Source organism: Dipodomys spectabilis, unplaced genomic scaffold, assembly GCF_019054845.1.
Source record: "Dipodomys spectabilis isolate Male_0828 unplaced genomic scaffold, ASM1905484v1 ptg000155l, whole genome shotgun sequence".
Taxonomy (NCBI): domain Eukaryota; kingdom Metazoa; phylum Chordata; class Mammalia; order Rodentia; family Heteromyidae; genus Dipodomys; species Dipodomys spectabilis.
This window is the reverse complement of record NW_024870832.1, coordinates 1,738,030-1,810,118: the sequence shown is the minus strand read 5'-3', so window position 1 is coordinate 1,810,118 and position 72,089 is coordinate 1,738,030. Positions and strand designations below refer to the sequence as shown.

Genomic DNA, 72,089 nt, shown 5'->3' with positions numbered 1-72,089 from the left:
GTTGCTTTAATTGAAAATAATAAAGGGCTTCAGTGGCAAAGATTGCAGTTCAAAGCCATCCCAGGCTGAAAAATCCCTAACACTCCATCTCCCAAGTAACTTGCATAGAGCCAGTCTAGAAACAAGGATCAAGACGCTTATTTCTAACAAACCAAACACTGGAAGTGGTACTGTAACTCAATGTGGTAAAGCAATAGCCTTGAGCAGAAGTGCTCAGGGACAGTGTCCAGGCCTTGAGTTCAAACCTCCTTGAATACCACCTGGGACAAACCATCATAGCAACAAGCACCTAGACTCAGCCAGTCTGGGGAACAAGGGACCACAGAAAAGAGTAAGAGGAAATGATGTCACATCAGCCACTTTGTACCTGCCCTTTAACCAGAGCCAGGAGGTCAATAGAAGTAAGAAGCCTGCCTGTCTAATGTCTGTACCTATCTACCTTTCAGCTGGATAGAAATTTATATTCTTGCCTGTGTTACCTGACTTCTCCTCTACCTAGTCGCCAGATGTCAGAAGTAGCTAGGGACATTTCTACCAACGTTTTCAGCCCCAAGCCCTTCCACTTGCCATTTATTTGCTCTTTAGTATTTTTTTAGCCCATCAATGCATGAGACTTCTCCATACTTCACCTACGAACTCATGCCACCAAGTGACAGCTGTTACCTGCTGTCTTCTCTCAGAGGAACACCTTTCAGCCTTTTACTCCTACTGTCAACGTCCCTTGCAAGCAGGAAATAGCCAGAGAGAATTTTTACCCATTTTCATAATTATCAAAATGCTGGCATGTAAGGTCTGAACAGGGACACCTCCCTTCCTCTTGGCTAAGTTTCCACCCAGTATCTGTTACCTATGTAACTGGCAGACCTGGAAGCTGTCACCTTCCCCTCCTGCTAGCTTATATCCTAGGCCACCTCTCGTCACATGCCTCCTATCAGACCTTAGGTGGGTCCCAGTCCCGGAGGTCACACTCAGATCCAGTGTGGCTATACCTATTACTGTCCCTGACCTAGATAAGTTCTGGCCCAGGGGTGGGTCATAAACCATTTCCTTTGCAGCCTTGTTTTTCCAGGATGCATGGCGGGGGCAGCAGTTTCATAAATTTTTTTTCTTGCCTGAATAGCACGTGGGGTTCTATTCATCATCTACCTAATGAGACCTACCTATTGAATATAACTTACACAAAGAACTCTTTCTTGTAACTTTTAAAAAAATTTAAATTTTTTTCTATTAATCTTTTCTTTTTTCTCATAATTTTTATTTTAGGTGTATATGTAAGTGTGTGTACTTCTTTATTTAATTTTTTTAACCTTTTCGTCCTTAATTTTATTCTTTTCATTATTTTTTATCTCTTTCTTTCATTTTTGCGTTGCTTAATTGCTGTTCAGCTCATCCCCAGATGTATACCCCTTGTCGATTATTACACCTTATCTTCCATTCTGTACCTACTTAATCCAGAAATTTATTACTCAATTCACTGCATCTTAGGCTTAACTGCTTTAATATAGTATTATTTCTTTATAACCTATATAATTTTCAATTAACTACTTTTGTTTTTGTTTTTTTTTGGTCTGGTCGAGGGGCCTGAACTCTGGGCCTGGGCACTGTCCCTCAGCTCTTCAGCTCAAGGCTAGGGCTCTACAATTTGAGACACAGTACCACTTCCGGCTTTTTTCTCTTTGCTTATGTGGTGCTGAGGAATCAAACCCAGGGCCTCATGCATGCAAAGCATGCACTCTACCACTGAGCCACCTTCTCAGCCCTCAATTAACTACTTTTAAGGATTTTTAATTACTTTTTTAATTTTATTATTTGTTTTATTGTAAAAATACTGTATAGAGGGGTTAAAGTTATATGAGCAAGGTAATGAGTACATTTCTTATCAAGCATTATTATCTCCTTCTTTGTTTTCCCCCTACCATCCCTTCCCTCCCATCTCCACAACTACATGCCCCCCACTCCCCTTTGCCTAAATTGTAAAGTTTGTTTTTCTTTTTTTTCCTTTTTTATTTTATTTTTATTGTGAAAATACTGTACAGAGGGGTTACAATTACATAGGCAAAATAATGAGTATATTTCTTATCAAACATTGCAGCTTCCTCCTTTGTTTCCCCTTCCCATCCTTTTCCATCCTCCCCTCGACCCCCCATCCAATCCTCCCCCCCTCCACACCCCTCCACTCCCCCTCCAAACGAAAGATGTAAAGTTCATTTTTCGGCATAATGGCTTGTACATCTCATTGCTGCAATGGGTCTACCTGTATAGTATGGGGGTTCCTCAAAAGACTCCACATAGAGCTCCCCTATGACCCAGCAGTCCCACTTTTGGCCATTTACCCAAATGTTTACAAACAAGACCACACTAAAGCTCCCAACACGAACATGTTTATTGCAGCACTATTTACTATAGCTAAGATATGGAACCAACCCAAATGCCCCTCAGTAGATGAATGATTCAAGAAAATGTGGTATATATACACAATGGAATTCTTTGCCTCCATCAGAAAGAATGACATTGATCCATTTGTTAGGAAATGGAAAGGCTTGGAAAAAATTATATTAAGTGAAGTAAGCCAGGCCCAAAGAAACACAGGTCCCATGGTTTCCCTTATTTGAAATATCTAATATATGTCTGAGTCAAGCAAAAAATGTCAGATAAGGTGATGTTAGGGAAATGAACCCTAAGATATGTATTCAAATGTTTGTTTTTTCTTTCATGCGATTGTCTCTAATACATTTATAAAATTATTTCTTGGTTGCTTTGTATATCACTCCCACACAGTATAACCACTGCTTTCACTGTATTTGATGTAGGCATAATTTGTGGAGGGGAAGGGGAAAAACAAATAATTTTAAGGATTTTTATTTTTTGGTTTATCATGTTTCCTTTCTATCCCTCTCTTCTCCCATTCTATCCTTTTCTTCTCTAAATATCATTTCTTTATACTTACATAATTTTTAAGTGTTTAACTTTTTAAATTTAAATTATTGTGTTTACATTTTTTATTGTTTTTTTTCTTTTATCTCTCTCCTATCATCTGTCCAATCCATTTCCCTCTCTGAGATTATCCTTGGTTAAATTCACTCTCCTGTAAACTCTCTGGATCCCACTAATCCTATTTTCCCTACATTTATCCCTAAACATAATAATTTCTGGCTTGCCAAATCCTTCTTTGCTGTTTTTAGCCCATTAATCCATAGTTGTTGATGTTGAATAGATTGTATCTGTTCAACAAGATTGTACCTGCAGCCATTTTGACCGTGCGACTACAGGACTCCAGTTAATGCTTGCCTTAAAATAGTGTTCTAGCACAAAATTAGTGTTACTTTCATACCAAATTGGGAGAGCAAGCTGGAAAAACACAAGACAAATGGCAAGTCCGTGTATCTCAACTCCCACTCTTGATAATGTGACAGATCAGTTAATGAATAATCCAGAGGAGAGTTCCCAGAAAGCTGTACAAACACTTTTGGTAAACATGGTGAATGAAAAGATTGAAAACCTGCAAAGGACTCAGTGTGAATGTGATATGGAAGGAGAGGAGGCAAACCAAAGATTAATACAGGAGTCTGGTGATTGTGAGGAAGCTGCGCAAAGATTAATACACGAATTGGGTGAGCAAGTTGAGAAGAGTCAAAGAGAAATACAGGAATTGTTAAGCAGTCTGAAAATTAACAAAGAGAAAGAGAGGAATTGCATGAGCAGGGGGAGAATAGTCAAAGAGAATTACAGGAATTGACAGAACGATAGGGAACTAATCAAAGGGAAATACATGAATTGCGAGAGAGGGATGACAATAGAAAAAAATCAATAGAGAAATTTATAGTAACCATAAGGAGACAGCTGATAGAATTCAGGGAGACCACAACGGAATGCTGAATGGAGCCCAACAGAAGGAATGGGAGCGCAAAAAACCATAATCAATCAACTGAGTTATTTGAGAATAAACACTGAACATCAAATTAAGGAAGTAAAGAAGTTCATAAAAGATCTAAAACAAGGCTCCAAAAAGAATGTGAAGCCATCAAAGCTGACCAATTAGGAGGAAAAGAAATAAAAAAACAAAGTAGAAAGTCTCGACTGTAGGTTAGATCATGAAGGAAATCGAATCTCGGGGGTTGAAGACAGCCTAGATATTATGGAGAAAGAACACAATTACACAAGAAAAATCCAAGAAATATGATAGATCTATTAAATATTTGAAAGGCACCTTCAGAAGTCCTAATCTGAGAATTATGGGTGCAGAGGAGCACCTAGAAACAGAAGTTAATGGTCTAGGAAATTTGTTTAACAGGATCCTAGCAGAGAACTTCCCAAACATGGAAAAAGTTAGGCCTATTCATATACAAAAAGCTTTCAGTACTCCAAATAGACCAGATCATAATAGGACATCCCACCGTCACATTATAATCCACACGGGATCAACTCAGACCAAGGAAAAGATCCTTAAAGGTGTCAAGGAGAATAGATCAATCACCTATGAAGGGAAAACAATTAGAAAAACTTCAGATTTCTCAGCAGCGACAATTAAACCAAGAAGAGCCTGGAATGATGTATGCCATGCCCTAAAGAAAAACAACTATCAACCAAGAATACTGTACCCAGCTAAACTCTCCCAGAGAAACTATGGGAGACTGCTCTCCAATTAACTATCAAAAATAGCTGGTAGTGGAGGTGTGGCTTAATTGGTACAATATTAGCCCTTAGCAAAAGAAGCTCATGGTTAATGCCCAGGCCTTAAGTTTAAGAAGGAGGACTAGAGTTCCAGGAAGATGGCGGAGGAGAACCTGGAATCTGAACAAGCTCTTGCATAGAAATCAGTTTCAGAGTTCCAGTGAACAGTCCCAAGCCAGAGAATCACACCAAGTGTGCCATCACAGGACAGAGAGTTAGTCAAGAGAAGGGAAGCCAAGCAGACACATCTGAGCGCCTGCCAGCAGCTGCCGCTGTGGCGGCAGGGTCCCGGCGGCAACCACCGCCGCGGGGGCATACCTGAGACACAGTCCGGGATGCAGGAGCCAGAAGCAGCGGACGAGCGGATTCTACTCAACACCAGCAAGAACTGACAAGGAGCGGACAACTTCATCCTGCACTTTGCAGACCAGAGACGACCCAGGATCCAAGACTCGGCATGAGTAGAAGCCCAACTTCCTCACTCCTTCTCAGGGAGCAGAGGAGGGAAGGCCACCACTCCCCACCCCAGCACCGGTGATCTCCATCTTGGATACCGACAAAGCTTGGAGGAGCGGCTAGCACGAGCTCAGGCCTTGGAATAAAACGAGTCATTTAGCAGGTCCCAAGAAATTAATGGCGAAGTGACCTCACAGACTCAGTTCCATCCAGGGAAAAGTCACCCAGCACAGGCGCCAGCCATTGGAGTGGCTCTCCTCACTGGGTAACCAGAGCCAGAGGCTGCCCCTCCCTCTAGCAGCCACCACAATCAATTGAAAAACAGAAACCTTGAGAATGGCTCCAGGCCGGGTGCTGTGAGTTTTTTTCACAAAATAGCCCCAGGGAAAAGCTACTGTTTGTTGAAAGGCCTCAACTCTACCCAGAACCTAGCCTCATCACTGCATCCCCCTCTTTTGTGATTCTCAAGGCAGATCACCCTCCCAGTAAACTAACCTGGGAGGGGGAATCTCAAAATCTTGGGTAAAGCAGAGCATTTTTCTGACTGTTCCAACAAACTGACTTAAGAAACCAATCAAGCCAAAGGACCTCAAGCTGACCAGAGACTCCAACCAGACTCTGGTTACAGACAAAAGGGAGATACAGGACTCTTCCCACCCCTCCCCCCCCAAAAAAAAATCAAAGAACTTTTTTTTTTCTTCTTCTTCTTTTCATTTTTTCTTTTTTTTGGTTTTGTTTTTTTTTTCGTTTTTTGTTAACTTATATATATAAAAAAAATTTTTTCCTTTTCTAAAATTTTATTAATCTTTAATTTTTGCCTCTTCTGAAAAAATAATTGTTTTCCAGTAACTTTTTTTTTTCTCCTCTTATAATTTTTATTTTAGGAATACGTGAATGTGTGTTTTCCTTTCTTTTATTGACTTCTTTCTCTTTTTCTTTCATTCTTAATTATCTTTTTGTTTTTTGTCTAGCTCTACTGAACTTCTGATCTTTTCTTCTCACTTTCCTATCCTTTCCACATTTTCCTATTTTGTTCTTCTTTATGTGACTTAACTCTTGTCCTGCACATCCTCAGATAAACCCGTAGTTAATTAGTAGACCCTATCCCCCATTGTGTACACACTTAATCCACAAACTTACTACTCAATTCAAAACCTCTGAGACTTAAATTCATTAATAGCAGTACTATCTCTTTATGCCTATATAATATTTTAAGCATTTTTTAAAGTTTTTCACATCTCCTCTATGTCCCTCCCTTTCTCTCAACATATTCACATTCCTCTCTAAATAGATGGTCTTTTAATCTCTATAATAACATTAATTCTTACGTTTCTGTTTTTTTTCTGGTCTCTTTTCATTCCCCTTTCCCTTTCTTCTTTTTCTCTCTCTCTCTACTTGCATCCTACCCAACCTATTTCCTGCATTGTGATTAGGACATAGTTAACTCTCCCTGTGCCTCCCCACACCAATCTATTCCTATTTTTTACCCACATCTCTCCCTAACCCTAATAATTTCTAGTTTTCCAAATTCTTCTCTGCGGTTCGAAGTCCTTTATCATATAGTTGTTTGATGTCGAATAGATGTATCTGTTGAACTAGATTGTATCTGCAGACTATTGACTGTACAAATGCAAACTTTGGTTGATGGTTGCCTTAAGATAGTGTTCTAGCACAAAACTGGTGCTATCTTCATCTCAAATGGGCAGAGTAAGCCGGAAAAACACAAGAAAAATGGCAAATTAGGGTATCTCAATTCCCAATCTTGATAATCAGGGGTTAGAACAGATAATGAATAATCCAGAGAAGAGTTCCCAAACAGCTCTACAAACACTGCTGGCAAACATGATAAATGAGAAGTTGGACAATGTAAAAAGGACTCTGTATGAGCGTGATAGGGAGAGAGAGGAGGCATCCCAGAAGTTTATACAGGAATATCATAAGCGTGAGGAAGCTTCTCAAAAACTGATACAGGATTTGCGTGAACAATTTGAGAATACTCAAAGAGAAAGGGAGGAATGGCGTGAGCAGGCTGAGAACACTCAAAGAGAACTGCAGGAATCCCACGAATGGGAGGAAGCTAATCAAAGAGTAATACAGGAATTGAGAGACCAGTTATAGAACATACAAAGATCACTAAAGGCATTCATGGAATCCATTAACAAAGAGCTGAAGGAAATCAGGGAGACCACAAAGGGAATGCTGAATGGAACCCAACAGAAGGAATGGGAGCCCAAAGAAACCAAAGCCAATCAATTAAGTGATTTGAGGACAAACACTGAACACCAAAATAAGAAAGTAAAGAAATTCATACAAGACCTAAAACAGAGCTTCAACAAAGAACTTGAAGCCATCAAAACTGACCAACTAGAAGGAAAAGAGATAAAAAACAAAGTAGAGAGTCTTGACAGCAGGTTAGACCATGCAGAAGATCGAATCTCAGGGATTGAAGACAGCCTAGATATTATAGAGAAAGAACATACAACCATCCAAGACAAGTCCAAGAAATATGATAGATTTATCCAACACCTGGAAGACACCATCAGAAGGCCTAATCTAAGGATAATGGGTGTAGAGGAGCACCTAGAAACAGAAGTTAATGGTCTAGGAAATTTGTTTAACAGGATCCTAGCAGAGAACTTCCCAAACATGCAAAAAGATAGGCCTGTCCAGATACAAGAAGCCTTTAGAACCCCAAATAGACCAGATCAGAATAGGACATCCCACCGCCACATTATAATCCACACAGGATCAACTCAGAACAAGGAAAAGATCCTTAAAGCTGTCAAGGAGAAAAGGGTAATCACCTATAAAGGGAAACCAATTAGAATCACCTCAGATTTCTCAGCAGAGACAATCAAAGCAAGAAGAGCCTGGAATGATGTATGCCATGCCCTCAAAACAAACAACTATCAACCAAGAATACTGTACCCAGCTAAACTCTCCTTCAAAACTGAAGGCCAAATAAAAACCTTCCATAGCAAAGAAAAATTGAAACAATACATCTCCACCAAACCAGCCCTACAAAAGATTCTTAAAGATGTCCTACACATAGAAAACCAACAAGACCGCAATAAAGGCCAAGAAACTGCACCCAAACTGAGAATCAAAAACCATAGGAAGAACTCAGTTTTAGCAGTCCCGAAGAAGGTAGACAACATGGCAGGAACTCCCAAATACCTCTCAGTCCTATCTCTTAATGTTAACGGACTGAACTCTCCAATTAAGCGACATAGACTGTCTAGTTGGATTAAAAAACAAGACCCTTCTATCTGCTGCCTGCAGGAGTCACATCTTGCCCGTAAAAACAAACACATTTTCAATGTTAAAGGCTGGAACAAAATCTACCAAGCAAACGGACCCTATAAACAGGCAGGACATGCAATCCTAATATCAGATAAAATAGACTTCAAATTAAAATTCGTGAGAAGAGATAAAGAAGGTCGCTACAAACTAATTAAAGGATCTCTCCTTCAGGAGGATATTACAATTCTAAATATCTATTCGCCAAACAATGGAGCACCCAAATTTATCAAAGAAACACTACTTTCCCTCAAATCCCATATAGATCCAAAGACATTAATTGTTGGGGATTTTAACACACCACTCTCCTCACTAGATAGATCAACTCGGCAAAAAGTCAACAGAGAAACCGCAGATCTAAACAGCTGCATAGATCAACTAGACTTAACAGACATCTACCGAACATTTCACCCAGCAGCATCAGAATACACGTTTTTCTCAGCATACACCATGATCAAACAGGATTCATTTCAGGGCTGCAAAGCTGGTTCAATATACGCAAATCAATTAATATTATTCATCACATCAACAGGAGCAAGAATAAGAACCACATGGTTATCTCAATAGACGCAGAAAAAGTATTCGACAAGATCCATCACCCTTTTATGATGATGGTTTTATAAAAATTAGGAATCCATGGAACATTCCTCAATACAATAAAGGCTGTATATCACAAACTTACAGCCAGCATTATACTCAATGGTGAAAAACTAAAGCCATTTCCTCTTAACTCTGGAACAAGTAAAGGATGTCCACTCTCTCCACTTCTCTTCAATCTAGTATTAGAATGCCTAGCTACAGCAATAAGACAAGATGCAGACATAAAGGGGATCCAAATAGGGAAAGAAGAAATAAAACTCTCCCTCTTTTCAGATGACATGATCTTGTATTTAAAGAATCCCATAGACTCCACTCCCAAATTACTCAAGCTGATTCAAAGCTTTGGCAAAGTAGCAGGTTATAAAATTAACCCCCAAAAATCAATGGCTTTTCTGTATGCCAACAATGAGAAAAGTGTGGCTGAAATTAGGAAAGCAACTCCATTTGTAATAGCCCCACAAAAAATAAAATACCTAGGAATTAACTTAACTAAAGAAGTGAAGGACCTCTATGATGAAAACTTTAAAATCTTGAAAAAGGAAATCAACACAGAACTCAAAAAATGGCAAAACCTCCCATGCTCCTGGATTGGAAAGATTAACATCATGAAAATGGCAATACTTCCCAAGACTATCTACAAATTCAACGCAATACCTATCAAAATTCCACCCTCATTGTTCAAGGAAATAGAAGAGGCCATCCAAAAATTCATATGGAACAATAAAAGATCCCGAATAGCAAAAACGCTCCTCAACGGAAAGAACACTGCTGGAGGAATATCAATACCAAATTTCAAACTCTACTATAAAGCCATAGTAATCAAAACAGCTTGGTATTCTCATAAGAACAGACCTCAGGACCAATGGAATAGAATTGAAAACCCAGAAATGAACCTACTGACCTATAGCCATCTAATCTTCGATAAGGGAGCTAAAACAATAGAATGGAAGACATACAGCCTCTTCAGTAAATGGTGCTGGCAAAACTGGTTAACTACATGTAGAAAACTAAACCTAGATCCTTTTATATCACTCTGCACCAGAATCAACTCCAAAAGGATCAAAGACCTTGAACTCAAAGCAGACACTCTGAAAACATTACAGGATGGAATAGGAGAAACCCTAGGTCTCCTTGGCTCAGGCCGAAATTTTCTGAATAGAGACCCGGAAACACAACAAATCAAAGAAAGTTTGGACAAATGGGATTGCATAAGGTTGCAGAGCTTCTGCAGGGCAAATGACATAGCTAGCAAGATCAATAGAAAGCCCACGGATTGGGAGAAGATCTTTACTAGCCACACAACTGACAAGGGTCTCATATCTAAAATATACTTGGAACTCAAAAAATTAAACCACTCAACAACAAATCCTCAAAGAAACAACTGCCCAATAAGTAAGTGGGCGAAAGACTTAAAGAGAAGCTTCTCTGAAGAAGAAAGAAGGATGGCCAATAGACACATGAAGAAATGTTCAACATCCCTAGCCATAAAAGAAATGCAAACCAAAACAACATTGAGATATCACCTCACTCCAGTTAGAACAGCAAAAATCAAGAACTCTAACAACAACAGATGCTGGAGGGTATGTGGACAGAAAGGAACCTTACTTCATTGTTGGTGGGAATGTAAACTTGTTCAACTACTTTGGAAAGCAGTATGGAGGTTCCTCATAAGATTTCACATAGAACTCCCCTATGACCCAGCAATCCCACTTTTGGGCATTTACCCTAATGTTTACAAAAAAGACCACACTAAAGCTACCAGCACAACTATGTTTATTGCAGCATTATTTACCATAGCTAAGATCTGGAACCAACCCAGATGCCCCTCAGTAGATGAATGGATCAAGAAACTGTGGTATATATACACAATGGAATTCTCTGCCTCCATCAGAAAGAATGACATTTCCCCATTTGTTAGGAAATGGAAAGGCTTGGAAAAATTATATTAAGTGAAGTAAGCCAGGCCCAAAGAAACATAGGTCCCATGGTTTCCCTTATTTGCAATATCTAGTATAGGTATGAGTCAAGCGGAAAAAGTCAGAGAATGTGATGTTAGGAAAACGAACCCTCAAATATGTATTTTAATGTTTTTTGTTTCTTTCACGCATTTATAAGATTATTTCTTTGTTGGTTGTATGTCCCTCCCCCACAGTGTAACCCCCGCTTTCACTATATTTGATGTCAGTATAACATGTGGAGGAGACAGGGACAAACAAGTCGTTTAAGGATTCAGGTGGACCTGTTGCAACAATGAGAAGTACAAATTGTCATGTCAAAACCAGCTTTACAATGTCGATGTGTGTGGGGGAGGGGGTATGATTGGGTGGGGGAGAGGGTGGAGGCTGGGAAGGGAGGTGAAGGGTAAACAAAGGAGGAGGCTGCGATGCTTGGTAAGAAATGTATGCATTATCCTGCCCTTGTAATTTTAACCCCTCTGTACAGTATGTTCTCAAATAAAATAAAATAAAATTTAAAAAAAAAAAAAAAGAAGGAGGACTAGCACAGAAGAAAATGGCATTCGATTGTACTTAAATTATATTTTATCAATTGTTTTAGAATACATATTCATGCATTCTCATTTTAAATGATGTAAACTAGGCTCATTATTTATATATAATATATATTTATAATATATATATTATACTGTAGAAATTGGCATTTGTCCATGACAAATAAACCAAGTGGAGTATAACCCTGTTCAGACATTTCCAGCAGCAACAAGGGAAAGAAACTGGAATTCACAATGTGAAAACGATAATGGGCAAGGAGGCCCACACTAAGTACGTTCTTCCACCCACCCCACACTTCCAAAAAAATAATCCTAAAACTTTCAAGGCATCTGTGCTTAAACGGACATTATAATTTCCACAATGTGGGCTACTCTAGATGAAGTGGGTCTTACATAGGTTGGACCAGTGCCAGACTCTAAGTCTGAGGAGTTCCTTGATGCATAGGGAAATTTCTCTCCCAACTGTGGCAGCTAACATGAGTTTCTACTTTAAAATCACTGTTAGCCTCTTGAAACATTGTGAGACCAATCAGATAACAGAAATATATTGGGAAGTATTACATACTTTCACATTTTAATTCTTAGTTATGATAATGTAATTGAGGTTAGGAGATTACATTGTTTTTGCTTATATTTTTGCTTAACAGATATGATTTGCTGACTGGAAATTACTCTTTCTCCTTAAAATTTAGAATATCTCCCATATTGCCTTCAAAAGGTATTCACAGACACTAAACTGATTCTTGAACAATTTCCACTGCTCTAATATATACACAGAATAAAACACCAAAATCCTGTATCAATTGAGATTTTTCAAAATGTAACAATTGCCTAGAAAGTTCCAAATTCCTTGTTTGAACTGTTATGCAGTTTTTGGTTATTTGGTTCTGAATTTTGCCTATTCTTTAAAGGTTTTTTTTTTTTTGTTTTCTTTTTTTTTCCCCTTTTGGTCGTGTGGCTTTAACTCACACCTAGGACACTGTCTGTGAACATTTGCTGGGCTCTACTTGCCTTTCCTTAAGTATTTCTTCAGCTTACTAGTGAAATGTTTCCTTAAATATTTCTTAGAGCATGTTACATTGCCTCCTTTTCTCATCAAAGAGATGTTGGGTTGTGGTGATCAGAATGAATGTGGGTAGAAGAGTGAAGTTTACTCTAGGTTTATGTTGATGTGAAGCTTGCTTCTTTGCCCCAAATCAGTCTGCTTTTTTCTTTCTGTTTTGCATGTACTACTCTGTATTTGAATTCTTACCTCCTTGATCCTGAAAGTTCCTCTCAGTAACTCTATGCTACATGTATAGAGGACCTCAGACTTGTCTTCCAGACCTTATCCATTAGAATGTGGAATAAATCTTTGTGTGTGTGTGTGTGTTCGGTGGTGGGGCGTGAAATCTGGGCTTGGACGCTGTCCCTGCCCTCTTCAGCTCAAGGCGAGTGCTCAACCAATTGAGCCACAGTGCCACTTCTGGTTTTCTAGTGGTTTATTGGAGATAAGAGACTCAAGGACTTTCCTGCCTAAGCTGGCTTTGAATCGGGATTGTCAGATCTCAACCTCCTGAGTAGCTAGGATTACAGGCATGAGCCACTGGCACCCGGCTGGAATAAATCTTTTATCTCCCTCCATCATATGTGAGATCCTATGCTTGTCTCTTAAAGATTTATTGTGATTTTGGAGGATACTTTACACACAACCTGATTGGGGAGGATTGGAGAGGAAACATTCATGGCTGATATTCAGTCCTCAAGTGTATGAGTTCTCCCTGCCTCTTTTGTGTACTTGAGCCATTCCTCATAAAAATGGAGATCTCAGGGCATATTTGGATGTATGTATTTCCACGTGAGAGTCCTGATAATAATGTAAAGTAAAAAAATACTAGTTTCTTTCTGTAAGAGCAAATTCATGAGAGGCAAGGAGAATAGGATATCAAGTGAAAACTGGAGTGCTTTTAAGATTTGCTGTATGATGTAGTTTCCATTGTTCAAGGTTACATTTTTGGTACATTGAATTCTAAGTATTTTTCTACTAGTGTAAAGAGAACTTACTCCCTACATTATTCTTAACTGTTCATTGCTCACAAATGTAAATCCAATTATTTTTAAACACACATTATAACCTATTCATTGAACTTAGTTATTGAACATAATTTTTAGTGAATTCTTGTAATTTTCTAAATAAAAAATAAGGTGAGATTTGGGAGCCAGTGACTGCTACCTCTAATTCTCGCTTCTCAGGAGGTTTATTTCTGAGGATTGAAGTTGGAAGCCAGCCTGGACAAAGAAGTATGTAAGACTCTTGAAATTATTACCTCCAATTAACCATCAAAAAACCAGAGGTGGAGCTACAGCTCAAGGGAGAGAATTCTAGCCTTGAGTAAAATTCACAGGGACAGAACACAATCCCTGAGTTCTAGGCCCAGAATGGCACAAATAGAAGATAATGTTATCTGCACAAAAGGTAATTACACTCCTTCCTATCAACACAGATATGGACATTTCTATTGTCAAATTGATTTCCTTGCACTACAGTTCCTGCAAATTACAAATGGTGAGAGTAGATATGGTTGTTGCTGACTTTAGGAGATAACTACATGTGTTTTCATCATTCAGTAGGATATTGGCTTTCAACACTTCTTTTTGAAAAACACAAATTTTTTAATATATTTAAATTATACAGGGGAGTCTCATGGTGACATTTTAATGCAAGAATATAATTTACTTCATTGACCTCACTCAATCATAATTCCTCATCCACTCTCTTTCCTAAAATAATTTTAACCTATTTCATTGAACTGTTCTTGTAAATGCTTCTATAGAATTTTTATAGAAAGAGAATAAACATAGCTAATATTGTTTACCTGTACTAGAATAAAATAATGAAACATGTCCGAACTATTTTACATCATGATGAAGGGAGGGTGATGTACTGAATAGAATACATTATAAACATAAATGAAAATATCATATTGAAATCCTACATATATAAGTAATGTAAACATTTTCTTTTGTTCCTGTTTGAACTGTCCTTTACCTTTTGTATTTCTCCTCTAGGCTTCTTCTCTACCACTTGAATAACATTATTTTGATTAATCTAGTAGAGATTATTTTGGATTTATCTATCCAGGTTGGTTTTAATCCCTGATCTTTAGATCCTACCCTACTGACAAACTAGTATTACAGGCATGAGCCACCAGCATATGGGTATGCCTCTGGGGTCATCTTCCAACAGCTCTATTTCATTATTATTATTATTATAGTCCTTTAAATCTGAAATCTGTCTATTAAATCTGACATCGGGCTTCTCTCCCAATAGGTATCTTTTTCCATTGTGGTCACACTTACTGATCATTGTTAATAAAATAGTACACCTAAACTGTCAAAGAATAACAACTGTGGACAGGGTTTGTTTATTTCTCTGGTTACATAAACTTAGACTCTTATAGAAAAGTCTGCTTTTCTATACAGCTGTTCTAATGGACAAACATGGGTATGCACACTGGCTTTTCAGGCTTTGCCTAGCAAGGTGTTGCTTCTTTGGCCTTCAGCACACTGAGAAGTTCCACTAATACTAGCTGATTCGTGTCTGGTTTGTGAGAGGAATATGGGAGCTTAAGAAGATGAGATATACCTGTTCCCAACCTTGGAAGGCAAAAATCTGTACAATTACAACTATAGGGAGGAGAAGCCTCCGTGCCTCTCTCCTACTGGTCTTTGAAATTTCTGTTCTTTGAAGAGGGATGATATAAATGGTTAGTAATGTGAAGAAATGCTGTGCTTAAAAAAATATGTTCTTTAAACATAAACAAAAAAGCTCTCAAAAAAACTCAGATATCTTACTAACCTTTAGTGTTTTCTCCATTTGCTGTCTATCCTTAGGCTAGTTCCAGACTGTAATTGGTAGTTGTTATATTTTTTAAACATTAGGGTATGCTGCATGCATTTTATCAGCTCCACAATCACCACTACTAAACTACTGCTGCACTTTTTCTTTCCTCCTACCTTAACTTGGAAGTACAAGTCTGAGTCATTCCAGGAGCAACAAGTCTGAGGAGAACATGTCTGATTTTGGAACTTCATATACCTGAGAACCTATAATGTTCCTTTAACTCTTGCTATTCTGAGATAAGCTCCCTGGTCTATTTCTTAAATGTGATTTTCTGTCCTCTAGTCCTACAGAGTACATGACACTGAATGAAAGACTACTTTATAATGGATGAATAAATGTTTGAAATGATATTACTTAAGTGGAAACTTAGAGGGTCTGGTGAAAATGGAGCTAGAACTGGTACAATGGTTTTCTAAGGTCCCAATGGAATAATCTGTTTTATACTCAAGGTGTTTTTCTAATTACATTACGCGCGCGCGTGCGCGCGTGCACGCGCACACACACACACACACACACACACACACAAAATAGTCTAAAAGTGAAATAAAAACAAGAATGAAAATGATAGATGGGCTGTGAAAGAACAGTTAGCTAAATTTGGAGACAAATGAAGTTAACAACTCTGATGGTTAATCTTGAGGATAAACTTAATTGGGATTGATTTGATTGGTTTTGGATGCACCCAGCTAATAAGTAAAGCACAATTCTGGGTGTGTTTGGAGGATTTCCATAGCAGACTAACTGAAGCAGATATCCCTTCTGCACAATAGTGGCACCATCCCATAGACTGTCTTTCCATATGGAATTAAAAAAGAGAAATGAGAATCCTCCCATTTAGGCACTCCTTTTCCCTCTCTTACCCCTTCCCCCGCTCCATGTCCACCATGTTCTGCTCTGCCATGATTGCCTGAAATCTATGGCACTGAGCAAAATAAATTCCTAATCTATTTCTGTCAAGTATTTTGTCATAGCAACAAAAAAATACATGATTAACATACAACTGATTCTTCCACTTCAACTTCTTGTTGTATTGATTAATTGATTGATTTAGCCATGCTTGGATGTGGAACTCATTGGCTAAGCACTATCCCTGAGACTAATTGTGCTCAATCAAGAGTAGTGCTCTACCCCTTGAACAACAATGCCATTTCCAGCTTTTTCTGAGTACTTTATTAGACTTAAGAGTCTTATATACTTCCATGTCCAGGGTGGGTTTATCTACCATCCACAGATCTTAGCCTCCTAAGTAGCTAGTATTACAGGCTTGAGCTGCTGGGGCCTTGCCACATTCCACCCCTTCTTCCTTCTTCTTGGTTTTTCCTCCTCTCCCCTCACAACCTTCCTCCTCCACACCATTGCACACCCAGCTATAGGCTGCCATCTTTACTCAATGAAATAAACAGCTGACGTCAATGTGTTGCTGACTATATGCTAGGCACCAACCAACTTTTTTCTTTGTGAATTTGGTAATAAACCTTTAAGATAGGTAATCATTATCTTAGTCTTACAGTCCAGGCCACTGTAATATAACCAATGATTTGCCAGTGCCAAGATCTCAAGACTTAAATATTGTCCCAACAATCATCTCAATCCAACTTCAGTAGTGAAGATGAGACTCGAACCCAGGCACGCTCCTAACTAGACAGAGCCATGTACTTAATCACACCTGTACTTGTGGGCGTTTTTGGTTCCTTGCTACAGGAATGTGAGTGTAGGGGATAACAAGGCCCCACACAAATGGAGTAGTATTTGAGGGTGAGCTTTGCAATTGGACAGACCAAGATAAAAGACCCAGCTCCAGAATTTACTAGCATGTGACATCATATACAAGTCATTTCAATTTGTTTGCCTCTGTTTCTATATCAGGAAAATGGGGATAATCAGAACCCCCTCCTTCATAAAGGAGCAGGTTCCCAGCAAGGTGTAATTGGCTCACACCTGAAATCCTAGCTACTAAAAAGGCTGAGATCAGAGGATCAAGGTTCAAGGCCAGTCTGAGCAGTAAAGTCTATGATACTTTTATTTCCATTTAATCACCAGAAAACCAAAAGTAGTGTAGTAATTCAAAATGGTAGAATGCTAGCCTTAAGCAGAACTCAGGTACAGCGCCTGGGACCCAAGTTCAAGCCTGAGAACCAAAACCAACAACAACAAAGAGCAAGTTCCAATCATTTGTTTAAGATAGTACATTAAGACTGAAATCTAAGGATCGAGGTTCAAAGCCAGCCCAGTCAGCTAAATCTGAGAGTTTTATCTCCAATTAACCTACAGAGAGCTAGAAGTACAGATGTGGCTCAAATTATAGAGGGCCAGTTACAGGTAACCACTCACTGCCTTTGCTCCAACCTGACATAAGGCCAGCACAAATGGCCCAACAGCAGATATTTGTTGGTGGGAAACTGAACCAGTGACCTTTATAAGGGGCCTTATATTTGTTGGTGGGAAACTGAACCAGTGACCTTTATAAGGGGCCTTGCATCCTGCCAGATTTTCTTGTCCAAGCCCTCTCTGGCTAGGAAAATAACCATAGCCTAAAATGTGTCATATGAACCAGTTATAATTGTACACTTCAGTGGCTTTTAGTATATTCACATTTTCATGCACCCTCACTGATACCAACCTGTAGAACTTTCTCAGAATCCAACCTGAAATTAAGTACTTATTAAACAGCATCATTCATCCATCCCTTTCCCCAGTCTCAGGAAACCCACCATTCTACTTCCTGTCTCACAATTTGATTGTTGCAGATCTCCTGTGAGTGAAGTCATGATATTCTAGTGACTGATGGTCATGGTGTGTATGTGTATGTTCATGTGTGTGTATTCATACTCATGCACATACCAGTCTTATTTCTTATACTCAGGTCCTGGGCACTATTCCTGGGATTTTTTGCTTAAGGCTAGTACTCTGCCACTTGTACCATAATTCCTCGTCAGTTTTCTGAGGTAGTTAATTGGAGATGAGTCTCATAAAGCTTGAATCCTCAGCTCTAAGCTTCCTAAATAGCTAGCATTATAGTCATGAGCCAATAACACGTGCTAGAGATGGTGAATTTTAACACATTAGTTCTGCTATCATGAGGTGCCTCATCTTTAGTCAAACAGGGTAAATGTTGCTATGAAAATATTTTTGGATATGATTACAATTTTAATAACATGGGTAAATTTAAATAGATAAATTTAAATAATTTTAAACTTTGAGTAAAGAATATTTATTACAGGCTGGGAATGTAGCTTAGTGTTAGAGTGCTTGCCTAACATGCATGAAGCCCTGGGCTTGATTCCTCAGTACCACATGAAAAAAAGCTAGAAGTCACGTTGTGTTTCAAGTGGTAGACCACTGGCCTTGAGCAAAAGAAGCTCATGCACAGTGCCCAGGCCCTGAGTTCACACCCCAGGACTGGCAAAAAGCAAAAAAAAAAAGTTGATTACCTTTCCTAAATAGAATGGGCTTTTTCCAATGATTTGATGAATTTCAGAATTTGAGAATACTCAACTTCTCACACTTAGCTGCAATATAGATATTCTGAGTCTCCATCAACAGGCTGAATGATGCAAAAATTTTCATTTGCTTGAGCTATCAGGCCTGATATCCCCCAATCATCATATACACATGTTTTTATACATACATTCATATGTATATGTGTGGACACATTATACATATACATATACATATACACAAAAGTTTATACTGGGGGGGGACTTGAACTCAGGGTTTAGACACTTTTCCCTACCTAATTCTGCTTGAGAATAGTACTGTACCTATTGAGCCATACCTCCAGGTCCAGGTTTTTATTGGTGTGTAGGAGATACTCTGGGGTATGAGCCGTTTTTGTTGTTGTTGTTTGGTGCCAGTACAAGAGCTTGAACTCTAGACCTGGGCGCTGTCCCTTACCTCTTTCTCTCACAACTAGCACACTACAAATTGGGCTACAGCTCCATTTCAGGCATTTTAGTGGTTAATTGGAGATCATGGCTGTAAACCATGATCCTCAGAGTTTCCTCCTGAGTAACTAAGATTACAAGCATGAAATACCAACACCTGCTTCAGATAGTATTCTTATGGTCATACTATTTTCATTTTGAGCTGTGTGGCTCTAGTCAATGGCTTAATCTCTCTGAATACCATTTCCTGATATGTGAAATGAAGATTAAGAAAGCACATTAATAATAATAAATACTCTATGGGGTAGGTATAGCCATTTGATGGGGTAAAAATAAAATAAATGAAACCTTCATTTCTCAATACAGCAGTTGGTAGTAATCAATATTTATTATTTGTCATTGTTATTATTTTTCCTGTCCTATCCTGTTATTATTTGTCCTTGATTTGAGAAGTCTTATAAGATGCAGGGCAGAGAAGAGAAGTCCCACTGCAGCCTCTTCCCTGCCCCCATCTCATTGGTTCCCTTTGAGGTCACTAGCCATGATAAATGTCCCAGCCCTATAGTTTATAACTTGCTCCCAGATTTAAATTTGTCTTTAATCACTGGTGGTCTGTCTTTGATTTTTATGAAAATGGCTAAATACTGCTGGTGCCAATGGGGAGATAGCAGCCCATTCTATATTCATATTTGAAGACTCTCCCAGACAATAGGACTAGAGAGAGAGAGAGAGGGAGAGGGAGAGAGAGAGAAAGTTGCTCCACAAAGCTATTTAGTCTACTAATCATGGTGCTGTCAGAGTCTGTGCTGGACTAGGACTGCCAAATGGGGTAGAGAGACCCACCCTAAAGCCATTGTAGGGGCTCCCTTTCTTTTCCTGGAGTGCTGGTGATATAGGTGTTTTTTTACATCTTTCCAGGCTACCAGAAGATAATAGCATAGGAGAAGGATTAGAGTGGGCATGTCACAGAAAGGATTAGATTCCAGGGAATGGATATCCATCTCTTCTTCTTCTTGCAATGAGAGGTCCTTGATGTTCTCAGTTTCCTAGACTTGTCACGTGAAGCAAAGGCTAGCTCTTCCTTCCCAAGGCCCAGGGAGGATTCAGTAGGCCTTTACTAAAGCACAACATGGGCTCTGTAAGGGGAATCTGACATTAAGCACTAGCCATAGATGTGTGGTTAAAAAACTGTGCCTCCTGGTTCTGTGTAGGTTCCCAGATATCTAGCAGTTTCTATTTCACTCAACTCTTGAACTAGTTCGTTGCTTCCTTCCCTTCTTCTTTTCCTTTCTCTTATCCTCTCTCTCTCTCTCTTTTGTCAGTCTTTGGACTTAACACAGGGCCTGTCGCTGAGCTTTTTTGCTCAAAGCTAGCTCTCTACCACTTTGAGACACAGTTCCACTAATGGTTTACTTGGTAGGATTACATATCTGAGCTACTAATACCGTAATTATTCCCTCCCTCCTTCCTTCTCCTCCTGCCCCCACTACCTTTCTTTTTTCTTTCTCTTTCTTTCATTTTGTGCTTTCCTAGGGCCTGAACTGAGGGCCTGGACACGGTTTCTGAGCTCTTCATTCAAGGCTAAAATTCTACCACGTGGGCCACAGCACAACTTCCAGAGTCTTACAGTCTTTCCTGCCCAGGCTGATTTTGAACTGCAATCTTCAGATCGCAGCCTCTTCACCAGCTAGGATTAAAAGTGCGAGTCACAAACACCTGGCTTAGTTGTCCTTCTCAAGAACTTTCACCTCAGGCAGAGCAGTTAGTGCTGTGCTGAAACACCAGCCAGAAACTGTAATAAGGAAATACATGTCTCAACTGGCCTAGGATCAAACATTATTAAAATCAATTCATACTGAGGAAACTAGGTAAGATAGGCTAACCCATAAGGGTGAAGAATCTATGCCTTATGCAAATGGTTCACATCTAGACTACTAGTTACTGAGAAGGCTGAGATTTAAGGACCATGATTCAAAGCCAGCCTGGGCAGAAATGTCAGTGAGACTCTTATCTCCAATGAAGAACTAACGACCAAGAAGTGGAGCTGTGGCTCAAGTGGTATAGTGTGCCAAACGTGAGAATCAGAGCTAAGGAACAGCACCCAGAAGTTCAAACCCTAGAATTGGTGCACACACACACACACACACACACACACACACACACACACACACACACACACACACACACACACATACAGCACAGCACAGAATGCCTGTAGCCTGTTTTGTCTTTTGGGCCCTAGGTTTGTTGCAAGGAAAGGTACTGGCACCTGGGACAGGGGCATGGATTTGGTTTGTTGTTTTTTTTTGGGTCCGGTCGTGGGCCTTGAACTTTGGGCCTGGGCGCTGTGCCTCAGCTCTTCAGCTCAAGGCTAGTGCTCTACCACTTGAGCCACAGCACCACTTCCGGCTTTTTCCTTTTTGCTTATGTGGTGCTGAGGAATCGAACCCAGGGCCTCATGCATGCAAGGCAAGCACTCTACCACTGAGCCACCTTCCCAGCCCTGGATTTGGGGTTTGAGGCCACTGACTCACCAGGAATTTTCCTCCTCTGTAAATAAGGAAGTAAGGATACCTGACTTATATGGTTGTTGGGAGCATTAGATGAGCTAACAAAAAGCGGTGTATGTGTATTTGAGTGTGTGTGTGTGTGTGTGTGTGTGTGTGTGTGTGTGTGCCATTCCTAAGGCTGTCCCTGAGCTTTTTTGCTCCAGGCTAGCATTCTACCCCTTGGGACACTGGTCCACTTCCAGCTTTTTTGATATTTAATTGAAGATAAAAGTGTCATGGATTTCCTACCCAGTGCTGGCATTGAACCACAACCATCAGATTACTAGCCTCCTGAGTAGCTAGGTTTACACATGTGAACCACTGTCTTCAAACTATAATAAGGTTTAAATGCAGGGAGTTGGTGATATTCTTCAGTTCCTATATCATGGTGACCTCCACTGAGACCCCTAACATGCAACCAAATGGGATTCTTCCTTCAAGGAACCAGGATGAGTCAAAACCATCCAAGTAATGCTGCATTGACAAACAGCCTAGCCTTATTCCTACTCACAACATAAGTTTAAGGTGAGTCAGTAGGAGCTTCTTTTCTTCCTGTGAGGGACACTCAGCTCTGACACACTTCTAAGATCACTGGCAAAGGAAATTAACTTGGACTTCACACTGATGCAATTTCTAGATAAGTTGAAATCATGTGATTTACCTAACCTTGAAATGAACAGAAATGTATGTCTATCATGTGGTATGTGTCCCATGGTATAGGAAGGCAGTGATGTACATCAGCAACTACTAACAAATGTTTTAGTCCCAGGGATGATAAGTCTCGTTATCTTGTTTTTTTTAATTTTTAATCTGGTAGTGCAGAGTGGGACTTGAACTCAGGGGCTGTCCCTTTGCTATTTTTACTCAAGGCTAGTGCTTTACGCCTTGAGCCACAGATCCATTTCTGGCATTTTTGGTGGTTAATTGGTTAACATTCTCACATATTTACCTGCTCAGGCTGGCTTTGAACCACAATCCCCAGCTCTTAGCCTCCTGAGTAGCTAGTATTACAAGTGTCAGCCAACAGTGCACAGCTGACACTTAAAAGTCTTTTGTTTAGTGGCCTAGGAAGGTGGCTCAGTGGTAGAGTGCTTGTTTATCATGCATGGGAAGCATATCCATATTGTGGAGTTCCTTTCAATGTGTATACTATTTTAGATAGATATGAAGATGTACTTAAGCACCATATCTTGTATAAAGGTAAGAGTTGTGTTTTTCTGGAAAGAAAGTCTTTAACTTACATTGTGTAATGATGTGTGTGAGTCACCAAGTGGTCTCTACCTCTTTGTCATTCTCTTGAAATTTGCCTTGGGTTTAGTGCAATGCTCAGACCATCTCAAAAGAAACGTTTGGCATTTGTCAAAAATGACAAATCAAAGAGAGGTACTGGTGACTCACAGCTATAAGCCAATCATGAGGTTTGAGGTGAGAGGATTGAACTTCAAAAGCCAACCTGGGTAGGCAAATCTGAGTCTTTTATCATTAATTAACAAGGAAAACAAATGAAAACAAAAACAGAAGGAGCCCGGCACCAGTGACTCATGCCTGTAATTCTAACTACTCAGGAGGCTGAGATCTAAGGACCACGGTTCAAAGCCAGCCCAGGCAGGAAAGTCCATGAGACTCTTATCTCCAATAAATCACTAGAAAACCGGAAGTGGCACTGTGGATCAAGCAATAAAGTGCTCGCTTTGAGCTGAAAACCACAGAGATAGCACCCAAGCTCAGAGTTCAAGCCCCATGACAGACCAAAAACAAACAAAAAGGAAAACAAAAATATCCACAAAGAGAGATTTAGCTCACAAAGTAGAGCACCACTTGTGAGCAAAAATCAGCCAATCAAAAATATGAGCTGGGTTTAGGGATTTAGCTCCTGGAGGAGCATTTGCCTGGCAAGTACAAGTTCTTGAGTTCCATCCTACCTACTCAGGATGCAGAAATCTGAGAATGTTATTTCTAAAGCATCCCTTGCAGAATCACCAAAATGCAAGAAGTAGAGCTATCGATCAGGTAGTAGAACACTGGCCATGAGTGAAAAAAACTAAAAGAAAGAACACAGGCCCTGAGTTTAAGACCCAAGATCTGAACAAACATGCGCATGCGCGCACACACACACACACACACACACACACACACACACACACAAAGAAAAATTGCTAATTTAGTCCAAATGCACATACACACGTGCAAGTACTTGAGTAAGTTTCAAAGATGTAAAAACATATATGATCACTGTTTGGAATACAAAAAATAACATGTCCCATTAGTTCATAGCAGAGAAGGAGGGCATGTGTCATTTTACCCTCAGGGAACTGCTTTAGGGGACATTTTGGGCAATCCTTCCATCGGGACACCTATATACTACTGGAGAGTCAAAAGTGGCAAGTTCCTCAAGAACCAGAAATTCACATTTCACTCCATCCAAGGGACCTACAGTTCCAAGAGCATCTTTGCACTCACTCTTCAGGGAATCAACAGTACCTAAAAACGGTGAATAGGGAGAAGGAGCAGGGAGGCCCGGGTTCTCTGTGCAAATGGTTTCAAAAGGGACTTTCCTGAGTAGAGACACAAGGATAAGCAGGTGGAAGTGAGGGAGGGAAGCAAAGCTTATGAGGGTACCAGTTCTACAATAGTCACCACATCCTGGGATACAGGCATGTGCAGACAGGGTAATCCCTAGAAAGAGATCTCTGGATGAGGTCAGGGGACAAGAGAGGGCAACAGAAAAAACTGATTATAAAGTATGGAAGGTAGAAAGAAGTGTCTCATACTGGGGTACCAAGGGCTCTGGGTTCTATTTCTGACTCCACTGAGTGGACAACTCTCTATCCTCACAGCCTCAATTTACCCCACCTGGGAGAAAAGTGGGAAGAAGCACAGACTGACTGTTCAAGTGCTGCTTCTGAGGACAACTACCAGAGGAGGAGGAAGGAGAAGGAGCCCTAGATTTGAAGTAAACCCAGATTGGAGTGGGAGACTGGGAAGCAGAATTCTGTCTGCACCATACCAAGCACTCAGCTGTCTGGCTCCTGACTCCTCAGGGTTCCATCAGGCTGCCGCTTATGGTGCAGAGCCCACAGCCCCATGATGACAGGAAGACCACCAGTAATGGAGGCATCACTTGCAGAAGATGCTCCACCTTCTGCTTCTTCAGAACCAATCAGTCCCACCGACCCTACAGCCTTGCTCCAAGCCCAGGCATGTCCATATGCTGGCAGTGGCAACAACTCAGCAAAAGGGAGTCACCCAGGCACCAGCCTCACTCCATCCCCACTTCGTGTCTGCTGTTCATAGGCTAGCAAACCAAATGCTACTGCTTAGTCAACACAGCAGGGGGGAGTAGCTGCCACCAACCCCAAAATTGGGCACTATGGAGTCCTCAGACTCAAGATTCTCCCTTCTACACTTGTTACAGAATGACTATATCTGTCGACCTTGACCTTCTTCTGAAGTTCTAGTCTATTCACGTATTATCTGTGAGTCTGATGTCAGATATCCCCCTCCTCAACCGAAATGGTGCACCATGCTACTTCATAGCTCCCCCAACCTCCTGCCCAAGTGTGGTGAGAAAGAGCTAGAATTGGGTTGTTGAGTTTTAAGTGGTACCTTGGTGCTATTAAGCGGGTTGCATTTTGGTGGTTCAAGTGTACCCCAGGGATCGATTCCTCCTCACAGCCTCCTCAGTGGCTGTGAGCTATCCTGGGGGTGGTGAGCTTCTCAAGTTTTGCAGATGCTGCTGGAGCCCTGTCATTGCTTCATACTCAAAGCTAACACTTTATCATTTTGAGCCACAGCTTCACTTGTGGGTTTTGTTGCTGTTGTTGTTGATGTTGTTGTTTGTAGATAATTGGAGATAAGAATCTCAGGGACTTTCTTTCCCAAGCTGGCTTCCCATCTTGATCCTCAGCTCCCAGCCTTCTGAGGAGCTAGGATAAAAGCCATGAGCCATTGATGCCTAGTTAATCTCTTCTTTTAAATTTGATAATTTTTGCTTTCTTTTGATTTCTTATTCTATCAAAATATGTGTGCAATACCTTTTCCACACACTCAAGGCTCTCTATCACCCTGACCCTTGACTCTTTCCTGGAGGATGTTCTCCAAAAGTTCCCTCGACCACTATGAACTCTATGAGGGGCCCATATGCTAGATGTTCAGGGCAAAGGTGGTAGAGGAGTCAGAGACGCCCGCAGGGATTGGGCAGGGGGAGGGCGGATACAGAAGAAAGTGAGCACTGCAGGTATGTGCAGCATCAGTGCAGGAGCGGGCAGCCCATTGGGTTGATGATGTGGGCACACCTGGAGGCAGGTGGGGTCAGCCTGGAGGCAATGGTACTTCTGCTGCATCCATGGCTGCATTGCTGCTATTGCCTCTGCAGGGAAGGTGCGCCATTGGCTTTGCCTACAGCCTGAGGATGAAGGGCAGCTGCTGGCTGGCCAGGACTTGCTTCCCGGCCTCTGGCTCATCCTGCAGCTGCCTGAAATTCAGATAGGCCACTCCGAGGAGGTCGGGCATATTCCCAGGCACTAGCTGTCATGCTGAGGCCCTTGACCTGGTGGAGAAGCCGGTCCTCGGGGGCTCAACTGACAGCATGGGACTCAGGCTGCTGATTAGCAGCATCTGGTGCTCGCAGGCGCTGGACAGGGCCCACAGGCCAGTCCTCAGGAGGTGGCAGCAGGACCAGGCATGGTGCGATGGGCCAAGGCTCCTGAGTCCCTGAGGACTTGCTGTCCTAGTCCCTGCTGCTGCTGGCGCCCAAGCCCGAGGAGCGCACACTGCTAGCTTAGAGGTTCTCTGCCCAGTGGCAACCCCCCTCAGCCTTGGGGCTTCTCAAGGACTCAAGCCTGAGATGGATGCTGGGTGCCAAAGGCCTCATGTGCAGCCTGCCTCCCTTACAACTGCAGCCACATTGAAGACTACAACACGTGCTGACTCGGCTCCACTGTGCAGCTTCAGGGATGAAGAGGTGGAACAGCGGCCCACAGACCCTCTCAGTGGCTGCATTGAAGCCCAGAAGGCAGTGCCCGTGGCTCCCCATCTTGGACAAAAGAACCAGGTGTGGCAGTGGTGGCTGGGCTAGATCGGCCTAGCAAACCATTTAAGTACGATTTATTTGTGAGTACAGTGTTTTCTTGATGTGTGTAAAGCATTAGTTTTGTTAGGTGAATAGGTGTACATGTCTACATTCTGACCAGATTCATCTAATTGAACATTTTTATTGATTTACTTTATTGGTATTATAAAGAGCATGTAAAGAGGGATTACAATTAGCATGTAAAGAGGGATTACAATTAAATGAGTCAGGTAATGAATACATTTCCATTTGTACAGTGTCTTCTGTTCCCTCACTCTTTCCCAGCCCCTTCCTCCCATTAATTAAACATTTAGGGAATTATCTAAAGGAAACATGGACTAATGTAAAATAAAATCTTTATGACAGTAGAGGCTTAACCCAATCACATTTATTTTTTTGTAGAATAGAGAAATCTATTTTCTGCAATGAAGAAACAGCCATGAGCTATCCTTGGAGACTGGAGGGAAGTTGCTGAGCAACCTAACCTGGGCACTAAGGAGAAGATCAATTGGCCTGAAAGGATGCCTGAAAGAAGACAGAGCTGCAGCTACGTGAGATGATCAAGCAGGTCCAGAGCATTGTAGAGGTGACATACTTACTTCCCTACTGGTGATATTCACATGCCATACATAGCTTTATTTGCTGTATAAAAGAAAGGAAAGTTTAAAAAAAAATTAGAGAATTTTCCAATGAAAAGGCAAGCCTTACTAACATTTATGTTGTGGTCAATAATAAAGAATGAAAAAAGGTTCAGTATAAATAAAGTACTGTGAAGATACTCTTTTATGAATCATGAAATTTGGTCCATGGAGCACAAATCTAACTTTATATGTTTTACAGTCCTGGGATATAATACATACAGTGATACTGAAGTTTTCTGCTATCATTAGAAAAGTTACCTTTCCACACTGTGAACTCCTACATGATTTTGCACTAATTAAGAAGTAAAGTGTCTTATTCTATTTCATTAAAGAAAAATAATTGTTTTGTTTGGCCCAAAATGCCAAGTTATTCTCAATGATCATGAACTATTTTGAACCTAATAAAGCTGTTTTGAATTTGAGTTCATTTTTTTTCTGCCAGTTCTTCTGGACATGAACTCAGTGACTGGGTGCTGCCCTGTAGCTTTATAACTCTTGGCTAACATTCTACTGCTTGAGCTACAGCTACAGTTTTATTTTTTCAGGTTTGTTTTTCACTGGTTGAGATAAGAGACTCATGGACATTTTTGCACCAAATGGCTTCAAACCATAATCCTCAAATCTCAGCCTCCTGAGTGCTTGGATTACAAGTGTGAACCATCAGTGTGTGACTTTTGTTTTGCTATTTCATAGTAAATTTTCTCAAATGAGCCTAGAAAATGTATCAATTTGTGCTTCTATGAATGAGTGAATGCATTTATTTCTTCTGTGAAGTTTCACAAACTAAAGAAGACTTAAGGGTCCTTTTTTTCAGACCTGAGAAGCAAACTAAGGTCCTGACACTTGCCAGCAAGTGCTCTTCCATTTAGCAAAATCCCCAACACTAAAATTAGGATTCCTAACTCTAAATAACACAGGATTCAGAGACTCAGAGAAAACTAGTTTGTTGACCACTGAATGGAATGAAAACCAATCACAAGATGAAAGTTCATGAAGGCTGGGAAAATGTAGGCTCAGACAAATAACTCTGTTCTTCTCCCTGCTTCCTGTCTTCACCATTTTTAAACCAGTCCTGGGGCTTGAACTCAGAGTCTGGGCATTTTCCTGAGCTTTGTATGCTTAAGTCTAGCACTCTACCACTTGAGCCACAATGTACTTCTAGCTTTTTCTGTTTATATCTTACTGAGGAATCAAACCCAGAGCTTCATGGCTGCTAGGCAAGCACTCTCCCACTAAGCCATATTCTCAGCCCTCACTTTTTGTTCTTGAGACAAGATATTCAACTTCAACTCAGGCTGGACCATGTCAATTGTTTTTAGTATTAATTCACTTAGGAGAATATGCAGTGTAAAGCTTGCTTGTACCAATGTCTGCCATCTAATTATTTCTTGGTATAGGCCTCTAAGTTGGGTAGTGTATGATTTCAGTTCTTCAGTTTCACAGTGGGTAGAATACTAGTAGAGATAAAAGTGTGTTTTCTAAAAAAATCCTTATTGATGTTTGAGGTCTAAAAATGTCATAGCATGAATTAAATCTTTGGTGTTTATGGATTTTTTTTGTCTACACTTATTATAATTGATTTGTTATTAACAATTTTAATTTCTATTACAAAGGCAATATATGGAGGATTTAGTTACATTTGACTGATAGATTTAGTGATCCTTTACCTATGGAGGGAGTCACAATCCAGAGACCCTTGACATAGATGATAATCCTAGGAGTAGCAATAGGTCAACTGCAATAATTACAAGAAACTGCATTTATTTTTGTGTTGGTCCTAGGCATTAATCAAGGCCTGAGTAGTGTCCTAGAATTTTTTTTATTGTAACTAAGACTATTACCTGATGATTTTAGCACATAAGAAAAAATATGCTCATGTGGCTGAGATACAAAGACTTATTATTGGGCCCCGTATGGCCTTGAAAATGCATCTGACACTTCTTTCCCCAAAAGAGATGGAAGGGGTTCTGTGTCTCAAGTGGTAGAGCAACAGCCTTGAGAGAAGAAGCAAAAGCATCGTGCCAATTCACTTAGTTTAAGTCTCCGTATTGTTATACATACACCAGTGTGTGTGTATAACACACACACACACACACACACACACACACACACACACACACACAAGAGAGAAAAAAGAAAAGGAAAAAACCCTGATAAGGCAATTAAGACTCCTAATGTAATAAAGAGGAGGCAACTTGAGGATTAATTTCTGTATTATTAGATTATTAAACCACAATCTACAGGTGATTTAAAGTAGCTGGGTCACCAGAGTTTCATTCTTGTTAATCTCTGTGTGTGTGTGTGCATGTGTGTGCTCACATACCTTAGTACTCACTTGAATTCAAGCCCTTATTCTCTTCCTTAGCTTTTTCTCTCAAGGTTGATTATTCCTCACTTAAGCTATATCTCCAGTCTGGCTTGCCTGTAACTCTAGCTACTTAGGAGACTGAAACCTAGAAGACTGTAGTTTGAAGCTCCCTAAAGCAGAAAAGTTGTAAGATTCTATCTCCAATTAACCAGAAAAAGTAATGAGACCAGAGTCATGGCTCAGTAATTTTTCTGAGGTAACCGTGGACCTTTCCTTCCTTTTTCAAGTGCTTATGTAACATACAGAGTCATATAGCTGTGTAATACACTCAACTTATAGACACATATGAGTATGTATATATTTTCATAATATGTACATTTCATAAAATGCATGTTTTTGTTTCTATGATCAGGCCACACATCTCCTAGAAGGTGTTGAGTTCATCTAGCACCCACTGTTGTGCATATGGTATTATTCTAGAACGAGCAAGTGGTAGAAAAAGGCAGGATTTGTAGCACATAATTATCAGAATATCTTTCTTGCTGTATAATCTATATGTGTACACATGCACATTGTGTACATAGATTAAATTCATTTCCTTGCACATGTTAGAGAAGTGTTAGGTAGCCCTGTTTTTAGCAGTTACTTTTGAATGAATATCATGAGTTCCATAGATTGTGTTAGAACGCAGGGTTAGAATCCCTCTCATTACATACCTACATACCTGGAAGCACAAATGCTTACTTATTGATTGAGAATGGGATTGTTTTTTTTTTCCAGTTGTAGTGCTTGAACTCAGAATTGAGCACTGTCCCTTAGTTTCTTTTGCTCAAGGTTAGTGCTCTTCCACTTGAGCCGCCTTTTCTGTATATTTGGTACTAAGGAATCAAACCCAGGGCTTCATGCATACTAGGCAAGCATTCTACCACTAAACTGCATTTCCAGCTGAGAAGGGGATCTTGATAATTGTTTCCTATGCAATCTTGGACTCTGCTTTCCAAGTAAGTATTTTATAGGGGTGAGGACTACACTAATAGTAATTTTTAAATTTTTATATATTTCATTTTTCCCCTTTTTTATTGGTAGTACTGCGCCTAAAAGTGGTTCATCCTCTGTATCAGGATGTGTGGAGTGATGGAGGAGATGAGTCTCATAAAGATACATTGTTTGAATATACGAAAATTTCATAATCAAATCCCTTGGAAGAATGTGTGCTAATCAAAAAGTGAGAAAAAAATTACTACAGCTTTATGTGGTATTTTCTTAGCTCATATGCTAGTAGGTGTTTTTTTTTAATTTTGAAAGTAACAGATTTTTGGTTGTATATAAATGTCATAATTCAAATCTAGGGTTTAAATTTTTCTCCCCAATCCATCTGCACAACCATATACCCCATTTCCCCAAAGAATTCCATTGTTAGATATATATTCCCAGAACCTTTCCCATGCATATACAAATATCTATGTCCATGAGTATAAAATACACACATTACCGATTATATCATATATAGGTTGCTTCTCACTTGATAGAGCATCCTGTGGTGTTCAATGTATATGTCATATTGTACTGAATTAATCAGCCTGTACATGATCAGAGGCAATTTCAATGGTTTTATATTATTTTAGACACATCTCATTCCTCCTAATGTTTTTCCACTAGTGAAGTAAAAGAATATCATTGAAGCATAAAGGAAGTGGCTAGTTTCCCATGCCCTCCCTTCCCCCACAATTCTAATTTGTGATAGAGACTGCCAAAGAAGTATGGCTATAAATTCTTTTTAAAAATTAAGAACATTCTGCCAAGAAGCTACTCTCTTTTAAGAGAATGTGAAATTCAGTAGGAGTTAACATTTGTGAGCATTAAATATTGACATATGACTGTGTTTTCTAATATATAATTAACGTTGTGTGTGTGTGTGTGTGTGTGTGTGTGTGTGTGTGTATGTACCGAACCTGAGGGTGAATTCAGTGCCTGAGTGCTGTCCTGGAGCCTTTGTACTTGAACCACACCTCCATTTCCTATTTGTGGTGTTTAACTTGAGATTAGTTTCTCAGGGACTTTCCTGCTTGTCCTGACTTGGATAATCACATCTCAGGCTCCTGAGTAATTAGGATTACAAGCCTGAGCCACAGATGGCTAGCCATTATAATCCTCTGGTTCTCAGAATGACACTTCTCTTTTTTTGCTCCAAAAACTGGCAGTGGCTACTTGATTGGCCTGGATAGGAGCATCTTCAGGGATTGTGGTCGGGGCTTTAGAATAGAATGCAAATAATACCTTCCCCAGCAGCTAATCTCCATCATCATTACTGTCTAAATAAAACTTATAAATTGAGAAATTTGCTTTCAAAATTGAATTTCTATTGAACATATTGCCTTATTATTGCACAAAATAATGGACTCCATTATATTTTCATATATTTTGATAATATTCACTTTCATCATCCACTTTTGCCTGTCTCCTCCCATTGTTCCCCCGTTTTTACGTTTTTCCCTGTCTCCTTCCCTCTCTCTTGCCCTCTCTCTCTTTTTTCTCCCTCTCTCTTTTTCTCTCTCATTCTCTGCCTGCCTCTCTGCTTTTCACTTTTTGCCTGCATTCCACCTTTTAAGCAAAGCCTCAAGTTCTGGCTTTATGCAAGTGAATTGGAATTAAGATTTTTAGCCAGGCACCGGTGGCCCTCACCTGTAATACTAGCTACACAATATGCTGAGATCTGAGGTTCTGGCTTCAAAGCCAGCCCAGGCAGGCAAGTCCATGAGACTCTTATTTCTAATAAATCACCAGAAAACCAGAAATGGCTTTGTGGCTCAAGTGGTAGAGTGCTTGCTTTGAGCTGAAGAGCTGATTTGTAGTGCCCAAGTCCAGGGTTCAAGACCCATGACTGACCAAAAAATAAGTAAATAAAACATTTTCATGGATTTTTCTGTAAAAACATGATCATAAATTAAATTTATTCACAAAGATACTATAGGAATTTAATTTTGTTGGGTAATTAACAACTATTTAAATTATTTTTGACAAATTATAATGAATCATGCTTTATGAATCTCATCTTATTCTGAAATATTATAAAAACAGTAGAGTTCTTCTACAGGATTCCAACCTAAAGGGAAGCCCTGTTCCATATCAGAAGCATATATCAACCATTTCTTTCTCCTGTACTCACCTTACCTTACATCTATTCATTTATTATTTTTATTTGTCAATTATCTTTAAGCAGTTGTACAAAAGAAGTGCCATGTAACAAAGCAGTTTATGAAGACAGTGCATATTGATCCATGCCATCCTTACAACATTCAACTCCCCCTGACACATCCCTTCCTTTACTTTTCTTAATTTTGTGGTATATGCAATGAATTCCTTTTTAGAAAAGTAATTTAGTTTATAATTATTATAAAGAGGTTGTGTAGAGGGATTTCAATTTCATGAGGCAGATAAATACATTTCCTTTCATACAGCATCTTCTGTTCCCTCACTCTCATCCAATGAGCTCATTTACATTCTGTCCCTTCCTCCCTTCATTTGTCTACCCTTTCCATACCCTCCTCTTTAATGCACCCAATTCTTGGTATTGATATTTTCAGGCTTTGACCTAGTCTTTCTAAAGGTTATAGTATTTGGGCCACATTGGCAGCAGCGATGGTGGTGCAGGAAGGCTCCCAGAATGAAGACAACAATCACATGCAAGGTAAACTGCGTGAAGGGCACGCCAGAAGTACTGGACCCTCTTCTTCAGGTACATGACACAAAGTAAGCCCTCTGGGGCTCAGGAGTTCATGTGCTCGGGAGCACACTCCTGTTCTTCCCTCATGGCCAGCAAAAGAGCACAGCAGCACTGTCCATGTTGGTGTTGGAGTCCCCAAAGAAGGCAGAAGTGGATGTAGTGTCTGGCTAGGATGTTCAGTTTGATGGACCTCACTGATCCAGAGCCTTGAAGTGTTTCAGTTGGGGTTCCTGGAAACAGGGCCACCCCTGGTTCCATTTGCTTTGGGCATTGACTCTGTGGAAAGCGAGAACTACTGGGAACCTTGATACTACTTTCTACACTCCACAGACAGTGTTGGCTCTGCCAACATACTGGTGGAGGACTCCATGGCCCGAAGCTTCCCAGGCAAGTGGACATGCTCGTGCCCCAGGCAGTGCTGCAGTTTCTCTATTGGAAAAACAAAAGCAGGTCTGTGGTCTTCATCATGTATGCATAGAAGTACCATCCAACAAACACGGGCCACCCTCTGTCCAATCCCTGCTCCACTTCATCTGGTTTCTGCTGCGAGCCATGGATGGTGCCAAGCTGACTGTATTCATGGTGCTGTATTAGTAGTGCCAGCCCTCCCTGTTCAGGCACCTGATGCATGACAAGTATCTCAACAGGACAGAACAGGACAGGACAGTTCTCCCTTAGGGTGCACCCAAGCTTTCCTCTTCCTATGGTGGTGCTAGGCCACCTCCTGGCCTCCATTATTTACTCTATCACCTAAAATGTTCTTTCTTATTTATGCTCTATGCATTAAAAATTTCTTCAAAGACAAGATAAACTGTTCATGGCTTTCATTCTCACTGCTCTAAATCCTGAGATGCTTACATTATGCCATTCTGCTTTGAGTAAAGACCCTCCAAATGGATTTTATAGAACCTTTCAAATGTTATACAAAAAATAAGGACTAAGTAAAAGATGAATAAAGTACTTAATGGTTAGAAGACTCAATGTCCTGAAAAGATTCGCCTTAATTGCTCAGTACATGGAATATAATTCCAGACAAAATTCAGCTTGGTATTTTTTTAAAGAAACTTTTAAGGGCTGGCAAGGTGGCTCAATGGTAGAGTACTTGCCTTGCATACATGAGGCCCTGGGTTCGATTTCTCAGCACCACATAAGCAGGGGAAAAAATCCGGAAGTGGCACTGTGGCTCAAGTGGGCGCTAGCCTTGAGCCTAAGAGCTGAGGGACAGCGCCCAGGCCCAGAGTTCAGGCCTACGACTGGACCAAAAAAAAAGAAACTTTTAAGAGGGCAGCTACTATTTCTTACCTTCCTAAAGAAGTATTTTTGTAGAATCAAAATGATCTCTTTAAAGTTTTAGGAAAAGTCAATAATAAATTCATCAATGCCTAGAGTTTTCTTGATTGGAATGCATTTAAAAGTACATTAACGAAATATGTGTAGATTCTGTTTGTTTTTCTCTTTCTTCCGTAAGTAGGTTTGATACATTTCATTTTAGCTAGTACTCTACCCACTAAGCTATGCCTTTAATGCATAATTTCGGGTTACTTAATATGCCAGAAAAGATAATAGTGATAATAATGCTATTAAGACCTTCACCCATCTAGATACCCATATTTTGTTTGTTTTGGTTTGTATTCTATCAGTATATTTGTATGTCATAAGGTTTGTTTTTGTTTTTGTGCTGTTCCTTGAGCTTGAAATCAGTACCTTGCCCTCTCCTTGAAACTGGACATTGTTAGCACACACTGGTAATTCTAGATACTCAGAGAGCTGATATCTGAGAATCCCGGTTTCAATCCAGCCCAAGAAGGAAAGACAAAGAGTTTCTTATCTCTAAATAATCCCCCAAAAAAATTTCCAGCATTTTGGGTGTTAATTGGAGATAGGAGTCTCACAGATTTTTCTCCCCTGGTTGGCTCTGAAACAAAATCTTCATCTCTTTGCCTCCTGCGTAGCTACGATTTCAAGCCTGAACTTATACTCTTTTATTCTTCTACTGTCTTCTATTCTTCTTTTGCTCCCCTATGAATATTTAAGAATCACCTAATTAAGAGGTTAAAAAATCCTGCTTTTGAACACAGCAGAGAACATCAATGAAAATAAAAGCTATGTCTGCTCAAGGGTAAAACAATGCCCTTGAAGGAAAATGCATAAGTGAGAAGGCAAGGTCCTGACTTTAAACCCCAATATCAGCACTCAAAAACGTTGTTTTCCTTGAGCTTTATATTAAATTGCTCAGAAAAACAGCATTGTAGTAATATTTAGCGTTACTATTACAATCATCAGGTATATTTATTGATGTTATTCCTTTATTTTCCTAAATTTTACTTACACATTTATATCCAGTAATGGAAAGACAAGATTACTGTTTCACAAGTATTTATGGCAGTTGAATATATGGATGAGAGGTGCATAAAAGTAGTTTGGATTGAAAATAGATATTTGCAAGCTCTTCACATAAGGAAATGATAATTGAAGAAGCTGTGAGCATGTATGAAATAAGCTACAGAAACCAGCAAGGAAAGATAAGGCATGATTCTGGAGAGCAAACAATTTTGGAAGAATAGAAAACAAGGAAAGTATTTAGCTTTTGGTAAGAACTTTGTAACCCACCTACACATTAGACACATTTGATCCCTTATTACTAGTAAAAGGCATTTCAGTTAACTTTATTTTACAAAGTTAAACATGATTAACATTCAATTTTAACTCTTTCAGTTAAGCAATTAGTGTAGCCATGTGCCAGTAGCGCATGCTTATAATTCTAGCTATTCAGAGGGCTGAGATTTCCAGATCCTAGCTCAAAGTCAGGTTGGACAGGAAAATCAGTGGGATTCTTCTCTTCAATTAACCACGAGAAAATTAGAAATGGCACTATGGTTCAATGTGGCAGCAATAGCCTTGCTATTAATCTCAGAGATAGAACCCAGGCCCTGAGTTCAAGCTTTCTGAAATTATTCTTAAAATACTTGTTCTCAGTAATTCTTTAACTTTTCTAGAAGAAGGTTTTAAACTTTGGGATTTTTTATTTCATGTTGTCAGCATGGTTTTTTAAGATATGCAGAGAAAAAAATATTATTTATATTCATGTGGAGTACATGGGCAGCAAAGATGGCGCTGAGAGGGAGTTGAGTGGACAGTGGAAATCAAAACGAAGGTGAAGGTTACCCCCTCTGACTCGGGTGTCCCTGACTCTCCTAGGCCCCTCCCTATTCCTCTGATTCAGTGGGGGGAGGTATGGCGCCCTCCGTGACCTGCAAGAGAGACCTGTAAGACTCGGACCCCTACCAACCTCCCATGGAGAGGCCGAGGGCTGGGGAAGTAACCTACTCGGAGGTCTGCCCTTTAATGAAGTGCCACTTGGGAGCCTGGACCCTAGGCCACAGGATTCACTTCCCCAAACACATCCAGTCAATCTGGCACCTGGAGCTAACAGGCCATTAGAATGGTATCCAGGGCAAGCTAAGGACCTTAAAGAGTTCTGCAAGGCGGTGGTGGAGGATGGCCCAAACTCTCCTTGGGCCCTTACCCTATTATAGGACGTTGATTATCACCTGTGTGTCCCTAAGGACTGGCTAGATGTTGCCAAAGCCGTCCTAAATAGTTCTCAGTTTATTAAATGGTGTGCTTTCTTTAAGGAGGAATGCAGAGTGCAAGCAGAGAATAACCGGCAGGCTTAACCCATGATACCTATTACTTTTGCCATGTTAACAGGTACAGGGGAAGGATACTCCACTGGCCTCCAAAAGGCCAAAATACCTGGCCTGTACCATGACCAGGTGAGGCAGGCTGGACTTGCTGTTTGGTATAAACTGGATAATGGCCCACTGAGACCCCCATAGCAGGAGTGAGACAAAAACCTGGTGCGCCTCTAGCTGAGTTTGTAGACTGATTCCAAGAGAGTATAAACTGCAAGCTGCCCACAGGGAACCTATGAGATCAGTTTGTAAAGCTGCTGGTCTGGGAAAGAATGAATGCAGACCACAGCATGGACTGAGCAAGATTGAGAAAGAGTACCCTGAGCAGATTGGTGGTGGCCTCTCAGGATGTGGGAATGCAACAGCACCATTCCCATTCACTAGCTTTAGCCTTACTGGCTTAGACATCTGCAATGAGGCTATTACCCAGGCATTGGCAGCCCGGACCAAGAAACCCTAATACCATTGGGGAGAGAACTTGTTTTAAATGCAGGCAGGAGGGGCACTTTAAGAGGGACTGTTTAAAACAATCCCCTGCCAACCGGCATGGGGGGGGGGGGCAAATCGCTCCCTACACACTGCCCCAGGGGCAGGAAGGGATTCCATTCGAAAAAAGTATTGTCAATGCAAGTTTGATTTAGATGGACAGCCTTATCTAGGGGGAGCAGTGGCCATTGACCAAACCTAAACTTGTAGCCCTCCACCTTTTGGTTTTGGAACAGATAAATGTTGGGCACATACGCCCTTCTGTGAGTCCTTAGAACACTCCTGTATTTATTATTCAAAAAGACTTTGGGGCTTGGCATATGCTCCAAGATCTATGTAAGGTAAATGAAAGAATGGAGCTAGTAGGAAAGCCCCTAAGAGGCATGCCCTGGAATACTGCTATATTTTCAGAATATACCTTGGTTATCAATGATATTAAAGATAGTTTTTTTCTATACCCCTACATCCAGATGACTGCAAGAAGTTTGCTTTCTCCATCCTTTTTCTTAATTTTTCCCAGCCTGATCGGAGGTTTCAATGGATAATGCTGCCACAGGGAATGGCCAATAGCCCGACCTTTTGCCAACAATACTTGTCCACACTTTTAGGGCCTGTGCTGGGTTCAGATACCTCCCTTGCTTATGCCTACATGGATAATATAATTTTGGGGCACCAAGACCTGGGAAGCCTGGAGGGCCTTCTGGCCCAGGTTCTCGCCATGTTGAAAATGGGGGGTTTTACCATAGCCCTCAATAAAATTCAAAAGGTATCTCCTTTTAAGGTGCTCAGAACCCACCATATCTTGACTCAGGCCAGCCCCCTTAAGCATTTGCTGGATTTTCCAGTCTCGCTAACCTTAACCCAACTTCAGAGTCTTTTAGGGGGAATCAATTGTCTGTTGCCATGGGTTCCCGTCCCTACAGATAGTCTTGTGCCCTTATTTGCCCTACTAAAAGACAGGACACCCCAAGAAGTTATTACAATTATAGACAGTCATCGGGCAATACTTTTGTAGTTCCAAAAAGCCCTGGATGAAGTTTCCCTGAGGAGATATTCTATTTTTGAACCCATTTCCTTTTGGTTGTTTGCAGGTGTCACATTAATTTCTGCAATTTTAACTCAAAGGGGGGAGCCATTAGAGTGGGTTCACACTCCCCTGGGGGGCACACCTCAGGTGTACTCTCAGGCAGACCAACTTGCAGATGCTATTGTCAAGGGAAGGACCCAAGCCCAAAGGCATTATTGCCTTGACCATCACTCCATTGTTTTTTCTTTTCAGATGGCAGACATTGAGTTGTTCACTCGAGCCAATGCTCATCTTGATCTCTCATTGGAGGGATTTCTAGGCCAAATTGACCGCCATTATGGGCCATCCAAATGGACTGTAATGTTATGGCAACTTCCTCTAAAATGTCATCTCTATTTTCTCATACGCCTATTCCTGGCACTCTCCATGCTTTTACTGATGGAAGTAAAGCAGGCTCTGTGTATGCAGCCTTTGAGGAATAACAAAACACCCGAAGCCTACAAAGATTTAAACTTTGCAAATGGACAGCACAATATAAAAATGCTTGCTGTAATTATGGCACTTCAGGACATTCAAATATAATACCCTTTAATTTTTATTCTGATGACCTATATATGATTAACTTGCTCCCTCATTTTCCCCAACGTATATTAAGCTGGATGATAACCTTATTTCTCCTCTTATGTTTACTCTTAAGGGGCTATTAGAAGGATGTGGAGCCCCTATTCATATTCAACATTTGAGAGGGCATTCAAAACTTCCTGGTTTTTATCCCTAGGCAATAATTGGGTAGACCAGTAAGCTACTGGTCCACAAGCATTAATGTTACAAGAGGCTACCTGTTTGCATGATTTAACCCACATTAATTGGAGAGGTCGTCAACATAGATTTCCTTAGATTCCTGTAAAGGACCTCAAAAGAATTGTACATACCTGTAAAACATGCCAGCTCTTCTTAAAAGTATCCCCATTACAACCACCAGGGGTAAATCCCAGAGGCCTTAAACCTAACGTCCTCTGGCAAACGGATGTTACTCATTTCCTAGCCTTTGGTAAGTTTCAATATATCTCTGTATCTATAAATACCTACTCAGGAGCATGCTGGGCCACAGCACATACACATCTTCTTCAATGCTTTGCCACCTTGGGTCTACCAGCACAAGTTAAAACAGAAAATGGACCCTGTTTTGTTAGTAAAGCAATGTCAGAATTTTTTTTTAACAAATGGCATATTAATCGTCTACAGGAACTCCCTATAATTCCCGAAGTCCAAGTAGTTATAGATAGAAATCTCCAGTGTCTTTAAGAGCAATTATTAAAACAAAAAAGGGAGTTAGCCCCATATGTAGTTATAGGTATCTTTGTTTACCATTACCATTTTAAACTTTTCAAAAAGGGCAACTGAATCCAGATTTCAGAAGCACTGAGGACCACCAAACCTTAAGGAAAGTCAGGTGGAAGTATCCCCTGCCCTGACACAACAATGGAGAGGACCTGACCCCCTAGTTACCATGAGCAGGGCCTTTGGATGCGTTTTTCCCATAGGGGAGACAGCCTCCATTTGGATCCCTGCCAGGAAACTTAACTATTTACCCATTTTCTCTATACAGGAGGATGCCCAAGATAAACTAACCAACAAAGAAAGTAAAACAGCTATGGTGGCCGAGGCTTGTGTATAAAAGAGGGAAAGCAAAAAAGATAATTACTAACCATCCCCAAGGGCAACCAGCCCTTGAGAAGGTCTTGTGTTCTCTAACAATTGCAGATGGTGATACTCCAGCTGTTGGCTGTCCTGACCTTCACAGTCCCAGCAATGGCCCTACAGAATCTGCATCGACCTCAACGGGTGACCTGTGCAATGATCAGCGCTGGCAATGCAGAAATAATCAAATAAATTGTCTTTAGAACTTTTTCAAACACACAGGCAAATACCCGGATTAGAACAAGCCCCACCTCTGGACTCTGAAGAGGCAAAGATTGCTATCCCATCCCTGACTAATGTTAAAGGACTGCTAATGACATTTCTTGGCCTGGTAATGCTTTTGCTGATGGATTTTCTATGCCTCCTTGCATTATATGTGCACTGCAAAACTCTTCCAAGCTTAGCCAGCCAGTTACATAAGATCAAGATCAAAGTGAATGAATTTCCCCCGAGAGGAATCGCAGCCAGAGATGGGTAAGAGCGGGTGTCAGTCTAACCAACCTAAGACAGGGCCTTTAGCTTTGCTCCGAAGAAGTTCCCGATGATGGGTAAGGCAGACAAGGCAATCTACCCAACCTATGACAGGTGGGTTCTCTTCTTTAAACAAAGACAGGGTGTTGGGAACTGACAGTAAAGCTCAAAGGTCATCTTGAACCCTGTGCTCACTTAAAGGCACATACAAGGAACTGGCTTACTTAAACCACACCAGGTGACTGGAACTGCTTTGTTATGTCTGCAGTTTCTTTTAAATTTTCCTTGTTTTTCTGCACTATAGTAGAATGGCCTGAGTGTAGGAGCCCACGAGAATGCACCTTGCCGCATGTATAGAACTCCCAATACCCAGGCTGCTCCCATGTTCTGAAGAGGACAACCTTATGAGATATTGACTTTTATATATGTTCAGGAATTAATTGAACTGTTTCGGACATTTCTAACTGTGGTGGAGCTGATGTTTATTACTGTGCTAGGTGGGGATGTGATGTAACAGGGACAAGTTCTTGGATCATGCACAAGGGCCCTCCCTATCCTTGTCTGCCAAATCTCGCCCACCAGACTTGCCTCAAACCTCCTGCATGGCCAATGCTATTCTTTCCAATGTACTCCTGTTAAAATAACCTTTACAGTAGAAGGAAAAGGATTACTAACTGGGAGGTGGGTCTGCCATTAAAAAAAATAAAGGGGAATCTGTGGAGCACGTGGGCAGCAAAGATGGCACTGAGCGGGAGTTGAGTAGGCATAACCCAGTTTGCTGTAGAGCACATGGGCAGCAAAGATGGCATTGAGAGGGGCTGAATGGGCAGAGCCCCATTCGCTTTACCTTCAGTGCATAACCAGCCCGTGGAAGCTTAGGTACATGATAGGGTGTGAACTTTACAGTAATTGGTTCCTTTTCCTTCCCTCCCATGCCACTGGGTCTTTTTTGATTTAAAAAGTGCTTACTGTGTGTTAATAAACGAGTTTTCCTACTTGACTTGACTCCCTGCTGCTTCTGATTGTCTCCCACGCTAAGCATGGCTGGGGAATGGGCGAGCGACCGCATTCACCATTCTTCAGTCCCTGTCCATCTTTTGTGGGATGGACAAAGACCCAACATAGTCATAATTGGTTTGGTTTCATTTGTATTACAGATTGCCTCTACACCCAGAGATCAGCTGTAAAGCAGATGGCCAAATCCTGGCTCTTGGCAATGAAGATGGATTTGTGTTTCATTTATCAAAGAAACAAACTTATGAAATGGTAGCCTTTATATGTAACACCTTAATAGTAACCATAAAATTATTATTAATATTATTATTATTAAGTTTTGTCAGTTGTTGTACTTGAACTGCGGGCCTGGGCGCTGTCCCTCAGCTCTTCAGCTCAAGGCTAGTGTTACCACTTGAGCAACAGTGACACTTTACATTTTCTGAACCTTTAATTGGAGATAAGAGTCTCACAGATGCTTAGTTCTCAGCCTCCTTAGTAGCTGGGATTACAGGTGTGAGCCACTGGTGCCCGGCAGTAAAATTCTTTTGGAAAAGAGAAAACCCATGATTGTACCTTTAAAATATCACAATTTGGCAAGTGTATCTGTAACATAAGTTGTATCAAGAAATCATAGGCAACTATCAGTTTTAGATCTACTATGTCTTGTCGAATGCCAGATATTATTTCATTAATTTATTTTACTTTGTCCTACAAAGTTCATTATGAATGTCCAACAGCACAATTTTCTAATGAGTATAAAGAACTCTTCAACATATTTATTCCAACAAACAGCATTTTGCACCATTTTTTTAACTTTGACGATCCTAGAGCTTGAAATTAGGGCCTGGGCAATCTCTCTGAGCTTCTTTTGCTCAAGGTTATCATTCTACTAACTGAGCCACAGCACCACTTCCAGTTTTTCTGCTTATGTCATACTGAGGAATCAAATAAAATGTTTTATGCATGCTAGGCAAGCATTCTAATACTAACCATATTTCCAGTCGTTGGGACTTTTGTTGTTGTTGTTGTTGTTTTAAGATAGAGTTTTTCTATGTGTCTTTCTGTTGGCCTAAAACTTCGGCTGGTCTCAAGCTAACTTCTAAATCAGCCTCTCAAGTTCGGAGATTACAAACATGGACCACCATATTCAGCTCAGGATTCCTTGTGAGAGAATAATCTTTTCAGAAATAGAGTTATTCTGTCTTCTTTGGACTGAATATCTTTTTGCATTTGGCCCTATTATCACATTTCTTGTCCTGATGTTTCTAGATCAATAGAAATAGTTCAGGTTCCCATCTTGAAACTGAACTGTGTCATCCAGCAACATCACAATCTTGTGAATAGCAGTAGCTGGCATCATGAGTATGGCAGCCAGTTGGAGCTCAGTTATTTGATGTCCTTGGGCTCTGACAATTCAATCATTTGTGTGCACAGTCTGGAAACTGTCATAGGTAATTTTGATTTATTCCATCCTGTTCTCAGCTACTTGCCATTCTCAGCTTTGTATGTTTTAAATTCTGTTACATTAATTACTATTACCTGCCATTTTCAAAAGTAACATATATGTCTTACTTTAAAATTCATTCAAACATGTCAAAAATGTTAATATAGCTGCTGTCCACCAGTGGCTCATATTTTACCTCTCAGCTACTGAAGAGGCCAAAAACGGAGGATCCTGGTTTAAAGCAGCCTAAGCAGAATAAGCAGAGATAGGTCTCCAATTAAGAAACCAAAATCCTAATCTCAAAGCAGGAAATAGGTTGGATAGGATGAAAGAAGAGAGAGAAAAGAAGAAAGAGAAAGGTAACAAAAAGAGACCAGAAAAATAGAAAGGTAAAAATTAAAAATATTGTACAGAATCAAAAACAAACTATTCAGAGAAGAACATGAATATAATGAGAGAAGGGAAGGGATATAAAGGAGATGTGAAAAACTTAAAAATTAAAATACTTTAAATATTATATAGGTATAAAGAGATAGTACTGCTATTAAGGAATTTAAGTCTAAGAGGTTTTGAATTGAGTAATAAATTTGTGGATTAAGTGTGTACACAATGGGGAATAAGGTCTAATAATCGACTACAGGTATATCTGAGGATGTGCAGAACAGCAATTAAGTCACATAAAGAAGAACAAAAAAGAACAGGTAAAAAGGATAAGAAAGAAAGAAAAAAGATCAGAAGTTCTGTAGAGCTAAACAAGAAACATAACAAAACAAACCAAAAAACAAAAAAAAGAAAGAAAAACGCACACACACTTATACTCCTAAAATAAAATTCTAAGAGGAAAGAAAATTACTAGAAAATTTTTTTTTAAAAAGGTAAAAATTAAAGATTAAAAAAAAATTTATAAAAAAACAAATTTAATAAAAGGTACAAGAAAAAAAATGTTCTTTGATTTTTTTGGGAGCGGTGGGAAAAATCCTGTGCCTCCCTGTTGTCCATAACCAGCCTCTTGTTGGAGTCTCTGGTCTGCTCATGTTCCTGTGGCTTGGTTGGTTACTTAAGTCAGTTTCTTTGAACAGGCAGAAAAATGCTCTGCGATTCTCTTCCCAGGTTAGTTCAATGGGAGAGAGATCTGCTTTGAGATGGAATAGGAGAAACCCTAGGTCTCCTTGGCGCAGGCCAAAATTTTCTCAATAGAGACCCGGAAACACAACAAATCAAAGAAAGGTTGGACAAATGGGATTGTATGAAGTTGCAGAGCTTCTGCATGGCAAAGGACATAGCTAGCAAGATCAATAGAAACCTGTGATTGGGAGAAGATCTTCGCTAGCCATACAATGGACAAGGGTCTCATATCTAAAATATGCTTGGAACTCAAAAAATTGAATCCCCCAACAACAATTCCTCAAAGAAACAACTGCCCAATAAATAAGTGGGCTAATGACTTAAAGAGAAACTTCTCTGATGAAGAAAGAAGGATGGCCAATAGACACATGAAGTAATGCTCAATCTCCCTAGCCATAAAAGAAATGCAAACCAAAACAACATTGAGATACCACCTCACCCCTGTTAGAATGGCAAAAATCAAGAATTCTAATAACAACAGATGCTGGAGGGCATGTGGACAGAAGGGAACCTTACTTCATTGTTGGTGGGAGTGAGTGTAAACTTGTTCAACCACTTTGGAAAGTAGTATGAAGGTTCCTCAAAGACTCCACATAGAGCTCTCCTATGACCCAGCAGTCCCACTTTTGGGCATTTACCCAAATGTTTACAAACAAGACCACACTAAAGCTACCAGCACAACTATGTTTATTGCAGCATTATTTACCATAGCTAAGATATGGAACCAAAACAAATGCCCCTCAGTAGATAAATGGATCAAGAAAATGTGGTATATATGCACAATGGAATTCTATGCCTCCATCAGAAAGTATGACATTGCCCCATTTGTTAGGAAATGGAAAGACTTGGAAAAAATTATATTAAGTGAAGTTAGCCAAGCCCAAAGAAACATAGGTCCCATGATTTCTCTTATTTGCAATATCTAGTATATGTATGAGTCAAGCAAAAGGTCACATAAGGTGATGTTAGGAAAATGAATCCTAAGATATGTATTTTAAGTGTTTTTTTTCTTTCATGCATTTGTTTCTAACGCAATGATAAGATTATTTCTTTGTTGCTTTGTATGTTCCTCCCCCACAGTATAACCCCTGCTTTCACTGTATTTGATGTCGGTATAATTTGTGGAGGGGAAGGGGAAAAACAAGTGGTTTAAATAAGGATACAGGTGGACCTGTTGCAACAATGAGAAGTACAAGTTGTCATGTCAAAAACGAACTTTACAACCTGGGGGGGAGGATTGGGTGTGGGGGAGGGAGGATGGGAAGGGATGAGAAGGGTAAACAAAGGAGGAGACTACAATGCTTATAATAAATGTACTCACTATCTTGCCCATGTAATTGTAACCCCTCTGTACAGTATTTTCACAAGAAATAAAAATAAAAATTAAAAAAATAAGAAACCAAATCCAAGCTGGGCACCGGTGGCTCACTCCTGTAAACCTAGCTGCTCAGGTGGCTGAGATGTAAGGATCACGATTCAAAGCTAGCCTGAGCAGGAAAGTCTGTGAAACTCTTATCTCCAATAACCCACAAGAAAACTGAAAGTGGCGTTGTGGCTCAAGTGGTAGAGTGCTCGCCTTGAGCTGAAGAGCTGAGGGATAATGCCCAAGAGCAGAGTTCAAGCCCCACAACCCACCAAAAAAAAAGAAAAAGAAAAAAGAAAAAAAGAAACCAAAACCAGAAGTGGAGATGTGGCTCAAGTAGTAGATTGGCAGCTTTGAGCCAAAAGTTTAAGCAAGAGTAATAGGTGTATTTCAGACTCCATTATTTGCTCAAGGAACAAACACACACACACACACACACACACACACACACACACACACACACAAAATCTACATTCCCTTATACTTTTATTCTTCAGCAGTATTCCACGCCATTAACTTAATGCATATTTTCCCTACATCATTATGTTAGGGATTAAACTACTTTTGTACATATTATAATGCAATATTTGTATTTTTTGTTTTGCAATTTTTTGTACATATGTGAGAAAAGAGCAGTGTGTGAACGCTAAGTAGAAATCAGTGTATCAGTAAGTAGGTGAATGACAGGTAGACTGACAGATGCAGATAATACCACTTGAAAATTTTCTTCTCTAAATCTAAATACACACACACACACACACACACACACACAGACACACACACACACATATGTATGGATTTAAAATTTCTGCCAAGATTTCATTTCCATTACAATGATCTATTTGTTCCATTATATAAATTTAACATATTGTATGTTTCACAGTAGATTACTATTTATACAATTTTCTTTCCTTTGGAGACAAAGTTCTACAGTGTAGACCAGCCTTACCTCAAACCCTTATTCTCCTGTGTCAGGTTCCTGATTATTGGCTGGAATTACCATGTGGTATCATAGTACCATGTCTACCTATATTATTTACATTTCATACACTTGAAAATTAGTGTGAACATCTTTAAGACATAGTATCATCATGAATTTAAATGAATTTCTTGCAGAAAAATGTTATAAGTAGAGTTCCTGAGTGAAGTCAAGTATGGTAGACATACCTGTAATCCCAGTACCCAGGAGGATTGTAAGTTTAAGAGCAGCCCGAGCTACACAGCAAGTCCCTGTCAACACCACCACCACCACCAACTGATGGGATTGAAAGAGAAAATGTATTGTTTAAGTGGGGTAATAGGAAGATACAAAATTGTGTGTGTGTGTGTGCTGACCCTGGGGCTTGAACTCAGAGCCTGGGAACTGTTCCTGACGTTTATGCTCAAGTCTAACACTCTACCACTTGAACCAACGCTCCACCTCCAGCCTTTTTAGAGGTCATTGGAGATGAGTCTCATTAACTTTCTTCTCAGGCTGACTTAGAACCTAGATCTTCAGGTGTCAGACTGTTTTGTAAGTAGGATTACAATTGTGAGCCTGTAGTAGTTGTATTACTGTTAAATAATTTGATAAACATCATGTCAATTCATACTCCCCCCAGCAATGAGTGTTGCACACACATCTAAGTCACAACCCACACCATGTTTGATAACGTTATCTCACATAATCCTGTGAGATAATTATTGTTATGCTCACTTTACCTATGAAGAATTTCAGGTACAGAGAGTTTAGTTAACTTTAAATCCCCAGTTAGTATACAATGAAGCCTGTATTCAAACTCAACTAGGTTTGTTTATTTCAGAAAACATGGAGTCAGCATGTGTTCTAGTCAACATGTGTTCTAGCAAGTACTGCTCTTTACAGGTATGTTCTCTGCCTAATAGATTAATTTTCTCCTCTATGTATGACTTATTCCTCACTCTAACTGTTTGCACCCCTTCTCATAAGCTAGAGAAAGTACAAGTGATGAGAAGTGCCATTTTTGAAGGGGAAATTGATAATGGAGTTTGAACTTGGTATCCCATATTAGTCTAATCTTCTTCCATTTGTTTTATGCCTCCAGCGCTATATTTCTGTTTTTTTCTTTTATATTGTTATTATAAAGGTGATTTACACAGAGGTTATAGTCATCTAAGTTAGATATTTCTTTTTGGAAATGTCAGCCCGTCACTTGCTCTCTCAATTGTTCTCTCTCACTGATTTTTTTTAAAATAAATTCATTATTATTATTATTATTTTATTATTATTGTGATGTAGAGGGTTTTGTTACATAAGTGTGTTAATGACTACATTTCTTTTGTCCCTGTTTTTGTTATAGTCAGTCATGAGGCTTAACCCAGGGCCTGGGCACTGTACCTGAGCCCTTTTGCTGAAGAATGGCACTCATCTTGAGCCACTGCTCTACTTCCATGAGTGCATTTCTTCTTGGGCAATATCACACTTCCCTTCATCTCTTCCAGTTTTCCTTTCCTTCCCGACCAACAAGTTTCATATTGCACTTTCAACATACTCTCAACTGAGTACCACTGCTGCATATGTTCATCTTTTGTCCCTCCATTTCTATGCCCCCTTTAACTTTCTAAATAGAGATAAATGAAAAAAATAACAAAAATGAAAAAAATAAAGAAAAATATTAATTTGTTTCTGTTTCCTGGTCAGTGGCTATTTTCAGATAGGTTGTGTGTGTGTGTGTGTGTGTGTGTGTGTGTGTGTGTGTGTGTGTGTGTGTGTCTATACTGGGAGTTGAACTCAAGGAAGTGACCTTTAGCTTTTTTACTCAAGGCTGACTCACTGCAACTTGAACCAAACTTCCACTTCTGTATTTTGAACTGTTAATTGGAGATAAAAGTTTCACAGATTTTCCTACCTTGCGTAGCTACAACCCACTTTCCTAAGTTATCAGCCTTCTTAATAGCTAGAGTTACAGCTAGATGTGAGCCACTGGTGGTGCATGGCCTACCTTCTTTTTATTAAGTAGTTGAAATGTAAAACAAAGTTGCAACAGTAGAACAAAAGAAATCAACTTAACTTACGCAGCTTCATTAAGTTTTAATAATTTGACACATTTGATATGTACAGAACAACATTTTCTGTAAATTCCCCTGAAATTTGGTTTTCATTTGGGTTTTTCCTCATCATGAACTTGATTTTATAACTTTTTAACTAACAAATATTGATGAGACTATGTCCAGAGGGTATTAATGTTGGCTTTCATTCTTGCCCATGTAATTGTAACCCCTCTGTACAGTATTTTCACAATAAAAAAAGGAAATGGTGCAAGCTAACACTTAAAATAAATTTGTGTGCTGGACTCTGATGATATATTCACATTCTTAGTCAGAAGGCATTAGTGCCTGTTACAAATCACCTAAGTCTGACAAAACCCAGACTCAGGCCTTGTGACTACTTTCCTCTATGTCATTCTCTTAGAGAGCAATCCCAAGTCTCCAGTGACCATGACAGAGCTCTCCTGGACCCTCTAAGGCACAGTCAATATCACCACTCAGGTGTGTCACCTATAGAGTGATGTGATACTGGTATCTGCTTCCTATGATAGAACAGCACAGGAATTGTTAGGTCCTTAACCTGTCCTCTGTACTGAGGGTTCCTCATTGAGCATTGAAAGCTAAGGATTAAGGAGACATTTAACTCTCTTTTCCTTCTGCAGGTTGTGGCTCAGCTTTCCTTCTATTGCTGTCATTTTCTGTGGAAAGAAATTATCTAAGCTCTAGAAGCCATTTTGCTTATTCTAGGCCCTTAGAGTAAGTCTGGGATTTATACTTAAACAAAAAGATATGTAGTGATAAAAAAAATAGCAAACAACGTTTTTTCTATTCTATTTATTATCAAATATGTTTTCAAATTCTAACTTTTTTTATTCTGAATATGTCGTACAGATGGGTTAGAATTACATGGGCAAGGTAATGAGTGCATTTCATATGAAGCATTGTTTCTTCCTCTTTTGTTTCCCCTTACCATCCCATCCCATCTCCCACCCACCCCCAACCCCAGCCATAGTTGTAAGGTCATATTTCGACATAACAACTCGTACATTTCATTGTTGCAATGGGTCCACCTGTATCCCTAACTAAATGATTTTTTTCCCATTCCACTCCACAAATTATAGCAACATCAAATACAGTGAAATCAGGGGTTATACCATGGAGGAGGGACATACAAAGCAACAAGGAAATCATCTTATAAATATGTTAGAAACCATCACAAGAAAGAAAAAGCATTTGAATCCTTATCTTCAGGTTCATTTCACCTAACATAAACTTTTCTGACCTTTTCTTCTTGTCTCAAAAATATACTAGTTATTGCAAATAAGGGAAACCATGGGACTTATTTCTTTGGGCCTGGCTTACTTCACTTAACATAATTTTTTCCAAGTCTTTCCATTTCCTAACAAATGGGGCAATGTCATTCTTTTTGATGGAGGCAAAGAATTCCATTGTGTATATACCACATTTTCTTGATCCATTCATCTACCGAGGAGCATCAGGTTTGGTTCCATATCTTAGCTATGGTTAATAATGCTGCAATAAACATAGTTGTGCTGGTAGCTTTAGTCTGTCTACCAATAATTCTTATTAGTAAGAGGCACTTAATTAGCAGTCACTTTCTCAAACTCCTAACTTCATCAATGAGCTGTGTGAGAGAAGCCACAGCAAATGTCCTGGAAACTCCCCTCCCCCCCCCCCCCCCATCTAACTTCTTGCCCAGAAATGAGCGACTCTCTCCTAGGCCACCAATTTGAACAAAGAATACTGATTATATCTCAGATTAAATACCAAAGCTATATACCAAAGAGAGATAAGGACAAGAGATTAGTTTGATTTGGGAACAATGCAGATCACAAAGAGTAGTGCTAAGTTAACGGAAACAAAAATAAATTTTCCTTCATTCATATAGTACAATAAAAAGAGCTACTTTTCTCATTATCACTTAATTTTGGGTATATATACTTAGTACTAGATTCTTGAAACTCCTTGAAAACTCTTTGACATGAACTCAGAAGTTCTGTTGGTGTCAGCTTGACATTTTATGTAAAAAATTTTTAATTTTTATATTTTTAAAAATCTGTTTTATTCAAAGATGCTATGCAGAGGGGTTATATTTACATGAGTAAGTTATATTTCTCATTAAAAAATTGTTACCCACTCCATTGTTGTTCTCCCTCTATCTCTTCCCTCCGCTCTTCCTCCCCAAACACCCACAAGGTTGTAAAGTTCACTCCCGCCATAGTGTATCCTGAGTATCATTGTTGCAATGGGTCATCTTTAGTACTTCTTTCAGCATTTTGTTATTTCCCTTCCCTTTCCCCAATCAGATACATACATATATAGCATGGAGGGTACTAGAATCAAAGACAGGAATTGCCAGGGATAAAACAAATTTGAAAAGAAAAAATGAAATAAAGTAAGAAGAAAGAACTAGCTACAGTACATGGGCTACATCAAGGTTGACAACTAAACAAAAGAAGACCTGCTGTTTCAATATCTTGGCATTCAATTAGCATCATTTTGCATGGTCATACATATGTTTATAGTGTTTGAACTATTATAATCCTCTGTCAGGACTAACAGACTAATACTAATTGTTGCAAATGAAGGAAATCATAGAGCCTATGTTTCTTTGTCCTAGGTTTACTTCACGTAATATGATTTTTTCCAAGTCTTTGCAATTACTCATGAAAGTGACAATGTCATTCTTTCTGACAGAAGCATAAAGTTCTATTGTTTAAATATACCATGTTTTCTTGATCCACTCATCTATTGAAGGGCAACTGGGTTGGTTCCATATCTTAGCTATGGTAAACAATGCTGCAGTGAACATAGTTGTGCTGGTATCTTTTTGTGGTCTAGTTTGAGATTATTTGGTTGAAGGCTGAGAAGTGGGATTGTTGGATTTTAGGGTAGTTTTATGTTTAGTCTTTTGAGGAACCTCCATATTGCCCTCCATTCCCACCAACAGTGTAGTAGTGTTCCCATTTAGACACATCCCGGTCAAAATCTGTTATTATTTGTTCTCTTGATAATGGCTATTCTAACTGGGGTAAAGTGGAATCTCACTGTTGTTTTGATTTGCATTTCTTTTATGACCAGTGATGCTGAGCATCCACCTTATCCTTTATAGAAGCAACATGATTACAGGTTTGTAGTGTCTCACTAGAGGCATAGAAACGTGTAATGTTGTGTGCTTTTAATTTTACATTCACTTTCTTGGAGCTCACACTGACAATAAAGGTTTATACTATTTCACTTACTGAAAAATAACTTATTTTCAAAAAGCATAAAAAACTCTTAGTCAGGGGTCCCAGAGAATACTAAGGAAAATTCTTTTTTTTAAATTGTAAATAGACAAATCTAAACATACATCGCACAAAGTTAGATATATAGATGGCAAATATATATATACAAAAATGCTCAGAATCATATTTGTCATCAGAAAAATACTAAGTAAAAAATCAATATGAATGAAATCTCAAACAGAATAAAAAATACCATTGAGAATATGAGGCAACAGGAATTCTATTTTTAATGTGAAAATACTGCACAGAGGGGGTAGGGGGGGCAGGAGGAAAATTCTTTACTGAGAAATTTTTATTTGGTTTTATGTCACAAACATTTGTTGGATTTGTGCTTTTACCACCAAATATTCAACAAACCAAAAGCTATGTTGCCTCATTGGATTTTGCTTCAAAACTTAAAAAAATATTGTGACATAATTTTGGTTTAGTCTTTCAGGGGTTTTTGGTTTTTGGAATGTTAGTGGGCCAGTACTCTGGATTGAGCTGAGGGTCTGGAAATTTTGCTTCGATTATTTTACTCAATGCTGTCATTGTGCCACTTGAACCACATCTCCAATTCTTGCTACTTAATTGAAGATAAGAATCTTGAGGATGTATTAGCTTGGGTTGGCATCAAATTGTGATCCTCAGATCCCACCCTCCTGAGTAGCTAAGATTATAAGAATGAGCCAGACCCTGGATATATTGTGATCTCTATGAAACCTAAACAATGGCAAAAAATTCTGAATCATTAGTGTATGGTTATGTATTTCAAAATTTGTAGAAAAATACAGACTTTTGTCTGTGTGTGTATGTCATAAATGTGCAGATGGAAATGAGGATGAATCTGCTGGTTTTGAGGAAAGATTTCACCTAGGGCTTTTCTCAGACTGGGCTATGCTGTACAGAATGTTTGAGACTAAAAGTGAGGTAAATGCTGTTATCAACCCATTCATCTACATCCCTTGCTAACATATGCATATCCTGTGGTGTTGTCATGGTTTCTTTTGTGTATGAGAGCCAGTATTGAGCTTGAATTCAGGGCCTGGATGTCCCTTAGCTTTGTATACGATGCTAGTACTCTACCATTTGAAGCACAACTCCGCTTTCTGCCTTTTACTGGTTAACTGAAGGTAAGAGTTTTTTTTTTTTTTCTCAAGTTCGCTTTGAGCTGAGATACTCATATCTCAGGGTTCTGAGTAGCTAGTTTTACACGCCTGAGCTTACAGTGCCTAGCTTTTCATTATTACTTTTACAAGCTAAGTGCTCACACACATTCCTTGCATTCAACAATCTCACATTTCACGCTATCTGACAATATGTGAAGAAAGATTGTTGAGTGCGTTTTACCAAATGGGCTTTTAGCCCCATTATCATCATTCTGGTTGGTAACGTACCCTTCAGTCAGTGAGTATATATTTCCTCTTTCACTCTGCCTTTTTTTTTTACTGGAACTCAGAGAAATATTTTTGATACATCTTTCAAATATTATCTCCCAAATAGGATATATTATTCGAATGTGTTTGATAATATTTCAGGTGGGGGTGGTCTTGTGTGTCTGGATGTCTGCGGGCAGAGGCCGTCCTGCTGGGCTTCAGGCACCGAGCTGATGCTTCCTGTCTGCTGGTTGCAGAGAGGAAAGTTTTCTTCCTGACCAGGCTTTCTGTTGAGATCTTTTCATCTTAGACTTCTAATTAGCTAGGGTAACAAGAATGAACTACCACCACCTGACTCGTTTTTGGAGTATTAGTTGCATTTCATTCATTGTTTTTATTTTTCCTGGAAAGTTGATCTAGGCATCCTGGTTGTACCTCATGATAAGGTGATTTGTATAAGAACTTTTGCCTCTGCCATTTCTGAAAATCATTTCCTCAGTACTAGATAAATGAAAAGCCTACTCCTTGAGAGTATTATAGTTAGAAGGCATCATGTGCAAACTTTCTTATAGTCTCTGCTTTTGTAAATATGCTTTTTAATTGTAAAAGTACTGTACAGTGGCTACAGTTACATGAGCAAGGTAATGAGTATATTTCCTATCAAGCATTGTTACCTCCTCCTTTGTTTTTCCCCTACCATCCATTCCCTCCCACCTCCAGTACTACACTTCCTCCACTTCCCCTTTCCCCCTCTCTGCCTAAACTGTAAAGTTCGTTTTTCAACATAGTGTCTTGTACATCTCATTGCTACAATGGGTCAACAACCTTCATCTATAATTAAGCATTTGGTTTTTTTCCCACAAGATTGAGGACACCAACATAAAATACAGTGAAAACAGGGATTATACCGTGGGGGAGAAACATACAAAGAAACAAAAAAATCACATAACTCACGTTACGAGATTGGGTGGGAGAATGATGACTATTAAATTAATTGCCTAACTATTCTATAGTTTTTAATCATTAAGGTTTATTAACTCAAAGTGGGATTAAAAATATTCAGAATAGTGGACTTTCTCTTTCAAATTCATTGACGTGTTGGAGCAGTATTGGTGTGATCTCTGCTTTGAAGGCCTTTTAGAATTCTGCTGTAATCCATCTGGTCCTTGGCTTTTCTTAGATGGAAGGTCTCTTATTGCTTTTTCTATTTCAATGCTTCATATGGGCCTGCTAAGTTTGTTTTACTCATCTTGGTTTAGTTTTGGCATGTCGATATTTGCTAGGAAAAGGTCCATTTCTGCCAAGTTCTCAAACTTATTAGAATAAAGGTTTGAGAAGTATTCCAATAAATGTTCTGAATTTTGACTTTTTCTGTGGTAATGTTTCCATTCTAATATATGAGTTTAATTATTTGGATGTGTTCTCTTATTTTGCTGATAAGATTTGCTAGGGGTCTGTCAATTTTGTTAATTTTTCGAAGAACCAACTCTTTGTTTTGTTGATTCTTTATATTTTTTTATTCTAATTCGTTTAATTCTGATTTAATTTTAATTATTTCTTCTGTCTACTGTATTGGGATTTATCTTGCTGCTCTTTTTCAAGGAGGATCAGATGTCTCATTAAATTGTTGATTTCAGCTATTTTCAATTTGTTGATGTAGGGAATAGAAAGACTTGGAAAAAATTGTATTAAGTAAAGTAAGCCAGGCCCAAAGAAACATAGGTCCCAAGCTTTCCATTATTTGCAGATAAGTCGATGTTAGGTGAAATGAACCCCAATATAAGGACTCAAATGGTTTTTCTTTCTTGCTATTGTTTCTAAAGTATTGATATGATGATTTCTTTGTTGTTTGTATGTCCCTCCCCCACGGTTTAACCCCTGTTTTCACTGTTCTTAATGTTGGTATAATTTGTGGAGAAGGGAAAAAGTAAATTGTTTAAATAGGGGTAAAGGTGGACCCATTGCAACAATGAGTTATACAAGATCTTATATTGAAAAATGAACTTTACAACTTTGTTGCGGGGCAGGGGGAAAGGGGAGGTTGGAGGGGGAGATGGGAAGGAATGGGAAAGGGAAACAAAAGAGGACACAACACTGCTTGATAACAAAGGTACTCATTACCTTGCTCCTGTAATTGTAACCCCTCTGTACGGTATTTGCACCATAAAATATATTCAGAATGATGGAATGTGGCTAGTACTCATTTGATGTGTGTGGACAGATGATCAGAATTCTGATGATTAATGAAAATATATCTTCTAATTTCCAGTTGTAGACTACTATGCTAACTGGGAGGAGACATTGTTGATGCCAGGGCTTTGAAAGCTGGTCATGAAGCAGAATATCAGGGGAGAGTATTTGGGAAGGATATAATTTCCAAGGTTCATACGAATTATATTGAACTAGAAAGCTAAGTGATGAATGACTGAGAACCAAATTTTATTTCGTAGCTTGCTTTATGAAGTCCAGGGATTTGAACCTAGGGCCTGAGTGCTGTCCCTTAGTTTCTTTTTTCTCAAGCCTACTACTGTACCAGTTGAACCAAAGCTTCACGTCCATATTTTTGGTGGTTAATTGGGGATCAGTATTTCCAAATTTCCTCTTTGGGATGGCTTCAAACTTGATCCTCAGGTATCAGCCTCTTTAGTAGCTAGCATTCCAGTTATGAGCCACCAGAGCCCGGCTAGAACCACATTTTAAAAGTATTCTCTAAGTGAATCAGATGTGTCTACCTACTATTTGAGCACTTTGGATCCAGTGGGACATCAGATTTAGAATAACATCAGAAATTTTCTTCTTGTAACCCACAGCATCCCATACCTATCTAATTTATTCATATCTTCATTTTTAATCTTTTTTCTTCATTGTACCTTTCTATTTTTACTTCACAAGGAAGCATGTCAGTGCTGTTTACCTTTTCTGAAGCAAGTGACATCCATTCCCATCAATAGGATTGTACTTGCTGATCTTACTGCCTGGAGTACCTACTTCTAGATAATTTCATAGATGATGGCTCTCAGGTTAACTTTCTCAGCCGCAGGAAAGTTGTTGCTACAAATCCACAAATGTCATGTCTGTGATTTGTAGAAATTATCATTATGATTTCTGGTTTCCTTTTCAGCATGGAATTGGTGAGGAGAGAGCCACATTCACTTCTGTTTCTCCAACACATGTAATAGTGTCTGGTCCTTAGTGCTCAGGAGCTTTCCATGTAGATCAGCCTTCTCCAGCTGAATTTATCCTAGCTTCTTTTTAGGACAGCTCTTCAAGCTGAAGTCAGGTGGCTAGCAGCCATTCTTTCTCATTCTTTGTGCCTTTCTGTGTCTCTGAGTCCACTTCAGGGCAAGATCAGTGCCTGACACCTATTTGCTGCTGTGGAAAGGTGGCTATAACATCATAGAAGTTATTACCAATATTTAAGCTTTGTGAGAACACCCATCCCCACCCAATTTCTCCAAGCCAGGTGTCTCCAATGCCCTGGAGTGCATTCCACGATTCGGCAACCAAACTATCACCCTCTCCCTACTGCACTGTGTATATTTCCATTTCCTTTAAAAAATCATATATATATATATATATATATATATGTAATTATATATAATTTTATGTATCTGTAAGTCTTTGTCCACCTCACTTAAGCCCTTGCATATTTCTATGTATTTGCAGCTTTGGAAGGGAAATAAGGTTGAATTCAACATACTTAGAAACACTTTTGGAGGGAACGCCAACTTTCAATCTAATGTTCTACAGATGGTCATCTTGGTACAGGAACTGAGTAGACCGTCATAGAATAACAGGCTTGTCCTGATTTGTACTGACTTTCCTCTGGGGTTAGGGAGTATGATCCCACTGCATATGTGGCTCTGTTACACTGCAGGCTAGGCCTCCTCTCAAAATCTAATGCCATGGGGGTAAGAGAGAATAAAACTCAGAACCCAGCTTCCCAAATCACTAAGATTAGAGTCCTGAGTCTCATGTACTTAATTCAAAGCTGCTTGAGTATATATAATGTAGTGAGTTTCATTATATTTACTTCATAGACAGATATACAAATATCTTTATATATTAATTCATCTATTTATAATGTTATATCTAGAAACATACAAATACATTTTCATATAATTATAATCTGTTATATTACCACTTTCTCCAATAATGGCTTACAGTAATGTTTTGTGAAAAACATTAGTGAAAATGTTAAATGATCTTGTAGTATGAAAAATCATATTCAATCTTATATATCATATAATATACTATATATAATATAAAGAACATAACATGTATTTACATATAACTGATTTAATTATGGTTTTTCCTTCCTGATTTTGTCCATCGATGTAAGCCTTCTTTCTTCTATTGATGATGGCTTTTACTTTCCACACAGGTATTTCCCATGTATTTTGACAAATATTTTCCATCCTAATTAGATTTTTGATATTATTGGAGCCAAATGTTTCTATATTTCCCAAAGCACAATGAATATGTATACAGATTTGAACTCACTGTTGGAAGGGAGTTTCACATACCACTATGAGCATTGTAGCATTTTTCCCAATTGACAGACAGCTTTCTAGGACATCTGATCTCTTAAGTCTAGAGATTTTTTTTTGATGAAAAAATTTTTATTGTGAAAATACTGTACAGAGGGGTTACAATTACATGGGCAAGATAATGAGTACATTTCTTATCAAGCATTGTAACCTCCTCCTTTGTTTCCACTTCCCATCCCTTATCATCCTCCCCCTGTCCTAGAGCTTTTGCAGCCACCTTATCTCCCCATGCAGGCATGCCCTGGCTTCCTTGCCACTCCCTGTGCATTTAACAGTTCCCATTATATTCAGTAGGCTCTCTTGTACAGCCCCCTGTCACTCTGTGTTTTCCCACACACAGAACACATGTGCATGGTGCTTTAGATTGTAGGTTGAAAAAAAAAACAAAATTAGGGTTCCGAAGGGAGGTGAAGGGTAAACAAAGGAGGAGGCTGCAATGCTTGCTAAGAAATGTATGCATTATCTTGCCCATGTAATTGTAACCTTTCTGTACAGTATGTTCACAAATAAAATAAAATTAAAAAATTGTATAATATAAACGTTGACATTTTAATAACATTAGAAATATAAATAGAATGAACATCTTACAACAATCAGAAACAAAAAGTAAAATAAAGATTTTCCAGGAGGAGGGGAAGGAATCTCTAAATCTAGAATGGCCTCTACGTTATATTCAGGCAGAAATTCTGCCTCAGAGTCCTCAAGGGAATCTCATGAAAGACAGGATTTTCTTCCTTAGTGGAAGGAGGGACAGATATTAATTTCTCAATTGGAAATTTTATCCCCTGCAACAGGACAGATTGGTCTGGATATTCTGTGAGGATAGATTCCCTTTGCTCAACTGAATTTAGATTTTGGACCTCACTTATTGGTTTTCCTGAACATAGACTGGGATCATTTCCATTAACACACATTTATTCTGCACACTAAGACCAGTGTTTTTTGACTGGTTTGGAGGCGATCTAGGTGAATTGTGAACATCAGTGGAAGACATCTTCTTCTTCGGTGGTATGTGCAGGTACACCTGCATCACATATAGGGATCAGAACCAGTGGAATGTCCACAAGACTGAAAACCTGTTTTGGCCTTTCTACAAATTGAGACAACCCTCTATGTTCACATGCTCTCTGGAATCCAGTGATGGCTTCCAATCTCCATCGGTCACTATAAGCAACATCTCTGGTGGGTTCTTTACCTGTATTTCAGCAGGAACTCCTCTACGGTAACGCAAACCTGAGAATGGAAATAGGTACAGGAACCTTAGAGTGGACTCTAGAAGTTAAGGTATGACTAAACTTCTATGAAGATCTAATGGGGGAAGCTGTAGAACTTGAGTATGGACTGAATACTGATGAGAGGCTATCTCCTAGTGAGTGGCTTCGTCCAATTTCTTTCAAAATGAGAAAAGACATTACCTAGCAGAGAATATCCATAAAAGAACATTTTGCCAAGCTGGGTAATACTAAGGACTCTTGGCCAATCAAGCCCATCCTAGAGTCCCAAGTGTCATCCCTACTAACGAGCTCTGAGACATCTAAACAAGGACTTCTTGCTCTTTTTCTTGGTCTCACGGGTCATGCGTTGCTCCAGTGGGTCCAGAAGAATATGTAAGTGGAAGAGGAGGCCTGAAATCATCAGGCTAGAAGTCCATCCACATAGTGAAGATGGAACAAACGATTGCTGACAAAGAAAATAAGAGTCTGCCTTCCCCATCCTAAGACTTCTACCATGGACCCTTTCTGTTAGAACTTGCAATTTGGCAGGACTTGCATGTTGGGAAGTGGAAGAGACTCCTGCAAGAAAGATGTTCCTCAAAACCAAAGGATGACATTGCCCCATTTGTTATGAAATGAAAATACTTGGAAAAAATTATATTAAGTGAAGTAAGCCAGGCCCAAAGAAACATAGGTACCACGGTTTCCCTCATTTGTATTAACTAGTATATGTCTGAGACAAGCAGAAAAGTTCAGATAAGTTGATGTTAGGCAAAATGAACGCCAAGATAAGGAATCAAATAGTTTTTTTTTCTTGCTATTATTTCTAACATATTTATAAGATGATTTCTTGTTTTTTGTATGTGTCTCCCCCCATGATATAACCTGTCTTTTCACTGTATTTATTGTTGGTATAATATCTGGAGGGAAAGGAAAAAAGAAACTGTTTAATTAGGGATACAGGTGGAACCATTACAACAATGAGTTGTACAAGACGTTGTGTCGAAAAACGGACTTTAAAACTTTCGCATGGGATAACAGGGGTGGGAGAGATGGGAAGGGATGGTAAGTGGAAACAAAAGAGGAGGCAACAATGCTGGATAAGAAATGTACTCATTACCTTGCTCATGTAATTGTAACTCCTCTGTACGGAATTTTCACAAAAGAAGTAGTTTCTCAAATATAATCCTCCAAAACTCTCCCTGTGATAGGCAAAGGTTTTTCCCCACTGGATCTGACTTGCTACACACAATCCTCCCTGTCATCCATGAGAGTCCAAAACCACAACCACATCCACTACTGTGTAATCTGCTATCCACTAAAGTGCCAAGCCTCAACCTCCTGGTGAAAATCACAACTGGTGTACAAAGCTGACTTTGATTCAGAAAACTGAAAGATACTCATTTTTAAAGGACAGAACTTCTCTTCGTGCCAATGTCCACTTACTTTTTCATTTGTTCATCTTCCTCTCAGTTATGGTAGATGGATCTGTACCAATGCAACGAGAGAAGGAAGTTTACTCTATGCTTCTCCTTTTATGAACAGGACATACATGGGACTAGCTAAGTCCCACATGGTAATGTAAACATGACAGACAAAAAGTGGAGATACTTCTATAGAGTTTCATGGAAATTCTGTGAAAAGGCTTATATGCACCTGTCCAAATAAATACACAATGGCTTATGCCTGAAATCCTACTAATCAGGAGGGTGAGATCTGAGGATCACAGTTTCAACCCAGTCTAGTCAGTAAAATTCTAAAGACACATATTCAATTAACCAGCCAAAGGCCAGAACTGGATCTGGGGCTCAAATGGTAGAGTACTATCTCTGAGCACCCATGGGACAGCACTCAGGCCCCAAACTCAAGTTCTAGTTTTGTCCTTTCTTTCAATTCCTTAAAAGGCCTCCAAGATAGTGAATCCCTAGGCGAGGGTGGATGTTGGGTGCCAGTGGCTCATGCATTTAGTCTTAGCCTTAGCAAACTGTTAAGGCTCCACTAGCTTCTGAGGAAAATGGAATATTCTGGCAGCCCAGTCCTAAGAAATTAGCCAGGGTGTGCACTTCTTTGTCTCAAGCCAAGCTCCTGTGATAAGGCCCCAGTGAAACAGTCTCAGAGAGGTGCCAAGTATTCCAATAATCTGCCAGGGGGTCTCATCAGCTGTGGGTTTGAGGGAGGAACACTTACTTTTTAAACAAAAAAATCCAGCACCTGCTTAATTGTCTCCCACTGTCTATAGTGGTGGAGGAAGTTTCCAACATAGAAGAGATCACCTTTCTTGTAGGCACGGACCAGGTCCATCACTAGCATTTCCAACAAGCCTGAGTCCAGACTCCATATATTATAAGGAATATACAGGGTCTCGGCTGACTCCTTGTCACATTAAGGTGGTAAAAAGAATGAATCTTTCAAAAATGGAAATGGAAGTACACTTCAAATTGAGTAATTGTAATAGAGTGGATTGAAAACTACACAGTAAATATTTTCTCGGTATATACATATAAAATCACACAAGAAGAATGTTCTAGTATATGCTAGGACGAGATTAAATAGGTTTCCTGTGATGGTTATACCTTACCTGAGTTGCCTTGTGCTTCCCTTGGTTTCTTCTTATAACAAGGGCTGGGACACTGGATTTGTGGTTTGGCACTGATCCAATGTCTGCAGCTTCAAGTGAGGCACTCACACCTCTCATGCCTGAGACCTGAGTTTCTTGAACTTTGAAAACAATTCTTGTTCTTGAGCCACAGGCCAAGTGACTGTCTTGAGCTGACTGTCATTTAAAAGTTACCTGGTTCTCAGGACTCTATATTCTATCCATTGTGAGGGAGCTAGTGGCTAGTGTCATCTCTCAGGGCCCAATGATCTAAGCTGCTTGCTTACATAAGACCATCCCAAAGATAAAGTGGAGACTTAAATCTCTCTTCCCACATCACTATACACATATGTGGACATTGTCAAATCCCAACAACCTCAGCTAGGACTAGGAACCGGAATGATTTTAACTCAAGGGGATTTTCCTAGGTCAGATCAATGCCTTATTTGTCACTATTCCTCTCATCCTGCACAAATCATTTTGCCTTTCAGGACCCTCTCAGTCTTCCATGTGCTTCTTGCATGTATTTTTGACATCTACTTTCTAGGACATTGTTAGGGTTTTGAATCCTAATCTTCTGTGCTCCTGAAGCCCCTGTGTGATGTCATCTGGAAAAAAGGCAAGTACTTAGCGGTGGGAAAATAGAACAAGTATTGAAAAACAAACATTACACATACAATCAGACATTTTTACAGGTGTACATTCTTGTAAGATAAAAGAATACTTTTGTAATATTTTATGACAGAGTGGAAGGGGAGAGGGGAAGAGGTCCTGCATTGTCTTCTCATAATTCAGTGATTATTATTATTTTTTTGGGTCCGGTCTTGGGGCCTGAACTCTGGGCCTGGGCACTGTCCCTCAGCTCTTCAGCTCAAGGCTAGCGCTCTACCACTTGAGCCACAGCACCACTTCTGGCTTTTTTTCTTTTTGCTTACGTGGTGCTGAGGAATCGAACCCAGGCCCTCGAGCATGCAAGGCAAGCTCTCTACCCCTGAGCCACCTTCCCAGCCCAATTCAGTGATTATTATTTAAAAATACCATAGTTTTAGGAATGTAATATTTAAAGATAAAAACTGTGCTCCTGATCTTTTTATAAGCTAAGCATTTATAAAATATTCCTCACTAAAGTCGTGTTGACTATGTATCAAGAACTATCCTCCTTTTTCAAAATAATCAAGGAAAAAACTTCAAAAATCAGTGAGCTGTTTCCAATCTCTGGATAAGAATTGAAGATACAGCATTGCCTGCGATTTTGTGCATATATAATGCGTGTGGGAGTGTCTGTATGTGTGTGAATGTGTGTCTGTGTATATGTGTGTTTTAGGGCTTGAACTCAGGGGTATATGACAATCCCGAGCATTTTTCCCTTGAATTTAGTGCTCTACCAATTGTGCCACAATTCCACTACAAGCTTTTTGTACTGAACTGGAGGGGAGAGACTCATAAAATTTCCTGTGCAGGCTTTCTGAATTAAATCTCAGGTCTCAGCCTCGTGATTACCTAGAGTTATAATTATGAGCCTCCAGAACCCAGTGATAAATCATTTTTACAGGAGACAGTGGGGTGATAAAGCATTTTTACTGGAGCAAGTTTCAGTCCAGCTTCACAACACTCTATATCAAAAAACAGCAACAGTAAAACCTTATATAAAAGTATAATAATAAGATATAATTAGAATAAAATTTAGTGATATAGTCTCCTAGCATAACTTTCAGGAAACCGTGGTCTTAATGATTTAGCATCACAAAATCAAACAAAATGAGATAATTTTAGTAGCCTATAATTTTTTAATTCCATCGTATAATAATTTCAAAACATTAAAAGCAAAAGGAAAAACATTCATATTTATAAGGAGAATGCAAAGAATATAAAAGATGGCAGATTATGAAATGGAAAATTCTACATTGCAGGAAAATTATTGTCTGGTATTGTCATGATGAATATATGATAGTGTTCTTCAGAGCATCAATACATAAATATATATTTACTACACATAGTCAAGCTTGTCCCTATCTCTATCAACTTCCAATCCTCTAGTACATATTATCAATGTACTCATGTTTATGGTATATTCCAAAATAACTACCAGAGTCAGGAGGTTACCAATGTACATTAGCATTCAATGTTTTAATAGACAAACGTGCTAATTTTTTATATTTGTCTGATTACTCTATATACTAAACGAGTAGTATGTTATCATTGTACTCCCTAAGTATGTACAAACACTACTTCAAAGTGAAACAGAATACAACAAGATTTTTGAAGGCATATGCTTGTAAAGCTAGCTATTTGGGACATCAGTTCAAGACTAGTGTAGTTTTACCTGCAATGATCCTCAATCTGACTATGTGTGATGGAATAAATCTATCATCCAAGGTCCATGGGGAGGCTGACAGCAGGAGGATTTCAATTTCATGCCATTCTAGGCAAGAATTTCCACATGGCTTCATCTCAACCAAAGGTTCAACATTGCATAGCACCTATCAACCCCACCTTGGGGAAAGTAAACATAACATCGTTGTAGACTCAGAAATAAACAATATTAAATCATGTCAATACAAACCATCATAAACAACACACATTTAGTGTTGTTTCTAATACCCATAATCCTAAATATTGGTAGGATTATATATGTGAGCCAGAGGCACTAAGCAGTTCATGATTTTAAAAATGACAATTTGAAGCCAGGTGCCAGTGGCTCATGCCTGTTTTCCCAGATACTGATGAGGCTGAGATCTGAGGATTACTGTTCAAAGCCAGCCCAGTAAGTAAAGTCCCCACAAGACTCTTATCTACAATTAACAACTCAAAAATGAGAAGTGGCTCTGTGAGTCAAGTGGTAGAGTGCTAACTAATTTGAGCACAGAGTCTCAGTGAGAGTGCCCAGGCCCTGAGTACAAGCTCAATAAAAGTAAATAAACCACCAATAAAAGTAAATAAACCTTTAAATATCTGAATTCATTGTGAATTAATCAAATGACACTGTGGTATACAATTCTACAGACGACTACAAATTTCATTATATTTGCAGTTAGAACAGTAGCAACACTTCAATAAAGGACACTTTTTCAGAAACTAGGACAGATGGGTCTCTAAATAGAAGAAATTGCTGGACTCATATCTACTACTTTTTGGTTGGTTTTTGTTTTGTTTTATGAACAGGATGAGAAAACATCTCTGCCAATGCCCATTTGGATACGTATAACATCATTCACAAGCCATTCAGAATTAACAATAAAGACAGACAGGACACAGACAACTGGCAATAAATTTACATGTCTGTATGCCATGTACCAAACGATTTTGTTTATCTTATATGTCCCTATGGCCCATAATTTCCTATTCTTGCCTTCCTCAAAATACAAACATGTTCCACCAATTCAGATTTGAGCCAGGCAATGTGTAGTATTGTCGAGGAAAATTGTGACACAACAGGAAGCATGAAACCAACATTTTAGTAGGTGTACACTGGAGGCTCAGGCCTATAATCCTAGCTTCTCACGAGGCTGATGATCACAGTTCAAAGCCAGCTGGAATGAGAAAGTTTGTGAGACTCTTCTCTCCAATTAACAACCAAAAAGCCATCAAGGGAGCTGGGGCTCAAGAGGTAGAGTAGCCTGGATTACAAAAACTCAGGGGCAGCACCCAAGCCCTGAGATCAATCTGAAGGTCATGCACATAAACAAAAACAATCATCAACAACAACAAAAAACAGAAACTGGGAGAAATCTGAAGAAAGGATGGCATTGTCTACAAGACAAATGTACACATTACTTGAATTGTGAAATAGTCACCTCGCTGTACACACCTTAGTAACAATTTCACTTAAAAAAATAAGAAATCAAAAAGCCATGGTACATGATAAGGTGCATCTGCTTTCCAGAATTTGAAAGTGCCATCATCTGAGTTGGTGGCACACAGGTTGTATTGTCCAGCGTGATGAGAATATATGAAGCCAGAGATCCTTTCAGATTGTCCCACCAATTCTTCTATGACTTTAAGCAAAAAACAAAACAAAGCAAACAAAATAGACTTTAAGGTTAATTAAAGATTAAGGTTAACTACAGATTTCCAGGTAGAGTTATATTGTTAAATAATGAGTGAGTACATATTCTTTGTAGATACTGAAGTCACATGTGTCACAAAATTATCCACCGGAAGAAATATCTACAGATTCATAACTAGAAACTCCTAAGTGTCAGGTATATTAATTAGATAGGTTTCATTAGGTAGTGGATGAAGAGAATAACACAGTGTATTCAATCAGGTAATGTATTTTATTTACCAAACTGCTGCCCCTCCCATGCACGGTGGAGAGACATGGGCAGAAAAAGGGATGACCCAACCTCATGCCAGGACTTATCTAGGCTAGGGACTAGACGAGTTGTGGCCAGGTGGGGGAAAAGTGTGGCCACACTGAATCTGGATATGACCTCAGGGCGTGGAACCCTCCTCTGGTCAGATGGGAGGTGTGACAAGAGGCATCCCAGTTTGTGACCTAGTAGGAGAGGAATGTGGCTGCCTCCAGGTGGGCCAGATACCTAGGTAACACAGATAAATTGTGAAAAGTTAGCCAAGATGTACGGAGGGCCTCAGTGGCTACAGGCAGACCTATTACCAAATACAGATACTACCTCTGCCACATGACTCCTGAATCCAAACCATTCATTCTCAATAATTTTCTTTTTCTTTCTTCTTTCTTATCTTTCTTTCTTTCTTTCTTTCTTTCTTTCTTTCTTTCTTTCTTTCTTTCTTTCTTTCTTTCTTTCTTTCTTTCTTTCTTTCTTTCTTTCTCTCTCTCTCTCTCCCTTTCTTTCTTTCTTCCTTTCTTCCTTCCTTCCTTTCTTTCTTTCTTCCTTCCTTCCTTTCTTTCTTTCTTTCTTCCTTCCTTTCTTTCTTTCTTTCTTTCTTTCTTTCTTTCTTTCTTTCTTTCTTTCTTTCTTTCTTTCTTTCTTTCTTTCTTTCTTTCTTTCTTTCTTTCTTTCTTTCTTTCTTTCTTTCTTTCTTTCTTTCTCAGTCTTTCTTTCTGGGCAGAGACTTAGCCTTTTGTGTTGCTGAGATTAATGGCATGTTTCACCATGATCTACTTATTTGTTGAGACTGAGACTTCCTAAATTTTTGGTTAGGATATGTTGAAATTGTGATCTATTTATTTCTGATTTCTGTCAGTGACTATAGATGTGAGCCAGCACACCAGACCATTCAAAGTCCTTTATCCCAAATGCAAGACATAGTTTATTTTCCCAAATCAAATACAAGTTGACAAACAGCAAAAGTAAGCCTTTAATTCTGGTTAAGAGTTGTTTTTAATGTGAAACAAAATTACTAATCAAGATATCCGACTAGAGTAATTATACTTTCAAACGTACCCTATATTTTAATGTCAAATCACCTATATTAGCATTTATGCCAGTGATTAACTCAAATCGCCGTGAATCATTTATTTGTGTCATACATTCTAGAAGTAGGCAGAACTGGAGCTCACAACAATAAGTAAAGAAGTATAAATTGAAAGCATCTCAGTTCAGAATCAGTCTAGGAAGGAAAGTATCGCCCATATTACCTTACTAGCAAGGGATTTTGGAATGCAATGATGATCCGAGCTACATGGCAGACATAGGTAATTAGGAGTATAATCTCTATTGGGCAGGGTGCAAAAATTGTTAATCTATGAATAAAGTAACTCAAACAAAAAGGATTGGTGGAGTGACTTAAGTGATGGAGTACCTGTCTGGCAAACACAACATCAAAATGTAGATCAACTTCCAAAAGTTAAAATAAGAAAAGGAAAGAAAGAACAACTCATAATGAGTACGTGTTCAATATAAAGACTTACACTACATTATTGTAGTAATAAATGCCATCATTGATCTCTGGGAACAGGCACATTTTGTGTCAGGCCGAAATGAAATTATAACACTCTATATACAAAACTTTAAGAAAACAGAGGTCTGGTTTACACTGGTGAACACTTAAGTTTGCACGTGCGGTATTATTGCAGCTGTGTGGAGGTTTGTAGAAGTCCATTCGTCTGATGAACTTGCCATGAGGAAATTGCCTAACCATGCAGTTCACTGGACAGATCCTGCTGATATATACACATATATGTATATACATATATACATGCATGTTTACATACATATATAAATATGTATATTTAGTGACATGTAAAGAAAAATTAAATTTACAATGAATAAATTTAATAAACAGATAGTTTTCCCAAAGAATTATTTTACCAGAATCAATTCATTTCTTAAAGTCTCCAATGCTAAACACACTTAACGTAGTTGGTGATCCTTTTCAACATATTATGATATTGTGGGTTTTTTTTGTTTTTCAGATGAAAAAGCCCTGGCATTAAAATAATTTTATGAAATTCCTTTCTTTAGAAAATGAAAGGCAGATTGTGTCTTCCTGTGTCATCAATTTTTTTTATTTTTTCAATTATATATTCTCTCTTAGACTTATATCTGTAGATCTCATTCATTCTCTTTCAAGAGTGCTTTATGGGAAGGGGAAAATGAAGGATAAGTCTGTTACTTTGGGAGCTTCTGTTATTAGCCAACGCAATGAGAATTATGAAAATGGAACTCAAATTATTTAGAGAGATGATTTGAAAGTTACCTTTCTACACATTCATGCTCCTCATTCAACTAAATCACAGAATTTAAAATAAGTAACATTTTAGCTGGGCGCCAGTGGCCCATGTCTGTAATCCTAGGTTGTCAGGAGGCTAAGATCTGAGGATGGTGGATCAAAACTGAGCCTGGTAAAAAATTAGTGAGACTCTTACCTCCAATTAACCACTAGAAAACCAGAAATAGCACTGTGGCTCAAATGGTAAAGCACTAGACTTGATCTGAAGAGCTCAGGGACAGCGCCAAAGCCCAGAGTTCAAGATCCATGACTGACAAAAATAAAAAGGGGAAAATTGGGGGAAAAGTATCATTTTAAGGCTATTATTCACTTGTACACAAAATTGCCTAGAAATATAACTATACCTTATAATATCTTACCAAGCTGATAATGTGAATAATTATTTGCCGTGTAAGGCAGCAACTTCACACATTTTCACACAACATATATGTGCTAGTAGCATAACCCCAAACCAGGTTAACAAATCTAATATCTGCTACCATATTTTAAATTCCTTTGCCTAAAACTGTTTATTTGCCTTGGTAATTAGTATGACATCTATGACAAATATAAAATTTTGGATAAAACATTAACCAGGAAGGGGGCTGGGAAGGTAGCTTAGTAGTAGAGTGCTTGCCTTGCATGCACGAGGCCCTGGGTTCGATTCCTCAGCACCACATAAGCAAAAAGAAAAAAAAAGCCGGAAATGGCACTATGGCTGAAGTTGTACAAAGCTAGCCTTGAGGAGAAGAGTTGAGGGACAGCGGACAGTCACAGAGTTCAGTCCCCATGACCGGAGGCAAAAACATACAAAAAAATAAAATAAAATAAACATTTACCAGGAACATGCATTTACTGAGGGGCATCTGGGTTGGTTCCATATCTTAGCTATGGTAAATAATGCTGCAATACACATACTTTTGCTAGTAGCTTTAAGATGGTTTTGTTTGTGATAATTCAGGTAAATGCCCAAAAGTGGGATTGCTGGGTCATAGGGGAGCTCTATGTGGAGTCTTTTGAGGATCCTCCATACTACTTTCCAAAGTGGTGAACAAGTTTATACTCCCACCAAAAATGCAGTAAGTTTCCTCTGTTCACATCTCCTTCAGCATCTGTTGTTATTAGAGTTCTTGAGTATAGCCATTCTATCTCGGGTGAGGTGGTATCTCAATATTGTTTTGATTTGCATTTCTTTTATGGCTAGGGAGGTTAAGCATTTCTTCATGTGTCTATTGGCCATCCTTCTTTCCTCTTCAAAAAAGTTTCTCTTTAAGTCTTTAGCCCACTTATTTATTGGGCAGTTGTTTCTTTGAGGATTTGTTTTTTGGGGGATTTAATTTTTTGAGTTACAGGTATATTTTAGATATGAGTCCCTTGTCCGTTGTATGGATAGTGAAGATCTTCTCCCAATCTGTAGGTTATCTATTGATCTTGATACCTATGTCCTTTGCCATTCAGAAGATCTGCAATTTCATGCAAACCCATTCGTCCAACCTTTCTTTGATTTGTTTTGTTTCTGAGTCTCTTTTAAGACAATTTTGGCTTGTGCCAAGGAGACCTAGGATTTCTCCTATTCCATCCTGTAATGTTTTCAGAGTGTCTGCTTTGACTCCCAGGTCTTTGATTCATTTGGAGCTGATTCGGGTGCAGGGTGATATATATGGTTCTAGCTTTCGTTTTCTACAAGTGATTAACCAATTTTTTCAGCACCATTTACTGAAGAGGCTGTCTCTGCTCCAATCTATTTTTTAGCTCCCTTATCGAAGATTAGAAGGTTATAGGTCTGTGGGTTCATTTCTGGGTTTTCAATTCTATTCCATTTGTCTTCAGGTCTGTTCTTGTTCCAGTACCAAGCTGTTTTGATGACTGTGGCTTGTTTGAAATTTGGTATTGATATTCCTCCAGCTCTGTTCTTTCTGTTAAGGATCATTTTTGCTATTCATTGTCTTTTATTGATCCATATGAATTTTTGGATTGCCTCTTCTATTTCATTGAAGAATGAGGTTGGAATATTGATAGGTAGCATATTGAATTTGTAAATAGCTTTGGGATGTATAATAAAACAGTAGCATTTTCTTTCAACATACGTTTAAAATAATTTAAGGATTGTATTGAACTAATTAGAATGAACTTTTCATTCCTGTTGAGTATGAATAAAACCAATGGTTCATGTCATGCTCAGAATCACAGAATTTATATGGACATAGGAATCATTCTATTTGATCCAAGAGCTGTCTATAAACAATACTAGGGCTAGGAAGGTGGCTCAATGTAGAAGTCATTGGACATGAGTATCATCCACTTTCTGTCCAGGATGACTTAGAACCTAGATCGTCAGGTCTCAGCCTCTTTTGTAAGTAGGATTACAGGTGTCAGCCTGTAGTAGTTGCTGTATTACTGTTAAGTAATATGGTAAACACTATCCAGTTTATATTCCCTCCCCCAGCAGTGTTTGAGTGTTGCACACATACCTAAGACACAACCTGCTCCATGTTTGATGACATCCAGGTCTCATAATCCTGTGAAATAAGTATTGTTATTTTCACTTTACCTATGAAGAATTTGAGTCCAGAGACTTTAGTTAACTTTCAATCCCCTGCTAGTGTACAGTGCAGCCTGTATTCAAATTCAACTAGTTTTTTTTTTTTTTTATTTCAGAAAACATGGCGTCAGCATGTGTTCTAGTCAACATGTATTCTAGCAAGTACCGTTCTTTACAGGTACTGTTCTCTGCCTGATAGATTAAATTTCTCCTGTATGTATGACCTATTCCTCACTCTTTAAAGGTTTGCACCCCCTCTCATAAGTTAGGGAAATAAAAGTGACGAGAAGAACCATTTTTGAATGGGAAATTGATAATGGGGTTTGAAAATGCTATCACATATTAGTCTGATCTTCTTCCATTTGAGTTATTCCTCCAGCACTATTTCTGTTTTTTTTTCCTTTATATTGTTATTATAAAGGTGATTTAAACAGAGGATATAGTCATATAATTTAGGTATGAGTATATTTCTTTTTGGAAATGTCAGCCCCTCCCTTGCATTCTCAGTTTTTCCGTCTCACTGGTTTGTTTTTATTAACTTCTTTATTATTATTATTTTATTATTATTTTGATGTAGAGGGTTTTGTTACATAAGTGTGGTAATGACTACATTTCTTTTGTCATTCTTTTTATTATAGTCAGTCATGAGGCTTAAACCCAGGGCCTGGGCACTGTCCCTGAGCCCTTTTGTGGAAGAATGGCACTCATCTTGAGCCACAGCTCTATTTCCATGAGTGCATTGCTTTGTGGACAATGTCACCCTTCCCTTTTGTCTTTTCCAGTTTTCCTCTCCTTCCCTACCAACAAGTTTCATAGTGCACTTTCAACATAGTCTCAACTGAGGACCACTGCTGCATATGTTTATCTTTTGTGCCTCCATTTCTAGGCCCCTTTACATTCCCAAAGAGAGATAAATGAAAAAAATGACAAATATGTCTGAGACAAGCAAAAAAGGTCAGATAAGTTGATGCTAGGTGA

General features: G+C 39.1%; 1 pseudogene; it reads left to right on the top strand.

The window, feature by feature from the left end:
- Nucleotides 1–33,612: 33,612 nt before the first annotated feature.
- Nucleotides 33,613–34,274, top strand: LOC122118561 (annotated as a pseudogene).
- Nucleotides 34,275–72,089: the final 37,815 nt, after the last annotated feature.